Raw genomic sequence first — 72,089 nt, 5'->3', positions numbered from 1 at the left:
AGCAAGGTACAATTGTTTCCATTTCTTCACATCTATGCCACAACTTATTTGATTATAATATATATATAGCCATCCTAGTAGGTAGGTATGAAGTGGTATCTCACCGGGGCTTTTACATTCTGGATTATAATAGATGGTCTAAATTTTTAAGAAAAAAAAAGATATATACATGGTGGAGTTGTGCTTGTGCATCTGCATGTTTGTGTTTGAACATAAATGTATCTGTCACCGTGTGTTTACCGATATGTGTCCCTATGTATGTGCATTGCACATGTGTGTTCATGCATGTAGATGAATGTGTGTGAACATGCATGTAGGTGGGTATGTACCTGTGTGTGCTGGCGAGATTGTGTCTGTGCATGTGTCTGTGTGTCTGTGTGGTGTGTAGCTTCCATGATGATTTCAGTCTTAATTGGGAGTTCTACAGTGACTTGGAGAATTGTTGCAAGACTGACTAAATAACATAATACTTTTGGGATGCCTGGGTGGCTCAGGTGGTTAAACATCTGACTCTTGATTTCGGCTCAGGTCATGATCTCAGGGTCGTGAGATCGAGCCCCACCTCGGCTCTGAGCTGGGCAGGGAGGCTGCTTGGGATTTGCTCTCTCCCTCTCCCCCAACCACTCCCCGCCCTTCCCCCCCTTGCATGTGTGCATGCACTCTCTCTCAAAAAAAAAATAATACTTTCTAAAAATTTCTGTATTGTGTGAAAATTCAACAGATTTTAAATGTAATTATCTTTTCAGCTACATGTATGTTGGCACAAACCATAAAAATTTCTCCAAGTGGCCCCTTTATTTACAAATTGAACAATGGGGTTTGCTTGAGCCATTATCTTTTAAATAGTGTAGTTCCCAAAGTTTTACAGATTATCCTGATAAAAATACAGGAGATGTTATGGGGGAATCTATGGAGATTTCTGTAACGATTTTGATTTATGCCTTAATCCTTATACTTAGGGCTACCTGAGAAGAGGCATGCTTCTGAAATGATTCATTTGTTTCTGGATCAAGTTGACTGGTAAGAAAAAAAAATGCAGCACTATTTAACTTTTTTTTCTTTTTTTTTTTTTTTAACTTTTTTTTCTTTAAAGCAAAAACCTAGATTTCCAAGGTCACTCTAGCTTGGGTATCTAATAATGATAAACCTTATTTCTGTGGTGCACAAAGCATTTATAGGAAATGCATCTGTTACCCTTTGTATATTTTAATTTACATTTAGTAAGATAATCTCCTTTTTTGGTGTACAATTAATATATGAGGTTTGCCAAAATGCATAGAGTTATGTGACTACAATTACAATCAGGATGCAAGACAGCTTCCTCACCACTAAATATTAGCTCATCCTACCTTGTTATAGCCAGGTGTTCCACTCTCATAACCCCTGATAACCACTTACCTATTCTCCCTCTCTACAGTTTTGCCTTTTCCAGAATGTCAGAGATGAAATTACACCATGTGTAACCTTTTGAATATGGCTTCCTTCACTTAGAAAAATGTATTTGAAATACACCCATGTTGTTGCATGTATCTCTAATTTGCTCATTTTCATTGCTGCGTAGGATTTCATTTTATGGATGCACTACTGTTGGTGTATCCATTTGCCTATTGAAGGACATTTGGGTAGTTTCTAGTTTGGTGCTATTGTGAATAAAACTGCTATAAACACCCATGTACAGGTTTTGTGTGGGAACAGAAGTTTACATTTCTCTAGAGTAAATAGTAAATATTTAGGCATGGAATTACAAGGTCATATGGTAAATGTATTTATTGTAAATACATATTTTTAAATAATAGATTTTAGTTTTTAGAGCACTTTAGGTTTACAGAAAAATTGATCAGAAAGTACAGAGAGTTCCCATATATCCCCATTCCTCTCCCCTTATCAGAGTTTCCCCTAATATTAATATCTTGTAATGATGTAGTACATTTGTTATAATTGGAGAACCAATATTGAGACATTACCATTAATAAAGTCCATAGTTTACATTTGGGTCCACTCTTTGTGCTATACAGTTCTGTGGATTAAAAAAAAATGCATCATGTTATGTATCCACCATTATAGTTTCACATATAATAATTATACTGCGCTGAATATCCCCTGTGTTCCACCTACTCATCCCTCCCCAACCTTGACCCTTGTCAAAAATTTATTTTTTACTGACTCTATAGTTTTACTTTTCCAGGATGTCCTAAAGTTGGGATTATACAGTATGTAGTCCTTTCAGACTGGCTTCTTTTATTTACCAACATGCATGTAAGGTTACTCCATGTCTTTAGTTGCTAAGTAGATCTTTTCTTTTTATCACTGAGTAATATTCCATTATAGTGATGTACTACAGTTTTTTTATGCATTCATTTATTGAAGGACATCTTTGTCACCTCCAAGTCTGGCAATTATGAATAAAGCTATAAACATTTATATGTAGGTTTTTGTGTAAACATAGGTTTCAACTCATTTGGATGAATAACTAGGAGCACAATTGTTGGATCATATGGTAAGACTATGTTTACCTTTTTAAGAGACTGTCAAACCGTCTTCCAAAGCGGCTGCACCATTTTGCATACATGATAGTTACACACTGCCCTAAATATTTCCTGTGTTTCACCTACTCATCTCTCCTGCAACCCCTGGCAACCACTGATCTCTTTACTGTCTCCATAGTTTGGTCTTTTCCAGAATGTCATATAGTTGGAATCATACAGTATGTAGCCTTTTTAGATTGGCTTCCTTCAATGAGTAATATGCATTTAAAATTCCTCAACATCTTTGGTGGCTTGATAGCTCAGTTCCTTTTAGCACTGAGTAAGATTCCATTGTCTGGATGGACCACAGTTTATTTATCCCATCATCTATTAAAGGGCATCTTGGTTGCTTCCAAGTTTTGGCAATTATGAATAAAGCTGTTATCAACATGTGTGTGCAGGTTTTTGTATGGACTTAAGTTTTCACCTCATTTTGGTAAATATTAGGAATATGATTGCTGGATCATATGGTAAGAGTATGTTTAGTTTTATAAGAAACCACCAAACTACCTTCCAAAGTGGCTGTACAATTTTGTATTTCCACCAGCAATGAATAAGAATTCCTGTTGCTCTACGTACTTGCTAGTATTTGGTATTGACAATGTTCTGGATTTGGGCCATTCTAACAATAGGTGTGTGTGTGGGGGGGGGTATCTCGTTGTTTGACTTTGCAATTCCCTAATGATACTGAGCATCTTCTTGTATGTATATCTTCTTTGGTGAGGTGTACAGACCTTTTGTCCATTTTTTAAATCAGGTTGTTTTCTTAAAGCAGAGTTTTCAGAATCCTTTGTACATTTTGGATACAGGTCCCTAATTTAATAGATATGTGTTTTGCAAAGATTTTTCTCCCAGTCTGTGGCTTCTCTTTTTATGCCCTCAATTATGTCTCTTGCAGAGCAGAGGATTTTAATTTTAATGAAATCCAATTTGGCAATTTTTTCTTTCATGAATCATGCTTTTGCTGTTGAATCTAACAATTAATTGCTAAACCCAAGGTCTTTTAGATTTTCTCCTATGTTGTCTTCCAGAAATTTTAAAGTTTGAATTTCCATATAGGTCAGTTACCCATTTTGACTTAACTTTTGTGACAGTGCAAGGGCAAAATGTCTAGATTTCTTTTTTGCATGTGGATGTCCCGTTGTTTCAGCACCATTTGTTGAAAAGCCTATCTTTTCTCCACCGAATTTCCTTTGCTCCTTTGTCAAAGATAAGCAGACTAGATCTATATAGGTCTATTCATGGGCTTTCTTTTCTTTTTCTTGATCTATTTGTCTATTCTTTTACTGATACCATGCTGTCTGGATTACCATGACTTCATGGTAAGTTTTTTTCTCCCCAGATTTATTGAGATATAATTGACATACAATTTTAAAGTGTATAATGTATTGGGGTGCCTGGGTAGCCCAGTCAGTTAAGTGTCTGACTCTTGATCTCAGCTTGGGTCTTGATCTCAGGGTCATGAGCTCAAGCCCTGCATTGGGCTCCATGCTGGGCATGGAGCCTACTTAAAAAAAAATGAAGTGTAAAATGTATTGATTTGATATATTTATATATTCTGAAATTATTACTACCATAGCATTAGCTAATACCTTTGTCATGTCACATAATTATCATTTCTTTTCTTGTGATGAGAACATTTAATATCTACTCTGATAACAACTTTCAAGTATATAATATGGTATTATTAGCTATAATCATCATGCTGCATATTAGATCTCCAGAACTTATTCATTTTATAACTGGAAGTTTGTACTCTTTGACCAACATCTCTTCATTTCCCCAGCTTCTCAGGCCCTGGTAATGACCATTCTACTGTTTCTATGAGTTCAGCTCTTTTAGATTCAACATATAAGTGATATCATACAGTATTTCTTTCTCTTAGCAGAATGCCCTCCAGGTTCATCCATGTTGTTGCAATGGCAAGATTTCCTTCTTTTTCATGGCTGATAATATTCCATTGATCAGGTGAATGATCCTTTTAATTATTGAATTTGGTTTGCTGATTTGGTTTGGCTTTGTGGAGGATATTTGCATCTATGTTCATCAGAGATATTGGCCTGTAGTTTTCTTTTTTTTGTAGTGTCTTTGGTTTTGGCATCAGGTCCATTTTCATTCAAAGAGATTATTGATAAGTATGTATTTATTGCCATTTTGTCAATTGTTTTCTGGTTGTTTTTGTAGTTCTTCTCTGTTCCTTTTCTTGCTCTCTTCCTTCGTGGTTTGGTGGCTTTCTTTAGTGTTATGCTTGGATCCTTTTCTCTTTATTTTTTTATGTATCTATTATAGGTTTTTGATTGTGGTTACTATCGTGTTCATATATAACACCCTATGTGTATTGCAGTCTATATTAAGTTGATAGTTGCTTAAGTTCAAACACATTCCAAAAGCACTAATTTTACTCCCCCTTCCACTTTTTATGTCTGTGATGTCATATCTAACATCTTTTATTTCATGTATCCCTTGACTACATTTGTAGGTCTAACTGATTTTACAACTTCTGTGTTTTAACCTCCTTACTGGCTTTATAAGTGATTAATCTGCTGTCTTTACTATGTTTGCTTTTACCTGTGAATTTTTTTCCTTTTGTAATATTGTTACTTCTAGGTATGGCCTTTTCTCTCCACTTCAGAAATTCCCTCTAACATTCCTTGTAAGTCTGGTTTGATGGTGACAAACTTCTTGACCTTTTGTTTGTCTGGGAAACTCTTTAGCTCTCCTTCAATTCTGAATGATAGCCCTGCCAGGTAGAGTATTCTTGGTTGTATGTTTGTTTGTTTGTTTGTTTTTTACTTTCAGCACTTTGAGTATATTTTGCTGCTCCCTTCTGGCCTGCACTTTCTGCTGAAAAATCAGCTAATGGCCTTATGGGGCTTTCCTTTTTATGTAACTGTTTTTTTTTTTCTTTCTTGCTGCTTTTATAATTCTTTCTTTATCATTGATTTTTGCCATTTAAATTATTATGTGTTTCAGTGTGGATCTCCTTGGGTTGGTTTTATTGGGAGCTATCTGTGCTTCCTGTACTTGGATGTCTGTTTCCTTCCCCGATTAGGGAAGTTTTCAGCTATTATTTCTTTAAGTAAATGTTCTTCCCCCTTCTCTCTCTTTTCTCCTTTTGAGACCTCTATAAAGTGAATGTTATTATGCTTGATGATGTTGCTGAGTTCCCATAACCTATTCTCATTTTTTATTATTCTTTTTTTTCCTTTGCTGTTCAGCTTGCTACTTTCCATTACCCTATCTTCTAGACCACTGATTTGTTCTTCTGCGTCCTCCAATCTGCTATGGATTCCCTCTGGTGTATTTTTCATTTCAGTTATTGTATTCTTCAGTTCTACTGGTTCTTTATATTTTTTCATATTTTCTATCTTTTTGTTGAATTTCTCATTGAGTTCATCCACTCTTTTCTTAAGCCTGGTGAATATTTTTAAGACCATTACATTGAACTCTTTATCAAGCATATTGCTTATCTCTGTTTTATTTAGTTCTTTTACTGTGAATTTTATCTTGTTCTTGCATTTGGAATGTATTCTTCTGTCTTCTCATTTTGTCTAACTCCATGTTTATTTCTATGTATCCGGTAGGTCAGCTATGTCTTCTGGTCTTGAAAGTAGTGGCCTTTTGTAGTAGAGGTCCTGTGGTACCCTATAGTACAATGTCCCCTGGTCACCAGAACCAGGCAGTCCAGCGGTGTCCCATGTGTGGGCTACATGCACCCTCCTATTGTGGCTGAGCCACAGTTACTGTCAGCCCAGCCAGCTGCAATGACCCGCTTTGCTTGCTGTAGGCACACTGGACAGGGTTTGCTCCCAGCACTGTTGAGAGGCCTGGCTCTGGCCACCACAAGCTCACTGGTGGGCAGGGCGGGCAGTCAGCCTAGCTCTCTGCAATTAGCCTCTCTGCCACAGCTGCAGGTACATCAAGGGGCAAGGATTACTCCCTGTGCAGCCCGCTAAGAGGTCCAGCTGCAAAAACTGTGGGTGCACCAGTGTGTGTGGTTATCTCCCCCTCTTCCCGGGGCAGGAATCACTTTGGAGTGGTGCCTGTTCTACTCTGGGCTGCCTGTTGGGTGTGGTGGGGCACGAGCTGCTTTGGAGGAATGCCTGCCAAGGCAGGCAGGCTGGGCGGAGTGGGTCCACAGGGGAATGCCAGGGCTATGCATACAGTGCTAGCAAGGTAGGTGGAGAGGGCTAGCACTGGGTCTCTCAAGCTCTGGCTATCTAGGCTAGGGGAGGGAAAGAGAAATGGTGCCCACCAGCATTTTTGTTCCCAGAGAAATCTCCTGCAGATCTCTCCCCCTCCAGTACTTGTTCTAAGATTAGTCAATAAATCTTTATGTACATCCAAGGTGTTTTTCAAACTGCTGCTTCTATGCTGTGTTTTGGGTCTAGTTATTTAATATTCTGGCTTTCTAAGGGCAGGGACTTGGTTTCCCATCACCCTCCAGGTCTTCCAAAGTTAAGCCCACTGGTTTTTAAAGCTCCTACAGTTAAAACCCACTAATTTTTAAAGCTTCTGGAATTAAGCTCCACTGGCTTTCAAAGACAGACGTTATGGGGATTCATCTTCCCAGTGTGGGTCACCAGTGCTACGGGTGCCAAGAGGGGGGTCCAATCCTCTAGCTTCTCTGTGCTTGTGATGTCCCTCCTGTTTGTGAATAGTTACACCAGGGGTTTCTTTCCCAACAGTGTCTCTACCACTCCTAACTTTTTCGATATGATCTTTACTCTGTGACTCGCTGTGGAAGATCTGTGCTGTGGGTCTTCAGGTTGTTTTTTGAGTTAGTTATACAGATGTAGTTGTCACCTCTGTGTGTCAATGGGATGAGGTGAGCTCAGGATCCTCCTACCCTGCTGTCTTCCCGGGTGCTCTTTTTTTTTTTTTTTATCTCTCTGTTGAACTTCTCATTTTGTTCTTGTATTGTTATTGTTTTCCTAGTATTGTTAAATTGTTTATCTATATTGTCTTGTGGTTCTCTTGAGCATCTTTAGAACAGTAATTTTGAATTCTTTGTCAGACAATTTCTGGATCTCCATTTCTTTGGAAGCAGTTACTGGAAGTTTCATGGATTCTTTTTTTTTGTTTTTACATTTGTATTTAAATTCTAGTTAGTTAACATACTGTGTAATATTAGTTTCAGGTGTACAACAGAGTGATTCAACACTTCCATACAATACCCGGTGCTCATCACAACAAGTGCACTCTTTAATCCCCATCATTTATTTAATCCATCCCTTCCCACCTCCCTTCTGGTAACCATCAGTTTGTTCTCTAGAGTTAAGAGTCTGTTTCTTGTTCTCTCTCTCGCTCTCTCTTTTTCCCCTTTGCTTGTTTGTTTTATTTCTTAAATTCCACATGAGTGAAATCCTATGATATTTGTCTTTCTCTGACTTATTTCACTTAGCATTATACTCTCTAGTGCCATCCATGTCATTGCAAATGGTAAGGTTTCATTCTTTTTAATGGCTGAATAATATTCCAGCAGTGGCTGGTTGCAGACACACACAGAGTGTGTGTGTGTGGGGGGGTCAGGACAGGCAGCAAAGCCAAGGCCAACTATGGGCTCATTGGCAGCTAAGAGGGTTCTGTCTGTTGGTATGCTTTCCTGGGGCTGGCTACACACTCTCCCTGGGCACATGCACCACAGTGGATGCTGGTGATGGGGTTCAGGCTGGGAGCAGGAAGGTGCATAGCTGAAGGTGCTAGCTATAGGGAACTGTGGTGGTGCGGGCCAGCGACAGAAGAAAGGGCCTGATCCTGGCCTATGGGGGCCCTGAATGTTGGCGTGCTCTCCTGGGGCTGCTCACTCTCTCTGTGGGCATGTGCGCTGTGGTGGAGGCCAGCGATGGCAGTCGGATGGCAGTGTGCATGGGCACAGCTGGAGTTGCTAGCTCCAATTGTGCGCACAGCTTTGGGGTTCAGCTGGGGAATCCAGGCAGGCATCTTGCCTGTATGCAGTCACAGAGACCTGAGCTGGCTGCCAGTGTGTATCTCAGGTCCCAGTGGGGACAGGAAGGGACTCAGGCAGCTGGTGTCTTACACTCATGAAGCCACAGAGGCCTGGGATGGCTGCTGATGAGGCTCCTGTACTCCAGCAGGGGCCAGGGGGAGGGAGTCAGACAGCTGGTGCCCACAAACACAAATACCTATGGGGTGAAACCTGGTGAAATCTACAGGGGGCCTGCAGCAGCTGTGCTGGCTGTTGGTTTCTTCTTGAGTGGTGAAATCTGTTGAGTGTCTCTGAAGAGCAGGTCTTTGTGAACAACAATCGCTTGTGCTGCCCAGCTGCTATTAATAGCCCTGTTTTTCTTTCTTGTTCTTAGTTGTCTCTGTACCTTTCAGCTTTGCTGGTCTGGGTGGGGTGAAACTGAAGTGGGACCTTTGTGCAATGCTCCAAAAAGGGGAAGGGGAACTGGTCACCCACCCTGTTCTTCCTTTCCTGGTGAGGGAAACTCTAGCTGGGGAGTTTCCACTTGGCATTCAACAATGCTACCTTGGGGGATGGAATGATGCAGGCAAAATGAGGCTGTCTTCCTTCTCTTCTTGTGAGATTATTCTGGTTTGTTTTTTTTTTTCCAGTATGTTGCTATAATTTCTCAGATGAACTCTAGAGCTCTCTCAGAGCTGTTTTTGTTCATGGATAGCTGTTTAATTGTTAATCTTTGTTGGGAGGATGGAGAGGCTAGGGTCATTCACATCACCATTTTGATCCCCTATCATAAGTATTGTCAAGTAATGTCAGTTCTCTGACTTAGTTCTCTTTCTTCAATATTGTATTGGCTATTCTGAGTCATTTGCTTTTTCATATGAACTTTGGAACCGGTTTGTCGATATTCACCAAGTAACTTGCTGGGATTGCACTGAAGATTAAGTAGGGAAGAACTGACATCTTAACAATATTGAGTCTTCCTATTCATGGCAACAGAATATATCTCCAGTTGTTTAGATATTCTTTGATTTCTTTCATAAGAGTTTTGTAGTTTTCCTCATATAGATCTTGTACTTTTTTTAGATTTATGCCTATTTCTTTTTTTCTTTGGTGCTAATGTAAATGGTGTTGTGTTTTTAATTTCAAATTCCAATTGCTTATTGCTGGCATATAGAAAAGCAGTTGAAATTGTATAATTAACATTTTATCCTAAAACCGTGCTATATTTGCTTATTGTTCCAGGAGGTTTTTTTGTTGATTATTTGGGATTTTCTACATTGACAATCATGTCATCTGTGAACAAAGACAGTTTTATTTCTTCAATCCCAATCTGTATACCTTTTATTTCATTTTCTTGTCTTACTACATTAGCTAGGATTTCCAGCATAATGTTGAATAAGAGTGGTGAAAGGGGACACCTTGTCTTGGTCTTGATCTTGGGAGGAAAGCTCTAGTTTCTCATTATTAAGTGTTAGAGGAAGTTTTCCTCTATTTTGAGTTTTCTGAGAGTTTTTTTTTTATCATGAATGGATGTTGGATGTTGTCAAATAATGTTTCTGCATTTATTGATAGGATAATATGATTATTTTCTTTAGACTATTGATATTATCGATTATGTGAATAAATTTTTAAATGTTGAACCAGCTTTGTATACCTGGAAGAAATACCAGTTAGTTGCACTGCATATTTCTCTTTATGCATTTCTAGATTCAACTTGCCAGTATTTTGTTGGGAATTCTTACAAATATGTTCATGAGAGATATTTGTCTGTAGTTTTCCTTTATTATAATGTTTTTGTCTGGTTTTGGTATCAGGGTAAGGCTGGTCTCATAGAATGAATTGGGAAGTGTTCCTCCTGCTTCTATTATCTGGAAGTAATAGTAGAGAATTCATATCATTTCTTTCTTACATGTTTGGTACAATTCACTAGTGAAACTATTTGGGTCTGGTGCTTTCTCTTTGGACAACTACTAATTCTTGATTCAGTTTTTTAAATCAATAAGAGCCTACTCAGATGATCTATTTTTCCTTCATTTATTTAAAAATATCATAATTTCTCTTGGGACTTCTTTGGCTTATTTATTATTTAGAAGTTTGTTGTTTAATTTCCCAAATATTTTTTTGAATTTTCTACCTACACTTTTGTTATTGACATATATGTTAATTCCATTGAGGTCTGAGAGCATATTAGATATGTCTATCCTTTTAAATTTGTTAAAATGTATTTTATGGCCCAGAATGTGGTCTATCTTGGTGAATATTCCATGTGAGCTTGAGAAGAATGTGAATTCCCTTGTTCTTGGATAAAGTTTTCTATAAATGTCAATTAGATGCAGTTGGTTGATGATGCTGTTCTGTTCAACTCTCTCATTACTGATTTTCTGCTTGCTGGATCTGTCAATTACTGACTGAGGGATGTTGACACCTTCAAGTATAATATTGCATTCATATATTTCCCCTTGCAGTTCTATCAGTTTTGCCTCACATATTTTGATGCTCTGTTGTTAGGTGCATACACGTTAAGGATTGTTACGTCTTCTTGGTGAATTAATTCTTTTATCATTATGTAATGCTTCTCTTTATCTCTGATAATTTTCCTTTCTCTGAATTCTGCTTTGTCTGAAATTAATATAGTTACTCTAGCTTTCTTTTGATTAACATCTTTGTTCATCCCTCTCCCCCTGCTTCTTCTTTTTTTGTGGGGGGTTAAACAATAGAAATTTATTGTCTCACAACCCTGCCCTTTTTAGCTATTTCTGTCCTTATATTTTAGTAGGTTTCCTATAGACAATGTATAGTTGGGTCTTCCTTTTTTATCCACTCACACAGTGTCTTGCTTTTAAGAGAGAGTATATTTTGATCATTCACATTTAAAATGATTATTTATATAGTTGGATTGATACCTACCATATTTGTGTTTGTTTTCTTTTTTGAAGAAGAAGAAGAACAAAATATTATTTTTATTTATTTTATTTTTTTTAATTTTATTATGTTATGTTAGTCACCATACAATACAGCATTAGTTTTTGATGTGGTGATCCACGATCCATTGTTTTCGTATAACACCCAGTGCTCCATGCAGTACGTGCCCTCCTTAATACCCATCACTGGGCTAACCCATACCCCCTCCCTCCTCCCCTCTAAAACCCTGTTTGTTTTTCGGAGTCCATAGTCTCTCATGGTTCATCTCTGTGTTTGTTTTCTACTCAGTGGTCTTGCTCTTTGTTGTTTTTTCTTCCCCTCTTTTCTTGACTTCTCCAGTATTAATTGAATATTGTATATGATTGTTTTCTCTCTTAGAGTTATATTTTCATTTTAACCTTGAATTTAACACCACAGATTATAAAAAAGAAGCTGAGTGTAACTTTTTCTGAACACTCACAGCATGCTAGGTACCATGGAGAAGATCACAAGTGCACTAGTAGATAATGCAAGGACACTTCCTCTGAGGAGACAAGACTAGCAAGTGAATCCATGTTTAATTGTTCTTCCTGGGTGGAAAACACATTTCATACTTCCACTCCCAAGCTTGACTTCCAGGACTATTTGCCTCTCATTCCACCTTTACTTCTTCCAGTGAAATTATTACCAGTTGTATTCAGGATAAGGAGAACTTAGTCTTAACCAATATCCAGCTTGAGGTGGTAAAAATATATATAAGCAGAGACATCAGATGATAAAAAGTAGGTGGTGAATATTCAGGGAAGAAGGTGATAGATCATATTTGAGTCAGTCAATACATCTCTCACCCGGTGAATGCATAGAAAATTTTCAAATGCGTTCTTCTAGGGTATCCCTAAAACAAGTGTCAAAAAGATAAAGAGGATTCCCCAAGAATATGCTGCAGCAGTAATCAGGCATAATGCAGAGATTATAGACAATCTTGACAGATGGGTCATCTCCCAAGGTGAAGATACATTAAAATGGTCACAGTGTCCCTATATGGAGTCAGATGTTGTGTTAATCAGTATGGGAAACAAATCCAATAACATGTTGAAATTTGACTCCAAAATCTTGCTAGAAAACCTGCAGGCTTTGACCACTGCAGAGATAGGTATAGGTCTTGGCAAAGAAGAGAGGTCTATATATTCATTCACACATGGTATATGAAGAAAAGTCACAGAGTCACTAACAAAGGTTTAAGAAAAGGCTCCTTAGGACACCTTCATTTTCAATACAGGAGTTACAAAAGGAGATTCTTATAGGACCAAAGGAGTGGTCATCTTTTCCAGGGGGCATAAGGCAAAGGAAATCTTTTCTCAGATATGAAGGGAAGAGGAATCTGGAAACAATTCGTTTTTCTTTCCCTTATTATTTCTGATACTAAAAGTCTGTAAGTTTTGAAACTGGAAAGAGAGCCTCAAGTTCCATATAATTATATCATTAAATGTCCCCAGCATCTGTGATTGCATGGTAACTGCTAGAAAGTCGATGGCATCCCAAACCCTTTTATAGATTATTTTTCTCATTATTTTCAGCTCGAACACTACAAATATCACAAAAACCTGCAATTACAGTAGTGCCATAAAAATATGAAGTTGACAAAGTCTTCTGTTAGAACAGATGGGCCTCTAGAGTTCCAACCAATGCAGATTAAAAGCTATTATAAAGTATAAAATCAGGCCATTGTGCATTTTAGTCATACTTTTAACAAAAAGCTCTGCTTTATGTGATCATGGTGATCATGATGATCTGTAGGGCCTGTGGTTCTTTATTGCATGGAAATTAAACAAGTTTGTTGATGTTTCAGTAGTTACATGGTTTTTGTACAGAAATGAAGACGTGCGTGTAATGCTCAGATAGAAGATATCTTTTCTTAGGTTTCCAGGGCATATGCTATGGTGGATAGTTATTTTGTTTGGCAACCCTAAATCTGAATCCCCTTTCCAAGTTTGGAAAATCAACAAATTATGAGGTTTGTTTAAAGGCAGAGCTGTCTCTCTTTATAGGAGTTGAAGGTGCCAGACACTCTTCTAGGTTCCCCTAAAGCTTTGATACCAGCATGTGGTCTGGGCTCAGACAATCATATGCAGCCTTAGTGGATGTTAAATCCAGGATAAATGATGCAAAGAATCAGAATCAGGTAGGCTTTCAATTAAAATTCCTCAATGACTCCTTGCTTTGAAAACCCTTTCCGATCTAAACAGTAATAATGCGTAAGATATAAAAAGTAAAAATTTTTAAAAATGTAGTTGAGAGCAAATACAAGAGACATGTATCCATAAACAAGAAATTGACTGAGCTACAGGCTTACTGAACTCATAGCCCAAGAACAGGCAGTGATAGTCAGACATTTAGCTCCTGCATGACCAATTCACTGGAGTGATTCAGATAATTCAGGGAAACAGAAAACATGGTGTGGATCCCAACTCATTCCCTTAAAAGGAGCCTGAAGAAATGACCCCAAAGGTTACCCGAGGCTAGAGCTAGAATAAAGCTGTAGGCCTACAAAAGTAAAAGCACAGATACGTAGCCTTGGAACCTGGGTTTGAACCAAGCCACCAGCTTCACCGGATCTGTCAGGTTCCCCAAGATCACTGTGAGAGAAGACTGAAACTGTCATTATTAGACCTAGTTTTGGACTGGGAGCCCAGGAGGACATAAAGAAGCAGCTACAAAACTGTTAAAGAGAAGAATGCAGAGATGAATAAGAGAAAGGGGAAAACTGAGGCTACAAATTAAAATTCAAAAATGCAAAAAAAACCCCACTAATGCGATGAAAAACAATTAACAAAGCAAACAGTTGAAACAAAAATTAACTCCACAAGAAATTATTTTTATATGATGGTCTGACAAAGATTTGAAAAAAAAAAAAGTGTTGAAAATGTTCAGACATAAATGAAAGTATAACTCTGACTAAAAGAACTAGGAAAAATACATAGATATTTTAAAAGAACTGGTATATTTGAAAACAAATCCATTAGAATCTTGGAAATTAGACCTCTAATCAGAGAATTAAAAGAATTATCTAAAGACAAGACCAAAAAAAAAAAAACCAAAAACAAAATCAGTGAATTAGTACAAAATCCAGAGGAATAAGAAAGAGAAGATAAAAGATATAGAAAATAGATTAAGATGCTCCCACATTTGTAAAATAGGATTTTCAGAGGAAAAGAATGGAAGGAATGGTGAGATGTGATAACGTGAAGATATGATTATTGGTAATTCTTTAATTAAGGAAAGCTTGACTGTGGAGAATAAAAAGCACTCAGCACCTAATATCATAAATTTAAACAAATAGACATCTAGACATTTCATAGTACAGATGCAGAATTTCAAAGATGAAAAGATCATAGTAAAAAGACAGACTTACAAAAGACAGACTACAAGTTAATAACAATTCCATTGAGAGCAGACTTCTCTCAATTTGTCAGCACCTTATCCTTAAGTGCTGACAAAGAAAAAGAAATAATATCTCCACAGGGGAAAAAAATAACTCTCAATTTATCATTTTTAAACCAGCTAACCTTATAATTTAAGCTTGGGGTGGGGGAGAGCGATGAAGAAATAGAAGGCATAAAAATACCAAGAGATTTCATGTACATAAACAAACACCAGTTAGAAGATCTAATGGGAGATAAGAATTTCTTTGTAATAGTAAAAAATAAAATACTTGGACATAAGAGACATTAAAAAATATAAGAGCAAAATTCTACAACACTCTTAAAGTGCAAAACTAGACATGAATAAATGGAAACACATACCATATTCTTCTCTTGAAAGAATCAACATAAAACCATTTCAGATGTCCTTAAATTTACTTATAAATTTAACACAATCCAAACTGTCTTAGTTTGTTCAGGCTGCTGTAACAAAATACCAAAGACTAGGTGGCTTATGAAGAACAGAAATTTATTTCTTACAGTTCAAGAAAAGGCATTGGCAAATTAGGTGTCCAGAGAGGGCCCATTTCCTAGATGGTCATCTTCTCCCTATGTCCTCATATGGTAGAAGGGGCAAAGGATCTTTCTGATATCTCTTTTATCAGGGTATTCATCCTATTCATGAGGGTTCTACCCTTGACCAGATCACCTCCCAAAGGCCCCACCTCTTAATATTATCACTTTGGGGGTTAAGATTTCAACATATGAATTTAGAGGTAACCTAGATATTCAGTCTATTGCACCAACCAACAGGGAAAAAAAATACTAACAATTATTGTTTTGGAGCTTGAGAAGTTGATCATAAAGTTCATTTAGAATCACAAAGAGGTAAAAATAGCTAGGAAAACCTGAAAAAGAAAAGTAATGGTGAAGGGTCTAGTACTACCAAACATCAAAACACAGTATATACACTTTATAATTAAAACACTTGGATATTGGTACAGAAATAGATAGATATACCAATGGAAAAGAATAGAAAATCTAGAAAACACTATTGTATATAGAATTTAAATATACAGTAAAAGTGGTGTCTCAAATCAGTGGGGGAAGAGATGAACATTTACTTAGCTGATATGGGCTAACTGGATGGCTTTATTGAAAAAGATAAAATGGGATCCACCCTTCACACCATACACCAGGATAAATTCTAAATGTATCAGAGATTTAAAAAAGAAAATAATACCAGAGGAAAACATGGGAAAACTTCTCTGTAGCCTCAGAGTGGGGAAAACTTTCCTATGTTTTAAAATCCAGAAGTAATAGGGGAAAAGATTGATTTATGGATTAAACTGAAAAAATAAAAACAACAAAATACCATGAGTAAAGTAAAAAAAGAAATAAAAACTGGGAAAAAATACGGAACTTCCAAAAGTAAAGAAGAAAAAGACTTATTCCCAGAGAAAACTGGGGTAGAGATATGAATAGACAATTCACAGAAAAGAAATGCAAGTGGACCTTAACACTAAGACAGTTAACTCAAGATGAGAGAAATACAAAGTGTGCAGAAAAAACATTTCATACTTGTGGCACCTGGGTGGCTCAGTCGTTGGGCGTCTGCCTTCGGCTCAGGTCATGGTCCCGGCGTCCTGGGATCGAGCCCCACATCAGGCTCCCTGCTCGGCGGGAGGCCTGCTTCTCCATCTCCCACTCCCCTTGCTGTGTTCCCTCTCTCTGAGTCTCTCTCTGTCAAGTAAATAAATAGAATCTTAAAAAAAAAAAAAAAAATTCATACTTAACCAGAGTGGCTGACACAACATTGCTGGTGGTAGTAGAAAATGGAAGATCCCTCTGGAGGAAAATTTGGCACTATCCTGCAAAATTTCATATGCATTTACCCTGTGACCCAGTAATCTCAATGCTAAGTATTCATTTCAACGATACATTGCCAAAAATGCAAAAAGATATATGTACAAGGTTATCCACGGAAACATATATAATGATAGGAAAAGCAGGAAATGGTCCCAAATGTCTATCAGTAGGGAACTGGTTAAATATGTGTGGATTTGAAAAGAGAAGTGCTACGCAGGAGAAAAAACGAATAAGAAATATCTCTGTATAATACTATGAAGTAATCATCGGATTTGTGGTTTAGAGAAAAAAAAGCAAGAAGGGGAAAACAGTGCAGATGGCATTTTTTTAATCTAGGAAAGGGGAAGTAATTATAAATGTGTGTATAATTATGTTCACGTGTACATTTAAAATGAAATGATAATTCATAATATTTAAAGGGGTGCCTGGGTGGCTCAGTCTTAAGTGTCTGCCTTCGGCTTAGGTCATGATCCTGGAGTCCTGGGATCCAGCCCTGTATCAGGCTCCCTGCTCAGCCAGGAGGCTGCTTCTCCCTCTCCCTCTGCCGCTCCCCCTGCTTGTGCTCTCTCTCTCACTCTCTCTCTCTCAAATAAATAAATAAAATCTTTCAAAAAATGGTTATTTATGGAAAGAATAGGGTAAAACCTATAACCCTGATTTTGAGTTGGAAGTATCATTATGAACTCAAGATGTGTTCTCTGTTACAAAATACATATATATATAAATATATATATATATTTCTTAGTTTTGTCTACTAAAAAGTCATAGAGACAAAAATCAACAAACCAGAAGTAATCAGCAGCCACTAGAACCCAGACTGTGGTCTCTAATTTCCCATTAACAGAAACAGAGCTCCTGGACAGGAAATGTATGAGATGAGCTTGAACATAATGTGATATCATAAAAGCAAGAAGCTGTCAAAGAATATTAGGGCTGTGTCTTTAGGACACAGGAACCAATGTGATTGGGCTCCCATTGATCAAAGATGGGTGTGTCTAAATAGCATGAAGGATAAAAACATGCAAGGGACTTAAATCCACAAGTTTATAAGGACATTTAAAAACATGCTCTTTGGTCATCCTCAGAGGATACTAAAGAGCCTATGTACTATTTTGAATTGAGAAATAAAGAGGGGGGAGGATCAAACATTAATTATGCCTTTCTTATATGAACTGTACCTCAGGATAAGCAATTACTTGGTAAGTACAAGTTTATCTTTATAAGCATTCCAGTTAATAAGTGAAGAAGGGGGGCGCCTGGGTGGCTCAGACGTTAAGCGTCTGCCTTCGGCTCAGGTCATGATCTCAGGGTCCTGGGACCGAGCCCCACATCGGGCTCCCTGCTCAGTGGGAAGCCTGCTTCTCCCTCTCCCACTCCCCCTGCTTGTGTTCCCTCTCTTGCTGCCTCTCCCTCTGTCAAATAAATAAATAAAATCTTAAAAAAAAAAAAAGTGAAGATGGAATAGCAAAAATAAAACATCACCATTTTATAACCCCTATTTATTTAATGGATATATGTAATGATCAACAATGGCTGTTAATGGCATAAAAAGAGACAACTAGACATTATGTGCTTCCTAGTGGGTGTATACTCATAAGGTATATGAGTATATGAGTAAATTTAATTAACTATTAATTTAAAATAATTATAACTACCTTTTGTATTTAAAATAAATATAAGATTAAAACACTAAACAAAATCAAGATTTCCCTAAATATGTTGTTGGTGGTAAAAGCAGACTAAGGACCTTGTCATGGTTGGGATAAGGATACAGATATTGAATAACTTTAATTTTCGTTAGAAAACTTAAAGAAGAATATGTATTTTAAAATTTGGAGATAACAAATTAATAAATAAAAGATATGATATATGGCTTCCAAATCAGCAAATGGAAAGTTTTATCTATCAAACAGAAGACATGAAAAAAGTAACAAAAAATAATTGGATAATAGAAAATATAAAATAAGTCAAAATACATTAGTAATTAAAATAAATGAAACAGATGACACTCTTATTAAAATAGTGGAATATTTTAAAATTCAACTATATAAGGCATAAATAAAAGAATATCTCACAAAAATGTTGAAAATAAAGGAATGGAAAAATATGTACCATGCAAATACTCACCATAAAAAGATGCTAAACCTATATTAATATGTCAAATTAGAATTTGAAGCAAAAAGCACTAACTGGAATAGAGAGAGAATTTGCAATAATATAATGCAAATTCTACCAGAAAGATATTGTATGTAACTTGTATGTAACAGACAATATTGCCTCAAGACATATATACAACAATCCATAATCACAATGGGAAATTTAAGAACATCTCTATTATAAACCAATAGAGCAAGCAGACAAAAAATTATCAAGGATACAGAATCTTTGAACAACAAAATTAGCAGCCAATAAATATAAAATATACATTATATCCAAACATACATGGAATGCTTGCAAAAATTAATCACTTACTAGAACTTAAAAAAAGTCTAAAAAAGTATAAAAGATCTACTGTTATAAGGTGCCTGGGTGGCTCATTCAGTTGAACATCTGAGTCTTGATTTCAACTCGGGTCATGATCTCAGGGTCGTGAGATCAAGCCCCATGTTGGGCTCCTTGCTGGGCATGGAACGTGCTTAAGATTCTCTTTCTCCCTTTACCCACTCCCCCTGACCCCAGGGCACGTGCATGTGTGCACTCTCTTAAAAAAAAAAAAAACAAAAAAAAAACACCTGTTGTTATACTGACCGTGTTCTTCTCTGACCAAATAAATTGAATTAGAAATCAAGCACCAAAAAAAAACTGGTTAAAAACACAACGTTTGCACACTTAAAAATGCTCTCAGAACTAACTCATGATAAAACAAGAAAACTGCAATAGAAATCACAAAACAGAAATCTAAAACTGAATGACAATGAAAGTACTACATTTTAAAACTTGTAATATGCAGCTAAAACAGCATTTAGAAGGAAATTTACAGTCTAAACTGTATTTGTTTAAAAATGAAAAGATTGAAAATAAAGAAGTTAATTGAAAACAAAGGAGTTAAGTGTTCTCTTCCAGAAATTAGAAAAAGAATGACAGACTTTCAGTTAATACGGAAGAGACAGATTTTATGGGACTAGAAAATCTTAAAAACAGACAAACAGGGACGCCTGGGTGGCTCAGTCAGTTAAGTGTCTGCCTTCGGCTCAGGTCATGATCCCCCGGTCCCAGGATTGAGCCCCGCGTCGTGTCAGGCTCCTTGCTCAGCGGGGAGCCTGCTTCTCCCTCTGCCTGCCCCTCCCCCTGCCTGTGCTCTCTCTCACACTCTCTCTCTGGCAAATAAATAAATAAATAAAATCTTTAAAAAAGACCCAGACAAACAAAAAGCTTCCTGGAAACAAGAATAGGAAGGTATTTTTAAAAAAGATATACTCAGGAAATAACAATAAGAACAAAGAAACAAAAACATGGAAAAACCTCAATAAAATGGCTCTCTCAGAGAGAGCACGAGAGAGCACAAGCAGGGGTAGCGGCAGAGGGTGAGGGAGAGGGAGAAGCAGGCTCCCCGCTGAGCAGGACCCTGGGATCATGACCTGAGTGGAAGGTAGACGCTTAACAGACTGAGCCACCCAGGCGTCCCTATAAGAATGTTTTTAACACACGCCAATCATAAGAATTACTAAAAGAGTTGAAAATGGTTGCTTCTGGGGAACAGAAATGGGAGCAATGTGACAGAGAATGTGTTATTTGTTATGAAACAATCTATTTGCACAAGTATATGAGTTTTCCAAATATATGTATATATAACTTTTATAAAAATAAATTTTAAAAACATGAATGGACTAACACTTTAAAATAAGTTGGAATAAAGGGGACAAGAGCAATGAAAGTGAAGTGGAAAACAAATCTCTGGTAATAAATGAAAAAGGGAAAAGGCACAAATAGTCTTAGGAGCAATAAGGTGCTATGACATTACAAACAGAATTTTCTAACATTAAAAGATAATACAAGGAAAAAGAGAAATTTATTTCAAAGCTTAGATGAAATAAGTAATTCCCAGGAAAATATAAATGATAAAAATTGACTCAAGAAGTAGGAGATATGAATTAAGCAATACAAATTAAAAAAAAAATCCAACTAGTTATCAGATGTCTTATTCAAAAAACATCATGCCTAGTTAATTTTATAGGAAAGTTTTATCCACTCTCAAGGAACATATTCTCCCTATCCTATACAAACTTTTAGAGAACATAAGAAGGAATGCTACTGGACTCATTTTATGAGGCTAATAAAACCTTGATACCAAAATTGGATAAGGATAGTGCAACAAAATTAAACTTATACACCATCCTCACTTACAAACATAGATATTAAAGTTCTAAGAACTTATTAACTTAGCGACAGTGCCTATTAAAAAATATATTATACTAAAGTATCAGTTTTCTATTGTCGTATAACAAATAACCACAAAACTTATTGGTTTGAAACAACACCCATTCATTATCTCACAGTTTCTGTAGGTCAGAAGTTCAGACACAGCTTAAATGAATCTTCTGCTTAGGGCCTCACAAGGCTGCAATCAAGTTGTCAGCCTGGGCTGGGGTCTCATTTAAGTCCTGGGGTCCTCTTCCAAGCTCACATGATTGCTGGCAGAATTCATTTCCTTGCAGCTGTAGAACTTATAATGGCTTGTTTCTTCAAGGCCAGCTGGGGAATCTCTAACCACTAGACCCTCTTTTAAAAAGATAGCCTAATTAGGTCAGGTTCATCCAGGATAACCTACCTCTCTTTTGATTAACTTAAAGTCAAGTGACTAGGGACTTTAATTGCACCTGAAAAAATCCCTTCACTTTGCCACCTTCTATTGATTAGAAGCAAGTTTAGGTTTTACACATTCCCCGGGGAGGGGATTATACAAAGGCATTGATACCAGAGGGTGAGAGTTACAGAGTACATCTTAGAATTCTGCCTACCATGACCAAGTAGAGCTTATCCCAGGAAGCCAAAGATGATTGAACATAGAAAAAAACTCTATCAATGTAATAATTATGCTGTATTACTAGATGAAAAAAATACGATTATATAGAGAAATATTAAAAACACATTCAGTAAAATTTAACACTCATTCAGGAAAAAAATCCTCCGGCAAATTCAGAAAAGAAGGTAACTTCTCTAACCTACAAAAGCATCTATCCAAATTTATCGAAAATGTTTCTAGTCCAGCATGTGAGGAAGCTTCAAAGTCACCACCCTAACAAGTAAAAAGTTGAGCAAACTGAAAAATTAACAATTCTCATTAGATCTACAAGAGAGTTGGTGTCATAGAGCAAAGCACTGTCCACATAATTGGAGAGACACACAGAGAAATACAGAGAATCACAACTTATAGGAGCAGAAACCCATGAGCAGAAACCTCTGAAGGAACCAGTTCTGGGGTAGGGAAGACTGAACTGTAATTGAATTGCTGGGGGCTAGTGTGCACCAGTCTGAGAGATGAAAGCTCCAGAGACCCAGTTATCGAGGGAATCACACTCATTTGTGAGTTTTACCTCCTGGAGCTCAACCAGGCTCTCACCACCGATATTGGAGATTATTCCCTCACGCTTGCAGCAGGGGGAGTGGCAAAGAAACCATTCCCAAATACTTCAGAGCGTTCTGTTCTTAACAAGGTCTACCCTCAGGAGAAAGTATTTAACCAGAGATTAACCTGCTGGGATTCTATCAGAGCCTAATTGACCTGGGGCAAAGGAAATACCCTACTCCAGCCCACTCTAGCCATTCTGTCCCACCAAAAGTTGGGGCGGGGGGATCTAAGAAGCCCATATGAAGTTCACAGTCCAGAGGCATAGACTCAAAAAAAAAAAAAAAAGGACTGAAACCTAATCATAGAACTATATGCAGTATGTTGCCCCTCCTCCCACACCTCACTAACACATCCCTGAAGATCTATTTGCAGTCATTCCTTTTACTCAGTACATCATGTTTGGCTATCAAGAAAAAATTACAAGACCTACTAAAAGGCAAATAACACAGTTTGGACAGAGCAAGCATCGGAACCAGAGTCAGATATGACAAGGATATTGGAATTATCAGACCAGTAATTTAAACAATTGTGATTAATATGCTAAGGGTTCTAATGGATAAAGTAGATAGCATACAAGAACAGATGGACAATATAAGCAGAGAGATGGAAAGTCAAAGAATGAATCAAAAGAAATGCGATAGCTAAAAAAAAGTGAAGAATGCCTTTGATGGGCTTATTAGTAGACTGGATAAGGCTAAGGAAAGAATCTCTGAGCTTCAGGATATCTCAATAGAAACTTCCAAAACTGAAAGGCAAAGAGAAAAAGGGTAAAAAAAAAAAAAACCAGAATAGAACATCAAAAGGTGTAACATACATGTAATGGGAATACCAGAAGGAGAAGAAAAGGAGAAAAGAAAAAGTAGTTAAAACAATAATGACTGAGAGTTTCCCCAAAGTAATGTTACACACCAAACCACAAATCCAGGAGGCTTGGAGAACACTAAGGAGGATAAATGCCTTCCTTATGTATGATTATATGTAAGCAAAAGAAATGATACAAGGGGCAAGAGGGAGGAATTAGGGTTATTTTGTTAGGTAAAGTACTTGCACTACCTGTGAAGTGGTGTAGTGTTGTTTCACAGTGGACTTGGATTCGTTCTAAATGTATATTGCAAACTCTAGGGCAAACACTAAAAAAAAAAAAGAGGCATAACTGATATGCTAAGGAAGGAGAGAAAATGGAATCCCATGAAATGCTCAATTAAAGCCATAAAAAGAACAGAAAAAGAGTGGAAGACAAGAATAGGAACAAAGAACAAGGGCAACAACTACAAAACAGTAACAAAGTAACAACTAATCCCTGTAAATGTCAATGGTCTAAATGTACCAATTAAAAGACAGGTTGTCAGAGTGAGACAAAAAACATGATCCAACTCTATGTCTACAAGAAACCCACTGTATTTTTTATTGAGTTATATTCGACATACAACATTATGCAAGTTTAAGGTGTACAACATTGATTTGAGACACTTATCATACATTTATTGATATATTTATACTGCAATATGATTGCCATATAAATATATCAATAAATGTATGATAAGTGTCTCAAATCAATGTTGTACACCTTTATCGTGCCACATAACACCTCTATCACATCACATAATTACCATTTCTTCTAGTGTTGATAACACTTAAAATCTAGTCTTTTAGCGAGTTTATTGTTTACAATACAGTTTTGTCTATAGTCACTGTGCTATGTCTATAAGCACTGTACTGTTATCTCCAGGACTTATTTACCTACTAGTAACAAGTGTGTACCCTAAAACAATATCTCTCTCATTCCCACACCCCCAGCCCCTGGTAATCACCATTTTATTCTCTGCTTTTATGATTCTGGTTTTTTTAGATTCTACATATAAAGGATATCATATAGGATTTGTCTTTCTCTGTTTGACTTATCTCACTTAGTGTAATGTCCTCGAAGTCCACCCATGTTGTTGCAAATGGCAGAATTTCCTTTTTTCTCATATCTGAATAGTATTCCGTTGTACCGTTAACTCTTGAACAACACAAGGGTTAGGGGCACTGACTCCCCACATAATAAAAAATCCACATATAACATTTGACTTCCCCCAAATTTAACTGCTAATAGCCTACTCTTCACTGGAGGCCTTACCAATGATATATACAATTGATTAACATGTATTTTGTATATTATATGTATATATACTATTTTCTTTTTTTTTAACATTTTATTTATTTATTTGAGAGAGAGACAGATAGTGACAGAGATAGCACAAGCAAGGAGGAGAGGGAGAAGCAGGCTTCCCGCTGAGCAGGGAGCCCGATGCGGGGCTCGATCCCAGGACCCTGGGATCATGACCTGAGCCGAAGGCAGCCGCCTAACCGACTGAGCCACCCAGGCACCCCTATATATACTATATTCTTACAATAAAGTGAGATACAGAAAAAATATTAAGAAAATCATAAGGAAGAGAAATACATTTACAGTACTGTACTGTATTTATTGGGAAAAAAAATCCATGTATAAGTGGACCCCTCAGCTCAAACCTGTGTTGTTCAAGTGCCAAATGTGTGTGTGTGTGTGTGTGTGTGTGTGCGTGTGTGTGTGTGTGATATTTTCTTTACCCATGCATTCTTGATAGACAGGTTGTTTCTAAATCTTGGCTATTGTGAATAATGCTGCAATAAACATGGGAGTGCATATGTGTCTTCAGTAATCTGTTTCATTTCTTTTGGTTATATACCAGAAATGATATTGCTGAAACATACGGTAGTTCTATTTTTAATTTTTGGAGCAACCTCCATGCCATTCTCCACAATGGCTGAACCAGTTTACAATCCCAACTGTGCACAAGGGTTCTCTGATCTCCATACCTTCATTAACACTCATTATCTCTTGTCTTCTTGATAATTGCCATTCTGATAAAGGCGAGGTGATATCTCATCACAGTTTTGATTTGCACTTCCCTGGTGATGAGTGATGTTGAGCAACTTTTCATGTACCTGTTAGCCATTTGGATGTCTATGTAGTTTCTCTGCCCATTTTTAATCAGATTATTTGTTTTTTGTTATTGAGTTGTATCAGTTCTTTATAAATTTTTTATATTAACCTCTTATCCAATACATTGTTTGCAAAATTTTTCTCCCATTCTATAAGTTGCCTTTTCATTTCGTTGATGGTTCATTTTGCTATGATGAAGCCTTTAAGTTTGGTGTGGTCTCATTTGTTGATTTTTCCTGTTTTTTGTCCTTTCAGTGTCACGTCCAAAAAATGATTGCCAAAACCAATGTCGAGGAGCTTCTTACCTGTTTTCTCCCAGGAGTTTTACAGAAGAAACCCACTTTAGCTATAAAGACATATATAGATTAAAACTACATGAACAGAGAAAGACATACCATGCTAACAGTATTCAAAAAAAGTAGGAGTGGCTCTACTAATTTCAGACAGAACAGACTTCAGAGCAAGAAGTTTTCAGGGACGAAGAGGGGCATTACATAATGATAAAAGGGTCAATTCTCCAAAAAGATGTAACAATTTTGTGTGTGTGTGTGCGCCTAACAACAAAGTCTCAAAATACATGAGGCAAACACTGATAGAACTGCAAGGAGAAACAGATGAACGCACTATTATAGTTGGAGACCTCAACACCCCTCTATCAGATATGGATAAATCCACTGGGCAGAAAATCAGTAAAGATACAGTTAAGCTCAACAACACCATTAATCAACTGGGTATAATTGACGTCTATAGACTACTTCATCCAACAGCAGCAGAGTACACATTTTTCTCAAACTCACATGAAGCTTTCAGCAAGATAGACCATGTATTGGGCCACAAAATACCCCATAACAAATTTAAAAGACTAGAAATCAAATGATATGTCCACTCAGGCCACAATGGAATTAAACTAGAAATCAGTAACAAAAAGATAACTAGAAAATCCCAGAATACTTGGAGATTAAACAATATACTTCTATATAACAAAAGCAAAAACAGTGGTTAGAGGGAAATTTATAGCTTTGAACAAATATATTAGAAAAAAAGAAAGGTCTAAAACTGTTTATAGTAGTTTTATTCATATTTACCAGAATTAGAAAACAACTGAAATGTCCTTCAGTAGATGAATGGATAATTAAACTGTGGTACATCCAAATAATGCAATATTATTCATTAATAATATGAACTATCAAGCCATGAAAAGACATGGAAGGACCTTAAGTGCGTATAACTAAGTGAAAGAAGCCAATCTGAAAAGGCAACATACTATACGATTCCAAATACATGACATTCTGCAAAAGGCAGAACTATTGAGACAGTAAAAAGATCAGTGGTGGTCAAGGGTTGGTGGGGGGTAGGAAGGAAGATGAATAGACAGAGCACATATGATTTTTAGGACCATGAAAGTACTCTGTATGATACTATAATGATAGATAGACGTCATTATACATTTGTCCAAACCCATAGAATGTACCATAGTGTAAACAATGGACTTTGAGTGATTATGATGTGTCGCTAACTGTAACAAATGTATCACTCTGGTGTATTATGAATATAGGAGGCAATGCATGTGGGATATAGGAAATATATGGAAAATCTCTGTCCCATCCACTCAATTTTTCTGTGAACCTAAAACTGTTCTAAAAATTAGTCTATTTAATAAAAATTATGGAAAACATCATTTAAAAAATTAGAAGCATGCCCATAAATCTTAGGAATAAGACAAAAATGGCTGCCATTCTTTTTTTTTTAAGATTTTATTTATTTATTTGACAGAGTGACAGAGAGAGAGCACAAGTAGACAGAGTGGCAGGCTGAAGCAGGCTCTCCGCTGAGCAGGGAGCCCAACGTGGGGCTCGATCCCAGGACCCTGGGATCATGACCTGAGCCTAAGGCAGGCGCTTAACCAACTGAGCCACCCAGGTGCCCCCCCCTTTTTAAGATTTTATTGTCATTCTTTTTTTAAACTTAAAATTGTATCTGAGATTTTCAGCAATGCAATACGATAAGAGAAATAAGAGATAAAAGGGGTGGAATAGAAACGTAAAAGTGTCCTTATTTGCAGATGATAGGTTGTTTGCAAAGAAAATTCAAGAGAAGATGCAAACTCCTTGAAATAGTAGAAGTGTTCAGCAAGGCTATTAAATACCAGATCAACATATGAAAACCAATAGCATTCTTAGGGACCAGCTATAGATAATTAGACAATGGGAATGGGATGGGAAAGAAGAGTCTATTAACAGTAACAATACAACCACAGAGTACCTAGCATTAATTCCTTCAAAAAACATTCAGGAACATTGAGGTGAAAAGTATACAGAGCTATGAAAATATAATAAAGAAGACAAATACACACACACACACACATATATATAGAATATATACTATTCTTCATGAAATTAAAGACTCACCATAATAAAATTATCAATTTTCTTAAACAAATCCTTTCAATGCAATTGCAATAAAAATACCAATAATGGTGTTTTTTAGACCATGATGTACTTATCCTAAAGTTTATGTGAAAGATCAAAGGGTCACTAATAGCCAAGAAAAGTTGGAAGAACAGTGTACATGAATTTGCCTTATAAAACATCCTCTCGGGGCTCCTGGGTGGCTCAGTCGGTTAAGCATCTGCCTTCAACTTAGGTCACGATCCCAGGGTCCTGGGATGGAGCCCCGCATCGGGCTCCCTGCTCAGAAGGAAGCCTACTTCTCCCTCTTCCACTCCCCCTGCTTGTGTTCCTTCTCTCGCTGTCTCTCTCTCTCTCAAAAAATAAATAAAATCTAAAAAAAAAAAAGACATCCTCTCATTATAAAGCTAATTACCATTAATGTAGCATTATGTTGATAGAGAAATAGAGCAATGGAACCAAATAGAGACTTCAGTTAACAGACCTACGTATGTAAAATAGAAAATCTGTAAGAGGCAACTCAGCAGGAAAAGAATTCACTAAATGGTGCTATTGAGGCTGTCCTCAGCCCTTTTGTCTCCTTCTACCTATATGCACTTTTCTTAAAAACATCATCTACCCTTTGGAATTCATCTGGTGATTTCCAAATCTGTTCTTCCATCCAGATTTCATCCTTAATTTCTGGGCCCATTTATTCAATTGTTTATTGGAAATGTCCTCTTAGAACTCAAAATATGCAAACTGAACTTAATACATTGTCCCATAAATCTGCTCTTATTTATGTACTCCCAAACTCAGTTAGTAGACCCACCCTTTACTCTATTAACAAGCCAGAACTCCCTGGAAGCCATTCTAGACCAATATTTCCCAAAGGCAAACCCAACAGAACAGAATATTAATAGGTAAAAGTCGTTTGATAAAATAAAGTTTTGAACTGTTGGGTTAAAAAAAAACAACAACAGATTTTCCTTGTCGAATTAGTTATCAGGGCCCTTAATACTCTGGTGTGCATTTAAGCCCAAACTTGTGTGGATCACAGGATGCCCTTTTTATTTTATTTTATTTTTTACTATTTTTTAAAGATTTTATTTATTTACTTGAGAGAGAACGAGAGAGCACAGAGGGAGAGGGAGAAGCAGAGAGCCCGATGCGGGGCTCGATCCCAGGACCCCGAGATCATGACCCAAGCCGAAGGCAGACGCTCAACCGACTGAGACACACAGGCACCCTTAGAATGCTCTTTTTAAATAAAATATTTTGCTGCAGGATTAAATTTCTAAGAACTTAAGGAAATATTTTTCTTTCTTTACTTCTCCCATCTCCCAATAATCAGTAATTGCTTTGAGTTTATTGCCTAAATATCATGGGACTTCTCTCTTTAATGGCCACAGGCCTTTGAACATTCAGTCTCACTCCCTTTATCCCAACCCTTTCTCCACACAGCTGCCAGTGACTCAAGTAACAAAAATGACTGTGTTAGTGTCCTGCTTAAAGCACCTCGATGGACCAACATTTCAATGGAAAGCTCAAAGTTCCTTAGTCTTGCAAGACCACTTACTTATCAGCCCTAATGTTCCTGCTCCTTTCCAGTGTTTCCCACCCCAGTGATAGTGAAGCACATATAGCCTACCAAGTATGTCCCAGCCTTCATTTTCTCTGTACCGTCCTCTGCCTGCAATTCCACACATTGTGTGTTATGTCCAAGGATAATGGTTTCCACTTGCTGGACTGGATTTTATAATCTAATTGAGAAACCGATAGTAACAAGTGTGGAATAATTGGCAAGTAAGATTATTAGCCTGGTGGGTGGGTTTATTTCTAGGCCTTGACGCTTTGTTAACTGACCCCTGCGCATCTGTGTAATGACTTCTGATCAAGGTTTCTCGTCAGAACTTTGTGTTATACCCTGTTTGATGAAAAAACGTGCCAACATCTATGGGCTTTTTCTGTAACTACAAATCTGATTCAGTCTTTGGCAAAATACCTCTTTATCTTTATGACCTTCTCTTTGTTATAGTGGAGTCATATTGACATTAACAAACCCTGATAATTCTGATTACATTAAAATTAGTCACTCTGTGTATCAGAAGACACCCTTAAGAAAGTATAAAGGCAAGCCACAAAGTAGGAAGAGATTTTTGCATAATATATAACTGACAAAGGGCTTGTACCCACAAAACATGAGAACTCCTACAAATCAATAGGAAAAAGACAACCCAATAGAGAAATGAACAAAGATTCAAACCACCACTTAAGAGAAAATTCAAATGGCCAGTACGTATACGACAATGTTAGTCAACATTGTTAGTAATCAGGGAGACACAAATTAAAACCGTAATAAGATACCATTGTGTTTGAAATTTAACCCCACCCGAATTCCTAACACCAGGAAAGGTTGACAATATTAAATGTCAGTGAGAATGAGGAACAAAAGTAACTCTTGAACAGTGCTAATGGAACTGTAAATTGGTACAAACTCTTTGGAAAACTATTTGGCTAAAATTGAACATAAAAACTGATGACTCAACAATAGTAGTCCTGACTGTAAATCCATCAGAAATGTATGTGTAAGTGCATCAAAAGACATGTATAAGGATGTTCATAAAAGCCTCACACTGGAAATAAAGCAAACATTCACCAACATAAGTGAATTGTGGAATAGTCATACTATGGAATACTACACCGCAATTAAAATGAACGATATACAGCAAATTAGATCAATCTCACAAACATTATGTTGAGCAAAAGAACCAAGCACCAAAGAATGCAAAGAATGCACAGTATTCCATTCTATTCCATAAATTTTAAAAAAGGACCAAATTCATATTTAATATGATGGTAAATGCACATATGTGGTAAAACTATAGAGAAAAGCAAGCAAATGATGACCATGAAAATCAAGATAGTGGTTACTTGTAGAGGAGGAAGGAGATTGTGATTGAGAGGGCCCATGGAGTCATGGAAAGGGAGACTCATTGAGTTTGGGAAATGTTCTATTTCTTGGTTTGGATGTTGTTTACACTGGTATTCACTGAATAATTCATTAGACTGTACGTTTCCATTTTGTATGCTTTTAAAATTTGTATTTTAATAAATGTAGTTGCATTTTCTTTTAAAGATTTTTTTATTTTCAAGTAATCTCTACACCCAGTGTGGGGCTCAAACTCGCAACCCTGAGACCAAGAGTCACATGCTCTGCCAACTAAGCCAAGCAGGTGCCCCTAAAATTTGTATTTTATTTCATAGTAAAGAAATTTAAAAATACTAGTATCTGGGCTCCATCCCAACCCAAGTGTAGCAGAATTTTGGGTGAGGGTGGGATTTGTGCATGTTTTTTTGAAAACCTCTTATGTGATTCTAATAAGCAGCCAAGGTCGAGAATTGCTGACCTAGAGGATGATTAAACTTTCTTAAATATTCGTTCTTCACCTTTTAACATGATCTTAACTCAAGATATAGTTCTCTGGTGAGTTCTGAAATACAGGCATTCCATAGTGTTGGTGGAAACCCTTGTTATGTTTATTAGCGATATTTTCATGTGTTTGTGTCTTACTTCCTGATGTATACCCTTTGAGGGCAGAAGCCAGTCTCATACCTATTCATATATTTTGCAGTGCTCAGCACAGTGCTTATTGGTGGACTAATTTAATATTTATCTAGGGTGCCCCCCAAAACCGTATACCAAACATATGAATCAGTTCAGAGAGCTGAGTACAAAGGGAAAAGCTGAGGGACCAAGTAGAAAAAGGAGTGAAACGGGAGAAACAGCACTGCAGCAAAGTTGCACTCTCCTCTGCCAAGTCCTTTCTCCCTCTTGAACAGACATCTGAAACCCCACCCCTGGGTAGCACAATCTCTGCCAGCTTCTGTTAAACAAGGTTTCATGCTCCCAACTTTCTCCTTGAATCAAAATAAAAATATGCTCAAGGACAGGGAAATTCAAAGGGACTCCAAGAGGTATGATTTCAAGAGGAGGGCCTGAAGCTTCTAGCCAAGTCAGGTAGAATCCTATTCAAAATCTCATCATTGGACTTGTTAGGAGCAAAGCTGCGCACCATTTACAGGTCTATGCATGGGGGATGCTTCGAAGAGATCTCTTTTCCATATCTCAAAGCATCCTGTGGCCCAGAACAAAACTGGCCAAAATCCAAAGTGGCTTCTTGACTGGGGGCTCCCTCTGGGTGGAGTACTTCCTGTTTTGAGGAAACTGATCAGCTAATAGGAACCGAGGTGTTAATGACCAATGAGGCTATCTAACTTACTCTTCCAAGACAGATGCCATTCACACCTTAACAGCTGCGTTTAATACTGTAGATCTGGAAGAGTGACTAGTGTTGGGAAGTTCAGACATTGGGGCAGTCTGGTAAATCCATGAAATATTTTGTGGGGAGAGGTTAGAATCCCTCAAACCACATTATGCATCTCTGAGCTCCCAGGGGCTGATTGTACACTTATGAAGCAAGGGGGGTCACAGCTAGCTCTTTCTTTGGGAACTTGTGCGTAAACGACCTACCTCTTAATCTTTGTCGTGAAGTCAATCGAAGTCTTCACTTCCAACTATCCTGGACTTTCCAACTACCCTGGATGACTAGGTCATCCCATCCCCACCCTGCCTAGAACTGTTCATGTCTCTCCTCCCCTTTACCCTGACCTTACTCAAATATCTTCAATACCTAATTTCTGCCTTCCTTTTTCATAAAATCTTACAGATCTTTATCACTTTCCTTTTCTGAGTTCTACAGCCTTTATTGTCTGATTAGTTATTTTGTTCATTAACTTCAAAAATATTTTCTAAGTACTCTAGAGACCTGTGTGGTTGAGGTTTAATTACTTCACTTTCCCACTGTGGAAGAAGCCACATTTACCCTCTATTTGCATATTCATTTGAATATTCCTGATCTATATATGTGTCTGTTCTTTGTATTCTCTTTGAATTGGTTCTAACATCTGCCTCGTCCTCTCATTATAAGTTAAATAGAATCTATAACGTATGTTCATTTTTATATCTCTATAAGAGTCAAAACTTTACCATTAAAAGGTTATCTTCAACAGGCCAGATACCATTCTGGAATGGAAATAGACATGGGATACTAAAATGAAATAAGGCATAGTTTTGGTATTGTTAATTCTTTTTGAACCCCATCAGAAGAGTAAATTCCTTAAGGCCAGAAACACCTTGTGTCTCCTTCAATGAGGATTTGCTGGTTAATTGCTTATTGGATTAATTTCCTTCCAGAGAACTTTTTTCTTTTTCTGCTCTAAACCAAATGGTTGCTGTGTTGTGATGAGAAGGTAAAAGAGTTTTATTTTAGAATGTAGTTAGCAAAGCTTTGGGGAACTCAGAAAAACTGCTCCTCCAATGAAGGGCTTAACATTACTGGAACCATGAATATTTTTGGCCTTGGAGGAAATGAATATCACATTCTTGACCGCTCAAATGTACAAAATTAAACCTTGTGGTTTTATCTATTTTTTAAGTTTTCCAGAAAGAACAAAAGGCTGACTAAACCTTCTTTTCATCTTTGCCAACAAAAATTCTTTATGCTTATATAGTGTATTACCTTTTATTTGAGGTGCTTTTAAATGCCTGAAAAATGTTTAACCTCATCACCACCTTGGGATCTGTATGGGCATCATTTATCCCCATTTTGAAGACAAGGAAACTGAGGAGTGTGGTGACAAGATTTTTCCAGGGCAGCAGAGAGGGTTGTAGAAAGGCAGACAGAATTCTTTTTTTTTTTTTTTTTAGTTTTTTTTTAAGATTTTATTTATTCATTTGAGACACAGAGATAGAGAGATAGAGATAGAGAGAGAGAGAGAGAAAGCATGAGCAGGGAGAGAGGCAGAGGGAGAAGCAGGCTCCTCACTGAGCCAGGAGCCCGATGTGGGGCTCGATCCCAGGACCCTGGGATCGTGACCTGAGCCGAAGGCAGACTCTTAACCATCTGAGCCACCCAGGCGCCCCAGGCAGACAGAATTCTTAAGTCCTGGATCAGTCTTCTAAACTCAGGCCAGCAAGTACTGTAACCCTTGATGTTCTTTACAGCTATTGGAAAAAGCTGAGGTGGTTGCCAGTGGACATGGAAAAGAGACAACCTAAAAATGTTCATAAAACCCTAAATTTTCATAAAATCCTTTGGAATTTATACAAACTTTTATATTAACTGGCATTCTGACTATCAGCAATTTTGTATAACTGCCATTTACTCTGTAAATGTTACAGCCCCACCCCCTCCCCCACAGCTCGTACTAATAATGTTCTGGCTGAAGACAAGGGTCTAAGCTGAACTTTAATCTGCCTTCACTATGTTTAATATAAATTGCTATGTTTGGGGCACCTGGGTGGCTCAGTCCGTTGAGCGTCCAACTCTTGGTTTCAATTCAGGTCATGATCTTGGGGTCCTGAGATCAAGCCCCACATTGGGCTCTGTGCTCAGTGCAGAGTCTACTTGAGATTCCCCCTCCCCACCCCTCTCTCTCAAATAAATAAATCTTTTAAGAATTTGCTATGTTCACACAGTCTTGCCCATTAATGTTCACGTCAGCATTAGCCATGATAGCCAAAATGTGGAAACAACCCACATGTCCTTAAACTGATGGATGGGTAAACAAAATTGTGGTATAGCCATACAATGGGGTGCTATTAGGCAATAAAGAGGAACGAGGTACATGCCACAACATGGGTGAACCTTGAAAACATGCTAAGTGAAAGAAACTAGACACAAAGTGCCACACACTTCATGATTCCATTTATATGAAATGTCCAGAGAAGGCAAATCTAGAGAGACAGAAAGGAGGTTGGGCGTTGCTTAGGGCTGGGTATGGGAAACGGGAATGATGGCTAATGGGTCCTGCTTTCTTTTAAGGGTGATGGAAATGTTCCAAAATTAGATTGTGGTAATGGTTACACAACTCTGTAACTATACTAACAATCATTGGATTGTACATGTAAAATGGGTGAATTTTATGGGATGTAAAGTATACCTCAATGAAGTTGTTAATAAATATATTCCCAGTGACTCTCCCACATATCCCTCTACCCTTAACTGCTCCACAAGAACACCAAAGAAACAAATTGCCATCGCAAAGACAACAAGAATCATTTTATATCATTTTAAGTTTTATTTTTCAGGACAATAATACAAGTGTCATGGGATTCAAAGCTTCAGTATCGTGATCTGAGGGCAATTCCACCACAGGTGTGCAGCTTAACAGGGTGTTAATTGGAAAGCCTGTGAACACCTCCTCCCCAGGCAGCCTGGAAAGCTGTGCCGGGATTTGCTAGTGAGTAGAATAATTCAAGAGCCAAACCCATGATCAAAAATAAAAAGAAATTTAACTTGTTTTTATACTGCAGCCATTACCACACAAAATGACTTAAAGCACATTTTAATTGGAGCTGAAGGCTCTTTGACTTCACCACTAATCAGAACCACTTCAGGTTTTGGAAATATTTCTCTACTGTGGAAGGAAAAGAAAAGAGCCAAATTAAGGGCTGAGGTTTTCTAATGGAAGTAACTTCCCCACATTCAGCAGGTTGGTTTATTCAGCAAGGGTAAGAAAAAGGCTTGCCGATTCCCTGGGGAATCAGACGTGCAAGGTTTCTGTATATAATAGCAGCCTAGCTAAGCTGGTAATATACTTTTCTTCTCTGATAATGCATGTGGCTTCTCCCAAACTCTGAGCCCCCAGCAGGTAGTGTAGGAGATGGTGAGAAGAAGGTAGCTAACACTCTCTGGAACTAATAAAACGCTTGGCGAGAAATTTGCCTTCTAAAAATGGAGGTCACAGGGTTCTAAACCCTGTATCTTTAGCTTGCCCTGGGTATCTGTCCCCTTGCTCTTCATGGAAGATGTCCAGAAACAAGCAATCATTACTCTTAAAGAGCAAAAGCCACGGGATCAACAATAGGATGATTTTGAAAAGCCTCAATTCCTTTCCCTGGTTAGAAGAGCCTTCTACTTTTATGGAAAAAATGGTTTGGAAAAAAAAAAACTTCTGGTGATATTATTAACTAAAGATAGCTTTGCGAGAGTCCTGGTGCCATCCAAAAAGTAATGGATAGCAATCTTGCTCTTTTTAAGCCCTCTTAATACATAAGTATATCCTATGCCCAAGAAAAACAGAAAGTCCCTTTCTTATATCCAACAATATTTGTAGGAAAAATGAAATCTAAAACAAAACATAAAACTACAAGTTACGGCTGTCTTTCAAAAAGCACCAAGCTTGCGTTATGGAACAGGCGGCATTTTCCCACAAACATTTCCAATAGCTGCATCCCAATTTAACATTGCATAAAAGCAATAAGCCTCCAATCTCTACGACCAAGCAAGCTCTCTGAAAACACAGAAAAATTGCCCTGTCCTTGGCCTAATGCCGAGTACAATTTGACATATTAAAACGTGCTAAAACAATCTCTAAGCATTTGCCATGAGTGATTTGAACCACATAATTTAATGAGATCCACAAAACAAAATCTCACTTCAGGCAGAAGAAATGAAATACAGATGCTTCCTGATGTCCAGGTTGGAGTAAACTCTTTGGTTTTCAACTTGTTCTGCCTTATCCTGGTATTGCTTTGAGTAGAAGATAGGAATTCAGACCTAGCCCACCGTGGAAGCAGCATAAATCTACAGTAATTTTTTTTCCAGGATGTTAAACATGGTTTCTTAATACAGGACTCTTAGAATCTTTAATATGATAATGTGTCTTACGAACCTCTAAAGCATTTCTATAATGCAGCATGTTCTACATTTCTTTAACTCTAGTTCCCTTTCCTGTAGAAAATCTTACACAATAACGTTCTAAGGACCACACTTTTTTTTTTTTTTAAGATTTTATTTATTTATTTGAGAGAGCGAGCACGAGAGGGGGGAGGTTCAGAGGGAGAAGCCGACTTCCCACTGAGCAGGGCGCCCAACGCAGGACTCGATCCCGGGACTCCAGGATCATGACCTGAGCCGAAGGCAGTCGCTTAACCAACTGAGCCACCCAGGCGCCCTAAGGACCACACTTTAAGAAATACAGTGGAAAGGGGCGTGGCTTTCCACAGAGGAAGGCCCACAGGATTAGGTCAGTGGGATCCATCTCTCCCCAAGCCCCATAACTCTGAAGTTACCTTATGATCTCAAAATAAACATTTATTAATTTTTGTTATGATCTCAAAATAAACATTTATTAATTAGACAGAGAGACACAGCAAGAGAGGGAACACGAGCAGGGGGAGTGGGAGAGGGAGAAGCAGGCTACCCGTGGAGCAGGGAGTTGGATACGGGGCTCGATCCCAGGACCCTGGGACCACGACCCGAGCCGAAGGCAGACGCTTAACGACTGAGCCACCCAGGCGCCCCTCGAAACACATTTTCTAAACTAACAGTTTATAAAGATGAGAGAGACAGAGAAATGACTACTGAATTCTAGAATCATATTAGAAAAGACACCAAGGAAAACTGGCCTAAATGAAGTCCTGTGGGAGACTGAGGACCATGTCCTATTCATCTTGTACCCTTCCTAGCACCTAGCACACTGTCACACACAGGTAGGCCTTTGATGAATTTTTTTTTGCCTCACCAAGTTTCATAAATCAAAGAATAGTTGCAAGCTAGAGACCTTTGGGGCTAGAAGAGTTCTTGTAATATAACAAAAAGAGTACAAGCTTTGAAATTAGAAAGATACACTTTCAAATCCCAACTCTACCACTTAGCAATTGTGACCTCAGGTGGATTACTTACGCAGTTTGAGTTTTAGTCTCTTCACCTGTAAAATGAGGATGTTATTATGCAAGAATTAGGAGAGATAACATATGTACGTAGATTTGCACATTTCCTGGCTCAATAAATGCTTTTTATTATTTCAGTGTTATTATTTCTAAGCATAGATGGTACAACGATTTGACAGATGGGAGGTAAAAATGATAATGGTTAATGTTTATTGAGTATCTGTTATATGCGAGGTATTGTGCTAAGTGGTTTATGAGCCTTATTTCATCTATTTACATTTTTTTTTATAACAGCCCATCAGGTAAATGAACCCATCAGGTAAATCCAGCCATCAGATATTTACTCAGACTCTACAGATAAGGCTACTGAGGCTAATAGAAGGTAAGTAATTTGCCCAAATTCACACAGCTGGTGAGTGGCAGTCATCCAAAGTGTGTAGGAATAGGAGGCATTAATCTGAGTCCCAATATTGAAGAGAGATGTTCAAGATCATCCTGCTGGGTAAAGTCAGAGCCGAGATTAGCCTTCAGAGCTCCTACTTATTTCTGAGACTCTGTTTTCCATTTGCCTAATGGGGATAATAATCCTATCACAAAGGATTAGGAAATAATATGAGAATCGGACATAGGCTAGAATTTATGAGGGCATAATGACACCAAGAAAAGGATATAAGACAAAATCAAAGACAAAAACTTCTGACTTCAGAATTTGGCCTAGAGCCTGTCCTTCAGGCAGGCAGGAGGACTGCAAATAGCCCAAGAAGACAGAAGTTTATTTTTATTCATTCATTCATGCATGCATTTGTTCATTGACTCATTCATCCATCCTGTTACTTATTAACTACTTCTACCGTGCTCTCCTCGTCTAGGTCTTGGTCAAAGAGCTCATTCCTGATTTGGCTGGATGCTGCCAGGATTTAGGGAACTTCATGAAGGCTAAGAGACCTGTTAGTGGCTGGACCTCTGAGCCAGAAATAACAGATTCCTGCTCTTCCTGCCTGCATCTTTCGCATTCCTGGCTGAATCCAAAGCAGTACTTTGGAACCACTGGTCTACTCCCTGTCAGTCTCATAATATCTGGACTTTTTGAAGACCAATAGAGACAGGTCCAGAAAGGAAAAGCTGCTGATATAATGAAGGAGCAAAAGCCTCATTCAGCTAACATCAGACAGGGATGTATGTATATTCAACAGAGCTAATCACTCTGTTGTATTTGATGATTAGTCCACATTGTAAATTTATGCTAACAGTAAATGGCTTAGTGCAAACAGGGTCAAATTACTTTGCCAGTGGACAGCTTTGATTTTACAGTTCTCAGAGCGTATTGACTCCCTTGAAAACTGTTACAGACACTGTTACAGAAAAAGGTAATTTTTCAGTTAACACTAGCAGCTTGGTTTATTTGCCTCTTAAAATTTTTGTGACATTCCGTGAAATGAATTCGAATTTGCTACATGAGAAATAAGATTACGCATATTAATTTTTCATTGCCGAGGCTTATTTTCAGATAGGGATAAATATGATTCTCTTTTAAAGGAAAGTACCAGATTGTTCCCTTAAAAAGTAATAAATCTATATTCCATCATTAATATCCTGAGAAAGGGTAAAATATATATTATTAAAATTCAGTAGTAACCAGAGCTTTGGTTTAGACATTAGAAGTACATTATCCAAAATGGTAGCCATTAGGAACTGCATATGGCTTTTGAGCACTTGATATGTGGCTAGTTCAAACTGAGATGTGCAGTAAGGATAAAATACACACCATATTTCAAAGACTTAGTACGAGAAAAAGAATATAAAATTACTCATTAATATTTTCATATTAACTATATGTTGAAATGACAATAATAATTAGGTTAAATAGTATATTACTCAAGTTAAATTCCCTTGTTTCTTTTTTCCTTTGTTTCTTTTTACTTTCTAAAATATGACTACACACAAACCATAAGAGACTCTTAACCATAGGAAACAAGCTGAGGGTTGCTGGAGGCGAGGTCGGTGGGGGGATGGGGTAAGTGGGTGATGGGCATTAAGGAGGACACATGATGTAATGAGCACTGGGTGTTATATACAACTGATGAATCACTGAATTTTACCTCTGAAACTAATAATACACGATATGTTAATTAATTGAATTTAAATTAAAAAAACACAGATAACTTGAGTTCCACTCCCCCCCAAAAAATGTGAATACATGAAATATTTAATTAATAACCTTCCAAAAAAGAATCTCTGGGCCCAGACAGTTTTACCAGTGAAGTCTACCAAACATTTAAGGAAGAAATGATACCAGTTCTCCACAACCTCTTCCAAAAAATAGAAGAGGAAACATTTCCTAACACATTCTATGAGACCAGCATTATCCTAATATCAAAGCCAGATAAAGACATTGCAAGAAAATTATAGACCAATATTTCTCATGAACATAGAAATAAATTTCCTCATCAAAATATTAACAAATGAAATCCAACAATGTATATGAAGAATTATATGCCACAATCAAGTGAGATTTATAACAAGTATGCAAGACTGGTTTAACATTCAAAACAATCTAATCTACATCAACAGTATAAAGAAGAAAAAGCATATGATCATATCAATTGACATAGAAAAAGCAGTTGACAAACTCCAATACCAATTCATGAAAAAAATGTGCAGTAAACTAGGAATAGAAGGAAATATCCTTAATTAGATAAAGAACATCTATAATAAACCTACAGCTAACATCATACTCCTTAATGAGAAACTGGGCACTTTTCCCAATACTGGGATCAAGGCAAAGGTGTCTTCTCTCACCTCTCCTATTCAACATAGTTCTAATTAATTCAATAAGGTGAGAAAGGAAGTAAAAGATATACAGACTAAAAAGGAAGAAATAAAACTCTCTACTCACAGATGACATGATTGTCTATGTAGAAAATCCCAAAGAATCAATAAAAGTCTCCTGGAATTAATAAATGAGTATAACAAAGGTGTAATATACAAAAGTCAATTGCTTTCCTTATATACCAGCAATGAACAAATAGAATTTGAAATGTAAAAAATATATCATTTATAATAGCACTTAAAAATTAAACACTTAGGGATAAATATAATAAAATACGTACAGGACCTGTGTGCAGATAACTACAAAACATTGATGAAAAGCATCAAGGAAGAGCTAAATAAATGGAGAAATCACTCATGTTCATGGATTGGAAGACCCAATTATTAAGATGTGACTTCTTCTCAACTTTATCTATAGACTTGACATAGTCCTAATCAAAACCTCAGCAAGCTGTTTTGTAGATATCAACAAACTAATTCTAAAGCTTATAAGGGAAGACAAAAGACCAAGAATAGCCAACACATACTGAAAAAGAACAAAGTTGGAGGAATCACGGTACCCTACTTAAGATTTATTATAAGTCTATAGTAATTAAGACAGAATGATACTGGCAAAAGAGTAGACACATAGATAAATGTAACAGAATAAAAAGCCCAGAAATAGATCCATGCAAAAATAGTCAACTCGTCTTTGACAAATGAACAAAGTCTTTTCAACAAATGGTGCTAGAACAAGTGGACATCCATATGTGAAAAAAAGGAACATAGGAAGAGACTTTACAAAAAATAACTCAAAATGGATCATAGATTTAAATCTAATATACAAAGTTATAAAACTTCTTAAAGAAAGCATAGGAGAGGGGTGCCAGGCTGGTTCAGTCAGAAGAGCCTGTGGCTCTTGATCTCAGGGTTGTGAATTTGAGCCCTACATTGGGTGTGGAGATTACTTAAATAAATAAAACTTTAAAAAAAGGAAAGCGTAGGAGAAAATTTATTATAACCTTGGATTTGTTGATGAATTTTTATTTTTTTAATTTTTTTTAAGATTTTATTTATTTATTTGACAGAGAGAGACACAGTGAGAGAGGGAACACAAGCAGGGGGAGAGGGAGAGGGAGAAGCAGGCTTCCCGCTGAGGAGGGAGCCCGATACGGAGCTCGATCCCAGGACCCTGGGATCATGACCCGAACCAAAGGCAGACGCCCAACGACTGAGCCACCCGGGCGCCCCTGTTGATGAATTTTTAAATATAACAATAAAGAAAAATTGACAAGTTGGACTTTATTAAAATTAAAATTTTATGCTCTGCAAATGACAATGCTAAAAGAATGAAAAGACAAGCCACAGACTGGGGAAAATATTTGCAAAGCACATACCTGAAAAAGGAGAAAAATCCAAAATATACAAAGAACTCTTAAAACTCAACAATATGAGAAGAAACAACCAATTAAAAAATGCACAGAAGATCTGAACAGACACTTTATCCAGAAGGATATACATACAGCAAATAAGCATACGAAAAGATGCCCAACATCATTTGCCATTAGGGAATTGCAAATTAAACAATAATGGGATACAACTGCACATCTATTAGAAAAGCTCAAATCAAAAAAAAACTGACAATACCAATTGATGGTCAGGATGCAAAAACAGCAGGAACTTTCACTCATTGCTGGTGGGAATGCAAAATGATACAGTCTCTTTGGAAGACAGTTTGGCAGTTTTTTACAAAACTAAATGTAGTATTCCCATATGATTAGTACTAGGTATTTGCCCAACAAATTTGCAAATTTGCATTACAAAAGAACTTGCATGTAATGCTTATATCATCTTTATTTCATAATCGCTGAAACTGGAAGCAACTGTCTTTCAATAGGAGAATGCATAAACAAACTGTGGCACATTTATATAATGAAATATTATACAATGATAAAACAAAATGAATTATCAAGTCACAAAAATTCATGGATGAATCTTTAATGCAAATTGCTAAGTAAAAGAAGCCAGTCTGAAAAGTCCACATATTGTATGATTCCAATTATACAATATTTTGAAAAGGAAAAGCTATGAAGACAGTAAACAGATCAAAGGTTGCTAGAGATATAGGGTGTGGGGGGGAGGATTGTATAGAGGAAGCACAGTGGATTATTTAGGTCAGTAAGTCTATTCTGTGTGATACTATAATAGTGAATATAAGACATGTAGTATTTGTCAAACCCCATAGAACTTTACAATATAAAGAGTGAGCCTTAATGTAGGCAAATTTTTACAATGACTTAGAAAGTTGGGGGATTCCAGGGGTGCCTGGGTGGCTCAGTCAGTTGGGCGGCTGCCTTCGGCTCAGGTCATGATCCCAGGGTCCTGGAATCGAGCCCCGCATCGGGCTCCCTGCTCCGCGGGAAGCCTGCTTCTCCCTCTTCCTCTCCTCCTGCTTGTGTTTCTCTCTCGCTGTGTCTCTCTCTGTCAAAAAAATAAATAAAATCTTAAAAAAATCTTTTTTTTTAAATCTAAAAAAAAGAAAGGGGATTCCAGAGTGGAATGCATAATGTGACAAAACAATCCAACTGTATTACAAATGTATGACCCAACCTCACTGAAGGGAGTGGGGGAATAAGATGCTGATCTAAGTAATTTTGGAAATAAGTGGAGTCTCTAAGGCTAAAGGCAAAAGGAACTGTGCATAAGCACTACTCTAGCTGATGAAGTTTTTTCCCCCCAGGGGGTTATGGGGTAATAATTCTGAAACCACTATACATACGTATATACTGGAGTTAAGCAACTAAGTAAATGGATGGTGGATGGTGAGAGCCAGGCTTCTTACTATAGGAGTAAGTGGTTACAGATAATCAAGGGGAGGAGGCTAGAATGGTCCGTGTGTTGGCGATATCAGTATAAACTCATGATTAGCTCAATATAGATATAAATAATTACATATAGAAATGTTGGTAGATATGTGTATGTACATGGGTGTGTATACACACATATAACATCTTGCTCTGTGAACTGAGATGGCCTAGAAGCAAGGACACCCCAGTAGCCATGAGTATACCTAGTACCCAGATCTCGACTTCTAATACTGTTCTCCAACAAAAGGAATGAAGCCCCCTTGGAGAAATGGCAGATTCCTAAGAGTACAGTATGGAGAGAGAAGAATAAAAGAGTAGCTTCACAGCGGAGAAAGCTGGCAAACACTACCTCAGCCACGTGGTCAGGATTCACAGCAGCAGTGATCGGTCCTGTTGAGAGTATGGACTCTTGATATGACATGAGGAGAATAGCACTTTACCTCTGTGGTTTTCCTGCCCAAACTCATGAACCCAGTCATGTAATGAGAAAAGCTTCAGACAAATGCCATCTGATGGACGTTCTACAAAATGTCTGACCAGTCCTCCTCAAAACTCTCAAGGTCATCGAAAACAAGGACAGTCTGAGAAATTGTCACAGCCAAGAGGGGTTTAAGGAGACCTAATAATTAAATGTACTGTAGTGCCCTGGATGAATCCTGGGACAGAAAAAGGAAACTGGTGAAAAGCTAAAATAACCTGAATACCTGAATTAAGTATAGACTTGAGTTAATAATAATGTTATCGTTATTGATTCATTAATTGTGACAAACGCATCATACTATTGTTGGATATTAGTTAGAGGGAAACTGGGGTTGGAGGTGTATGGCAACTGTCTGGACTCTGCAATAATTCTGTAAATCTAAAACTCTTCCAAAATAAAAAGTGTATTTAAAAAAAAATGTATGCTGAATCCATCTATTTCCAGAGCAGTTATTTCTTAGAAGGAAGGAAGGAAAGAAGGATGAATGAGCTGGAAAGATTTCATGATCTTGAGTAAGTACTAATTGCTATAATGTTAAGCATCTTAGACATACTTATCTGTGGATTATGGATTAAAATTACACTGCTTTATTTTCCTAGCAAGTACAGTGTTACTAATAAGGTTCACAGAGTTTGTGTTGTTCTCTTAGGAAGTCAAAGGAACACAGAGCTCATTAACTAGTTGGATCTTTTAAACATAGTGCTCAGAGGAGGTAAATGTAGGAGAGCAGTAGGGATTTGGGGAAGCGTTTACAATTTACAGCTCAATGAGATGCAAAAATATTCATTGTTAATAGCTTCTGCTGGGAGTTCAGCAACCCCAAAAAGAAAAGGAGTATTGACTTGTTGGTCCATGGAGGCCACCTGCCTGCTTCTTAATTGTTTGGAAGGGCCAGTAAGTGCCCTATGAATCCATCTTGGCACCTGCATGATGATATCTTGGGTGAGCTACATTAAATAGAACATAAAAGGGGTCAGCTTCACATGGGGTTTTTTAAAAGTTACATATGATGGGTAAATGAAATAAAAAGGAAATCTGGGTAAAAGAAGAAAATTGAAGACTTTATTTCAACAGACTTTAGTCCACATAAGGTTCCTACGAGACTAGGTCTTCAAAACTCAATTTAGCTCTTGGCCTCCCACCGCCTTCCTTCTCTTACCCTTTCCCTTCCTGACATTCACCATCAGCATCACAAAGGTTCTAATTGAGAAGCTTCATTAATGTGGTGCAAAGTCATGAAGTAATTGTGCGTTGTGGGGTCCTGGATGCTCTTTCACTGCCCTGCTGCTAAATGATGCTCTCGTCCCCCACAAAGGCTGCTGGGGCTGCCCTTAGAAGGAACATATTATAATTAAATGAGGGTTAGTGACAGAATGAGAATAGCAAATACATGTAGCATTTACCATGGGCCAGGCTCTCCTCTGAGTGTTCTTCACAGATGACCTCATTGTGATCATGTTTATAACTCTATGGGATACAAGTAGTTTTATTATCCCCATTGTATAGATGAGGAAACAGAGGCACGAAGGCTGTTGTTTAGATTTCTACAGGTTGACTCCTCACCTGTTTCACACGAGCCCCCACAAGCCTTGGATGTGTCCTTACGGAAGGTAGTTTGGTTTGCTCATGTGTGTTTGTCTCATTCTCCACTGCTTCTCTTCCTACACCTGCAAAGCCTTGGTATGCCCGCAATCCATTCCCTTTCCATGTAATGATGGCTCCCTTTTGGCACCAGCTGTGCTGACATTTTCTCCCGTCCGGCACACACCCACATCCTTCTTGCTTGCACAAATCCGCCAGTGCCTCTGTCTTTCCCTTCAGCACCTCCTGACTTCCCTCTCCTGACAGGCCCACCCTGCCTTCACCCTCCGTCGGCTTCTGGATGATCTACATCATCCACACTCAACACCAGTATCATAGGATTCCAGATCTTTGGAAATGATTATTTAGCACAGTAGGGGCCCCTTCTCCCTATCCGGTCTTCCCACTTAGAGGGGGGCCAGTCTTTTTTATGTCCTTCCTCCTGCTTCTTTCTGACCTCTGCAACCTTGATATTTGGCCTCTGCAATCAGCTCCTAGCTGTGCTGAAGCATCACTTAAATTGCTCTTATTTATTGATTGCTTTTCTTCTTCTTTAGGGATTCTGCACCGTACTTTTGTTTAGGCTCAAGAGCACATTTGGATAACACAGACCCAAATGAGCCTAAATTATGGACATTAAAAATAAGAATGTGCCACTCTTTTGTTCCTATTCATATTATTCCACTGTAAATTTTCAACTTCAGTATATTCTAATTTAGCATTTATTTGTAAAAAATGTTCTGACAGCACGTACTGTGCTCAGGAACTTTACCACTCTTGGGACAAGTAATGCAGGAGGCATGAAGATGTATTTAACAGTATCAGTGAGGACTACAATTCATATCAAAGTAAAATAAAAAATTTTATTTTTAAAAAATTTAAATAATACATAAGTAACTCAATACTAATTACTACTATGTAAAGTCTTCTGGAAAATATAAAATATTGGTCCTGGGTGGTGAAACGGGCAAAATCACCCTAGCCTAAAATTCCTGTAACTGAGACTGGTTTTTTAAATTCTACATAAATGATAAAGCTGTTTATTTGAGAATGCTGTTTGCAAGCAGCTGATTCATCCAAACTTGTAAATGATTTCCTGTTTTGACAGCAGGAAGGGTTTTTTAACAAGGAAAGGAAAAGAAATGAAGAGCAGAAATGTATATACTGAATATTGGGAGTTATTGAGGAGGAGGTAAGGGCATCACCAAGAGGGAAAAAAGGGAGGAAAAAATGTGCTTAGATTTTGCAGTGTTCCCCAGGGGTGTCCTGAGTCTGCTGAATCATTGAAGCAACTACGCTTTACCGAAATTCTCGCTGTGTGCTACGTATTTTGTTATATTTTCAAAAACTTAACAATAACCCCTGTATTATAGGTGGGAATGTCAGGGTCCAAAGAGGTTAAGTAACCTGTCCAGGGACACAAAGGTAGCAGGTGGCAAAACTGGGATTAGATCTTAAGCCCAGCTCACTCCCAAACCCTCCTCTCTTTCCTATTCATATCTACCAGTTTGACAGCACACGCAAGCTGTGGGGTAGAGGATTTGGGTGACGTGCAGTTGTGCATTTGTGCATATATTCTCTGATTTATGAAGATGAATTTTTATTGAAAAATAACATTTGTGTTATGAAAGTAATGCATGTTTGATATTTAAAAATCAGGAACATTCAAAGAAACAGAAAACAAGGAACCGTAAACCTTTCCATAAATCCTTCTACCTAGAGCCAGTCAATCTTGGAATTGTCGTATCTATTCTTTAGCCTGTAAGTACATATAAATCAAAGGGCATAGGCATTTTTAAGGCTTGACTTAAGGACTACCATATTGCCAGAACAATTGTTTTAGCAGAGTATGTTATATTAAAATGAAACTTTGTTACTGGGAATTTGTTAATTGAAGTATCACTGAATTATAGTCAAGCTCCTGCAATATCTCTGAAATTTCCATCTGCAGAAAGTCATAAGGCCTTATCATACAATTTCTTTTTTGCTTCAATAACAACTAGATAGAATTTATAATGAGGGAAAGGACCACCTTTATGACAGTGACAACAACATTAAGAAAGCATAGTACTGTATTTACCAAGAAATACCAAGGACTTGTGTGAAGAATAATTTAAATCACTTTTGAAGTACACAAAAGACACGATTGGAACAACAACCCATATTCTTGGGTGGGAAGACTCAATTTGCAAAAAATGTAAATTCTCTCTAAGTTTATTCATAAATTTGATGTGATAGCAATATGAGTTGCAGATTTCATTTACTTTTTAAATTGTGGTGATGTGGATAGGAATAAGACAAGGTCACTATGATGCTCATATGGAAAAATAAAAAAGAACCACCAGGAAAATTTAGAAAAGGGGGTAAAGTAAGGAAGACCATCTCTACCAATCATAAAAACATTTTATAGGACCTCAACAATATGATATTAGTGCATAAATATTAAGACAGACAAATGGAACAGAAGAGAAAATACAGAAGTAGACTAAAATTCACCTAATAATTTAATATATGATATAGATAACCTCTCAGATCAATGCTAAAAAGATAGATATTTGACAAGTTGGTTTGGGAATATTAAGTAACTCTCTGGAAAACAGTAAGTTTGGATCTATACCTCATACCATCCACCAGCATAAATTCCAAATAGATCAAAGATATAAATGAAACCATATAAGTGCTAAAACAAAAATGAAAAAATTATTCGATAACCTCAGACATGGGAAGGTCTTTTAATTTTCAAAATCCTGAAACTATAGCATTAAAAATTGATAAGCTTGGGGCACCTGGGTAGCTCAGTCGGTTAAGTGTCTGCATTCAGCTCAGGTCATGACCCCGGGGTCCTGGGATTGAGCCCCACATCAGGCTCCCTGCTCAGCAGGGAACCTGCTTCTCCCTCTTCCTCTCCCTCTGCCCACTCACACCTGCTTGCTCTCTCTCTTGCTCTCTCAAATAAATAATAAATAAAATCTTTTTAAAAAACTGATAAACTTGACTACCTAAAAGTAAATTTCTGCCTTAAAAATATCATCAAGTCAAAAGACACATGAAAAAAACTTAGAAAAAGGTGCAATTATATCTCAAACAAAGGGTTAACTCCTCATTTTAATTGTTCATGTTAATCCCTGAAACAATCCCTACTCTGCTGAGGATCAGGTATATAAAGCAAATATAGAAGCAGCAAAACAAATTTTTTTGGCTATTTTCGAAGGCAAAATAACATATGGTTAGGCAATCATTTGGCAGACAAACCCAGTATTTCATCCAAATAAAGAACTCATATTAACCAAACCAACAACTTTGAAGACCACTTAACAGGGACACAAAATAACCTCACTCTTTCTATAAACATTAAATATTTCAATTCTAAATAACTCTGTTTTTACTGTGGTTGTGGCTTTCCTTTATCCTGGCTCTCTCACCTAGAATTATGGTGAACATGAAAGCCCTTCGGACATACTCAGAACTTGGCTAAAATTCTAGGCTGCAATTTATTCTTGTGGACAGAGCCTGAAACTGACTGTACCGCTCCATTTCACTGCCATAAGGCCCTTTTCTGTACCCCAAACAGTCTTGGACATTCCAGAGTGACCTGTGTGGGCCTGAAGCTAGGTTTAGACTGGTCTATGGGCAGTAACAGCCACAGCCTCCCCAGGGGACCCCTGGCCTTCACACTGCTGCAGCCTGGTTAAGTTTTCCCAAATCACTTAGAAATGGGTCATGAAGCAGGAATGCTTAACTGGTCCCAAGTGGTAAAGGACCACAGGTTTCAGGCTATTATCTGAAAAACCTTACCCCAGCTAGGATTATAAGTCAATTCAGCTGCCAAGTGAGGAAAATTTCATTAAATTGTGTCCACCAGAATATGTACGTATTATTTGACTTATTATGATTTGCTTTGCTTTTCAGTACATTTAAATTCATTTGCCAGAGAATGTATGGCTCTTGTCTAAATACATTTTGATTAAATTTATAGTTAAATTGACACTAATTCAACAAGCAGTAGAGGTTTTGTTTTTGGGGACATAATCTGTTTATGAAAGTAGCCCTTAGCTGACAAGAAGGAAGGAAGGAGGAGGGAGGGAGGGAAGGAAGGAAGGAAAGAAAGTAAAAAAGCAGGGAAGAGAAAGAAAAGGAAAAAATGAAAACAAGAGAAACATGCAACCAAGTGATGCATTCAGCACAAAGAGGAGATTTTTCCAATAAATTACCACAGTAAACTTGCTTCTGCCTCTGGCAAAATTTATTGATCAAACCTTTGGTTTGTCACTGTTGATTTAGAAATCAAATACAATAGTGTTGCTGCTTCCAGACTAAGGTGAAATGGATACTCAAAGTAATACTGCTCAGTCTTGTGAGCTATAGGTAGAAGTGACTGCTGGGACGTAGTGCCAAAGAATGCTGTCCTTCTGGGCATCTGGGAACATTTTGTTTTCTACCTAAAGACGTATCTAAGAATTCATTCACGTTTATCCTAATGATGATTTTTTTTTTTTAAGAGAGGGAGAGAGAGAAAGAGTGGGAGAGAGAGAGTGAGAAGGGGGAGAGGGGCAGAGAGAGAATCTTAAGCAATGTGGGGCTTAATCTCACAACCCTGAGATTATGACCTGAACCAAAATCAAGAGTTGGAGGCTTAACCGAGTGAGCCACCCAGAAGCCCCTGATGATTAAAAAAAAATTTTTTTTTTTTTTTAAAGAGAGATAGCGAAGGTGGGGAGGGACAGAAGGAGAGGGAGAGAGAATCCCAAGCAGACTCCATGCCCAGTGCAGAGAACCACGCGGGGCTCGACTTCACAACCCTGAGATCATGACCCAAGCTGAAATCAAGAGTCAGACGCCCAACAGACTGAGCACCCAGGTTCTCCCCCTGATGATTTTTAATAGATGTATTTTAAAGGATAGAAATCATGGGGACAAAACAGGTAGATGCCAAAATAAGACCTTGATAATTTCAGTCTCCTGGACTGCTCCCTTTACCCCTTGGTAGTTTCCAGAGTTCTCATGACATCCCTCATCACTTGCATTCTTCTCCTCAATCAATACATGAGATTATTTGCTTTAAGAATGTGAAGATGCAAATAACCAAGGACTAAATAGATTGTTAGATCCCTGGGGAACTACATTTCATGTAGGATTGCAGCCTATAAGTAGACAAAACTGGGTCAACTCCTTATGAAAAAAGAACCATTTTGATCAAGAGACCTGAAATCCCAACTTAGCGTTGACCTTATTCACTTATTTATTCTTAGATGCATTCACTCATTTGATAAATACATAGTGAGCATAAACAATGTACCAGGCATTGTAGTATGTTCTGAGATTCAAAGACAAACCAGTAGGCAAAGCCTTCTTAGATATGACATAATATGAAATAATGGCTGAAAACATTCCAAGTTTGGCAAAAGACACAAAGAAGTTGAGCGAATCCCAAAGAAATCTGTGCCTTGACACATTATAATTAAACTTTCAAAAACTAGGGGTGCCTGGGTGGCCCAGTCGGTTAAGTGTCTGCCTTCGGCACAGGTCATGATCCCAGGGTCCTGGGATCGAGCCCCACATCAGGCTCCCTGCTCTGTGGGGAGCCTGCTTCTCCTTCTGCCTCTCCCTCTGCCTGCTGCTCCCCCTCCTTGTGTTCTCTCTCTGTCAAATAAATAAATAAAATCTTTAAAAAAAAACTTTCAAAAATTAAAGACAAAGAAAAACAGTCTTGAAAGAAGCCAGAGAAAAATGACACATTACCTGTACAGAAACACCAATTCAAATGACATGGAGGCCAGAAAGCCCTGCTAAAAGAAAAAAACTGTCAGGGGCACCTGGGGTGCTCAGTCAGTTAGGTGTCTGCCTTCTGCTCAGGTCATGTATATGTATATTGTAATTCCCAGAGCAATCACTACAAACACTATAAAGAGAGATACACCCAAAAACATCATAAATAAATCAAGATGGAATCCTAAAAATTATTCGAGTAACCCACACACACAAAAAAGCAAAACAAATAAGTAGAGGAAAAAAACCCAGTGGAAACAAATAGAAAACAAGTAACAAAATGGCAAGCTTAATTAAGCACTAACATAACAATAATTACCTTACATATAAATTGTAGAAATATACCAATCAAAGAACAGAGATAGAGGGGATTAAAAAGGAGAAAATATAGGCAGTAATTTTGAAAGTGGGCATAGAAACATTTTTCTAGATATGTCTTTCTCTGGCAAAGAAAACAAAAGCAAAATTAAACTGTTAAGAGTACACCAAAATAAAAAGCTTTTGCACAGTGAAGGAAACCATCAACAAAACAAAAAGACAACCTACTGAATGGGAGAAGATATTTGTAAGTAATATATCTGATAAGGGGTTAATATCCAAAATATACAAAGAACATATACAACTCAACACACAAAGAAAGCAAATAATCCAATTAAAAATGGGCAGAGGACATAGAGATGGCTAACAGACACATGAAAAGATGCTCAGCATCACTAATCATCAGGGAAATGTATACTAAAACCACAATGAGATATCACTTTACACCTGTCAGAATGGCAAAAATTAAAAACACAAGAAATAACAAGTGTTGACATGGATGTGAAGAAAAGGGAATCTTTGTGCACTGTTGGTGGGAATGCAAATTGGTTCAGCCTCTGTGGAAAACAGTATGGAGGTTCCTCAAAATTTAAGAATAGAATTACCATATAATCCATTAATTCCACTACTGGGTATTTACCCAAAGAAAAGGAAAACACTAAATTGAAAAGATATATGTACCTGTATGTTTATTGCAACATTATTTACAATAGACAAGATAAGGAAGCAACCCAGGTGTCCATCAATAGAAAAATGGATAAAGAAGGTGTGATTTACATATATATATGTATATACATATATACATGTATATATAATATAAAATTTTAAAAAGATTTTATTTATTTATTTGACAGAGAGAGAAAGAAAGAGCACAAGCAGGGGGAGTGGCAGGCAGAGGGAGAAGCAGGCTCCCCACTGAGCAGGGAGCCTCATGCAGGGCTTGATCCCAGGATCTTAGGATCATGACCTGAGTTGAAGGCAGATGCTTAACCAACTGAGCCATCCAGGTGCCCCTATATATAACATAAATATTATTCAACCATAAAAAAGAATGAAATCTTGCCATTTGCAACAACATAGATGGACCTAGAGGGTATAATGCTAAGTGAAATAAATCAGTCAGAGAAAGACAAATATCATATGATTCCACTCATATGTGGAATTTAAGAAACAAAACGAATGATCAAAGAGAAAAAGAGACAAACAAAAAACCAGGTTCTTAAATACAGAGAACAAACTGGTGGTTGCCAGAGGGGAGATGGGTGGGGGGATGGATGAAATAGATAAAGGGGATGAAGAGTACACTTATCTCAATGAGCCCTGGGAAATGTATAGAATTGTTGAATCATTATATTGTACATATGAAACTAATATAACACTGCCTTTTAATTATACTTGAATAAAAAAAAGAAATAGAGATAGAGGCAATTAAAAAGAAGCACAGCCCAACTATTTGCTGTTTTCAAGAAACTCACTTTAAATTCAGTGACATAGGTAGGTTGAAAGTAAAAGAATACAAAAAGATAAACCATACAAACATTAATGTGAGAAAACAGAAGGGTCTATATGAATATCTGATAAAGTGACCTCAGATCAAATAAAAATTATTAGAGACAGAGGCACCTGGCTGGCTCAGTCAGTGGAGCATGTAACTCTTGATCTTGGTGTTATAAGTTCAAGCCCCATGTTGGGTGTGGAGCCTACCTAAATTTTTAAAAATTACACTAGACAAAAAGTGACATTACTTAATAATAAAAGGATCAATCCACCAGGAAGATAACAAATCTAAATGTGTATGCACCCAACAAGAGGGTTTCCAAATATATAAAGCAAAAAGTGATAGAGCTGAAAGAAATAGACAAATCCACAATTATAATTGGAGATGTCAGCACCTCATCTCAATAATTGATAGAACAACCACACAGAAAATCAGCATAGATATAAAAGAACTCAACAACACTATCAATCAATAGAATCTAGTGGACATTTATAGAACATCCACCCAACGACAGCAGAAAACACAGTCTTTTTAAGTGCCCATGGAATATATACCAAGACAGACCACATCCTGGGTTATAAAACAAACATCAACAAATTTAAAAGAATAGAAACCACATAGAGTGTTTCCTCTGACCATGATGGAATTAAACTAGAATTAACAGAAAGATAAATGTCTCCAAACACTTAGAAATTAAATAACACACTTCTAAATAATCCATGGACCAAAGAGGAAGTCACGAGGGTAATTGGAAAATATATTGAACTAAACGAAAATACGAATACAGCATGACAGAATTTGTGAGGCACACTTAAAGCAGTGGAAAGGGTTATTTATAGCACAAAATGCTTGCATTAGAAAACAATGCAAATCTTAAATCAATAATCTAAGCCCCCATCTCAAGAACCTAGAAAAAGAACAGGAAAATAATCCCAAAGCAAGCAGACGAAAGGAAATAATAAATATAAGGACAGAAATCAGTAAGATTGAGAATATTCTTTGAAAAGATCAGTAAAATTACAAACATCTAACAAGACTCACAAAGAAAAAAAGAGAGAAGATACCTATTACTAATTTCAGGAATAAAACAAGGGATATAACTATAGACCCTACAGACATCAAAAGGATAATATGAAAATATTATGAACAACTTTACAAGCATAGATTTGATAATTAAATGAAATGGACCAATTTCTTAAAAAACACAAACTATCACAACTAACTTGTATAAAAAAAAATTGAATGCCCTTATAATTGTTTAGGAAATTGGATCTACAATATTAAAATTCCCATAAATAAATGTGCAAGCCTAGATGCTTTCACTGGAGAATTCTACCAAATATTTAGAGAAAAATTAACATCAATTCTACATAGTTTCTTCTAAAAAATGAAAGAGAAGGAAACACTTCCAATTCATTTTATGTAGCTAGTATTACCATGACATCAAACCAGAAAATGACTTAAAAAATTAAATTACAGACTAATATCTCTCATAAACATAGATATAAAAATCCTCCACACAATATTAGCAAATAGAATTCAGCAATATATAAAAAGAATTACACCATTACAAAGTGGGGTTTGTTTCAGGTATGTCAGGCCAGTTCAAATATGAAGGTAATCATTGTAATCAGCTATATCAACAAGATGCAGAAGAAAAATGATATGATCATATCAATTGATGCAGAAAACATGTTTGAAAAAATTCACCACACATTAACAATAAAAAGATTCTTAGAAAAATAAGAGGAGAGGGACCTTCCTCAATTTAGTAAAAAGCAAGTACAAAAACATTTTACTTAATGGTGAAAGATTGAATGCATTTCTCCTAAGATCAGGAACAAGGTGAGGATACTTGCACACACCACTGTCATTTAACACAGTGCTGGAGGTTTTAGCTAATTCAATAAAGGTAAGAAAAGGAAGTAAAAGTCATACAAATCATAAAGGGTAGAAAGAAAACGGTTCCTATTTGCAAATTGCATGATCTATGTAGAAAAATCTCAAGGAATTAAAAAAAAAAGAAAGCAAAACTCCTACAACTAATGAGTCAGTAAGATTGCACAGCACTAGGTACTGTACCTTTATATGCTACCAACGAAGATATGAAGACCAAAATTAAAAATATAATACAATGTACCATTGCTCAAAAGAAAATTAAACATTTATTTACTTATTTATTGACAAGCTTTAGATTTTATTTATAATTTCTACTTGAATGAGATCCATCTCCTCAAGTCTAGCCTAATGCTCCTTAGCTATAAATGATTGCTTCATGTCCTTGGCCTGGGGGTCAGGAGAAATCAGTAAAAAAAGAGCCATGAAGATGATTATTTTGCCCCAATGCATAAGAGATCTTTTCTCCTTGAAAGAAAGACCCCAAGGCCTCCTTTGCACTTTTATTTGAATGCAGTATTTGGGACAGCTGTGCCAAAGGGCTGGTATTTCCCAATTTAATCTGAGGTCATAATAAAACAAGCAACAAGACAGCATTTGGGATTTCAGTTTCTCACCCTTATCATCAAGACTCACTGCCTCCCATCATCAATATTTATTGAGCATTTACAGTGTACTAGGCACAATAGAACATACACAAAACATTATCCCTGCTCTTGAGGAGCTTGCATTCTTTTTTTTTTTTTTTTTTTTTTTAAAGATTTTATTTATTCATTTGAGACACAGAGATACAGAGAGAGAGGAGAGCATGAGCAGTGGGAGAGGCAGAGGGAGAGGGAGAAGCAGACTCCCTGCTGAGCCAGGAGCCCGATGTGGGACTCGATCCCAGGACCCTGGGATCATGACCTGAGCCGAAGGCAGACGCTTAACCATCTGAGCCACCCAGGCGCCCGAGGAGCTTGCATTCTAAAAGGAAAAAAAAATACACCTCTTTTAAAATGGTATTTTTGTTTGGTGTTTTCTGCAAGGTACTGAGGAAATAGTTTATAGGGTGAGCTTTGGATATAACTTAGCCCCATCATTATTTAAAGAGAGGAATAGGAAGGATTTTAAAGGCAGACAATGACAGACCATTCAGGATAGGTAGGGTTTACAAGGAGATAAACACAATCTCATCAACTAAGGAGAGATTTGCTGCAGTAAATAGGATGAGGGAAATAGTTTGTGGGATGCAAGCAAAGGAAGCAAGCTTTCCTTAGACATTGAGTGGAGCCAGAAAGATCATGTGGCCTTTTTTCCAAGTACACGGCCACCAAGTAGGAATGGTTGGTGACAAGACAGAAGGCTAAAAAAGGTAATCCTGTGCACCTGACAAATAGAAAGAATAAAGGATCAAAATTGAAGGCAGGCTATAACAATATCAAGAAATTCTTAAAAACAAAAGTGATTTGGAAGCGCAAAACTTAGTTAATGCTACTCAATGTCATAATGGGCCAAGAACATTGTGGCTTCCTAAGTTAGAAAATGCCATATACCAAAATTTTAAATAGAACATATTACTTTAAGAAAATTAAATATTTAGGTATGACTCTAAAAAAACATGCACAGGAATTACATGCTGAAAAATACAAAATGCTCATGAAAGAAATGAAAGAAGACCTAAATAAATGGAGAGTCATGTCTTGTTCATGCATTAGAAGACTTACCATAGTAAAGATGGCAGTTCTCCCCAGACTGATATACAAGTGTAATACAATTTCTATAAAAATCCCAATTAGAGTTTTTGGGGCACCAGGGTGGCTCAGTCGGTTAAGTGTCTGCCTTCAGCTTTGGTCATGATCCCAGGGTCCTGGGATCGAGCCCCACATTGAGCTCCCTGCTCCTCCCTCTGCCTCTGCCTGCCACTCCCCCAGCTTGTGCTTTCTCTCTGTCAGATAAATAAATAAAATTTTTAAAAGAATAAATAAATAAAAATAAAAATTTTTTTCTAAATACAGACAAGACTATTCTAAAATTTATATGGAAGTGCAAAGGAACCAGAATGGTTAAAAACAATTTTGAAAAAGAAGAATAAAATGAGAAGAAGCTGTCTACCTTATCTCAAGACCTAGTATATAGCTAAAGTAATGAAGACCGTGTGATATTCAATCAGCTATAAAATCTTGCCATTCACAACGACATGGATGGACCTAGAGGATATATTATTAGGTGAACTATTCAATCAGCTATAAAAAAGAATAAAATCTTGCCATTCACAACAACATGGATGGACCTAGAGGATATTTTATTAAGTGAAATAAGTCAGAGAAAGACAAGTACTATATGATTTCACTTGTATGTGGAATCTAAAAAGCAAGACAAATGAACAAACAACAACAGAACAGAAACAGAGAACAATGGTGGTCGCCAGAGGGGAAGGGGTGGGGGGAATGGGTAAGATAGGTAAAGGGGACTAAGAGGTACAAATTTCCAGTTATAAAATAAATAAGTCATGCAGATGAAAAGTACAGCATTGGGAATATAGTCAGTAATATTGTAATAATGTTGTATGGTGACAGATGGTAACTACACTTACCCTGGTGAACATTTTGTAATGTTTATAATGTTTATAATTCAAAAAATTGAATCACTGTGCTGTACACCTGAAACTAATATAATATTATATGTCAACTATACTCCAATTAAAAAAAAAAGGACACTGTGTTGTACTGGCAGAGGGATGGATACACAGAACAGAACAGAATAGAGATTCCAGAGATAGACTCACACAAATATGTCAAACTGACTTTTGACAGAGGTGCAAAAGTAATTCAGCGGAGAAATGATAGCCTTTTCAGCAAATGGTGTGGAAGCAATTGGACATCCATAGGCAAAAAATAAAACTTTAACTACATTTTACACCCCTTCTGCAAAAATTAAGTCAAAATGGATACAGACTTAAAGTGTAAAAATACAAGAGTTTTGGAGAAAAAAACAGGAGACAATTGTTGGAATCTGCAGAGCTATTCCTAAGCTAGGCAAAGAGTACTTAGACTTGGTATCAAAAGAATGATCCACAAAATGAAAAACTGACAAATTGGACTTTAACAAAATTAAAAACTTTGCCTTGCAAAAGACCCTGATAAGAGGATGAAAAGATAACTAGGAGAAAATATATCCAAGTTAGGTATCTGATAGAGGACTCGTATCTTAAATATATAAAGAACTGTCAAAACTCAACAGTAAAAAAACAACAATCCAACTAAAAAATGGGCAAAAAACATGACCAGACATTTCACCAAAGAGGATATATGGACAGCTAATAAACGCATGAATAGATGTTCAACATTATTAGTCATCAGGGAAATGAAAATTAAAATGACAATGAGATATCCCTACACAACTATCCAAAAAAACAACAGTGACAACACTAAACACTGATAAGGTTGTGGAGAAACTGGATCACTCATACATTGCTGGGGGTAATGTAAAATGGTATAATCCTTCTGAAAATAGTTGGGAAGTTTCTTAAAAAAAAACCCTAAACATGTAGTTACCATATTTCCTAGCAATTGCACTATTAGGCATTTATCCCAGAGAAATAACAATGCATATTCACACAAAACCTGTACATGAATGTTCATAGTATTTATCAGCCCATATGTTCCTCAGTAGGTGAATAGTTAAATAAACTGTGGCATATCCATACCATGGAATACTACTTAGCAATACAAAGGAAAGAACTATTGATACATACAACTTTGATGAATCTTCAAGAAATCATGCTGAGTGAAAAAAATCCAATCCCAAAAGGTTACATACTGTATTATTCCATTTATATAACTTTTTGAAATGACAACATTTTAAAAACAAAGGACAGATTAGTGAGTGCCAGAAGTTAGAGATGTAAAGGGTGGGGGAAGAGTGAGTGTGGTTAGAAAAGAAGGGGCACGTGCACCCCAATGATCATAACAGCAACGTCCACAATAGCCAAACTGTGGAAGGAGCCGAGATGCCCTTCAACAGATGAATGGATAAAGAAGATGTGGTTCCTATATCCAATGGAATATTACTCAGCCATCAGAAAGGATGAATACCCACCATTTGCATTGACATGGATGGAACTGGAAGGAATTATGCTAAGTGAAGTAAGTCAAGCATAGAAAGACAATTATCATATGGTTTCACTCATATGTGGAACATAAGGAATAGCACGGAGGACCATAGGGGAAGGAGGGAAATCTGAAGGGGGAGAAATCAGAGAGGGAGATGAACCATGAGAGACTATGGACCCCTGGAAAAGAACTGAGGGTCTCAGAGGGGAGGGGGTAATAGGATGATGGGTATTAAGGAGGGCAAGCGTTGTGATGAGCACCGGGTGTTATACGTGACTACTGAATCACTGAACACTACATCAAAAACTAATGATGTACTATACAGTGGCTAACTGAGCATAATAAAAAATTAGAAAAATTTAAAAAGGAGAAAAAAGTGCAACATGAGAGATCTTTGTAGTATTGAAAATGTTCAGCATCTTGACTGTGGAGGTAGAGATATGAAACTACATGCATGATATAATTGTGTGAGATGTAATATATAGGCACACAGGCACACACATATACACAAACACAAATTAGTATGAGCAAAACTGGGAAAATCTGAATAAGATGATTACATTGTATCAATGTCAATGTCCTGGTTGTGATATATTACGGTTTTGCAAAATATTATCATTGAATGAAACTGGGTAAAGTGCACAAGGGAGCTCTCTATTTTTTCTTACAACTGCATGTGAATCTACAAGTATCTCAATAAAAATTTCAAATAAACAATGATAGGAGCCCGGCTTTATTTAAAACATACACAGAGAAAAACTAAAGGATGATTCAATGATCTGCTAACAATGTTTCAGGGTTGTGGAATTATGGATGATGTTTATTTCTTCTTTATATGACTCTGAACTTTCGATAATATTCATGATGAACATCTAAAGATGGTGCTGCCAGAAAAATAAACTATTTGATATGAGCATCAATATAACAATGTTTTTAAGAGATCTACAAAGAGAAAGGTTGCAGCTAGGGAGAAAAATTAATTCTACTAATATTTACATTTCAGCAAAGATGGAAAGGAGAGAATTTTGGAGTTCCAATATCATTTCTGCCACCCTGTAGGTCTGTGTCTTTTTTCTTGGCTTTCAGTTTCTAAAGACACCTTCTCTACTGAGTAGGAGATGCAGTTCACCAGGTCATAATGTTAAAAGGTCTAGTTTTTAAAACAAGATGATGGATGGACTTGCATTTCCAAAAGTTATTCTTGTTTGAAGTATAGGAGAAGAAACTAAAGAGATAGAGCCTACTGGTGTAAATTAAGATAGAGGAGGAGAGGTGGCAGAGTAGAGTTTGAAAAGTGAGACTAATAGGCCTGGTGAAAAGTAGTGAGAACCTGATATATGTAAGGCAGTGGTTGTAAGAAGTGGACAGAAGTGAACAGCCACAAGGCATGTTGAGGAATAGGAATTTGGTTGTATCACTTGGGGAATTTAATGCAGAGAGCTTAATGCAAACGCAAGAGAAGCTGGGAGCCAAACAGCACAGTGAGGGACCCCAGAGATTGCCAATAGTAAGAAGCTCCCACCATCCCTCTGCCAGAAAGACAAAGAATGAAGCCATGTTACCGACACTCAGGAGCAAGGGATTGCCCGAGGAAGCTGGACAGGAGCTCGTCTGGCAAGAACCGAAGCCACAGACACAACCACAGCTGGAAAATCTGCCCACATCAGAAAGGGTGAAAACACCCTCGCTTCTTTCTCATTCCCACCCTCCAAACTCCTCCTACCAATGCCAAGTCCAGTTGCAAGCCAGATGACTTGAGAGCCTGGGGAATGTAGGCCAGAAGAGTCAGCTCTCTAGGATACAGATCAGATCTGGGGAAAGGGCAAGAAACAAATCTCAGAGCAAACAGGCCTAGGACTAGCATAGTCAGTCCCAGTTAAGTTCCTCCACATCCATTCTCACCTCATTGATAGGACAAATTCATGCTTCCGCCAGACACGAGACAACGATGACTACTGCTTTGCTGTAACTCACCAGATCTCTCCAACAGCAGGAGGAAGAAAGTTTCATTCCTCATTTTCCTATCTCAAGTCCAAGATTTCCAAGCACTATGGACTCTCTCATAAATATTAGATGTGGCTCTTTGTAGTCTGGTGACCTATAAGTTAAATTACCAAGTGCTTACTACCAATGCTCCTCACATAAAATGGTAGGGAGAGAGGAACAGAATAAAATGAGAAAGTGTTGGTTATTACATGCATGATGAAGTATGCCTGGCTGTTACAACCCTTCTTCCTATAACTGGTCATGTGGCCATAGTTGCTCTTTATCACTTTCTTCTTCCACCACGTATTTTATGTTACTCTTGCCCTTCAGCTAGCACATTGACTGGTTGCAGTTCTTTACCTAGCAGGGTGATCCAATCCTTCATTCCCGAAAGTTCGGAATCCTTGGTGGTCCTGTGTTTATAAGGTTGCTGTAGACTCTGACTTTTACTATCAGACACAGAAGTACTAAACGACGGCTTCTTGAATCTGCTAAGTTTCAGACATAGTCCCCCTGCCCCACCACACTCATTGTATAGCAGCAAACCAATTTCCCATTGTTTTTTTTTTAAAGATTTTATTTATTTATTAGAGAGAGAACACAAGCAGGGGGGGTGGCAGACAGAGGGAGAAGCAGGCTCCCCACTGAGCAGAAAGCCTGATGCGGGACTCGATCCCAGGACCCTGGGATCATGACCTGAGCTGAAGGCGAACGCTTAATGGAACTGAGCCACCCAGGCATACCCCAATTTCCCATTGTTAATCATGATCAATCAGCTCAGCCAATATAATCATCCCTTCTCTGCTTGTTGACTCAGTGGTATGAGGAGCTCCAAATGCCAGGCAACCGTCTCAACTTCTAGTTAATAATGAGACTGGATAGAAGCAGTTTCTTCCTCGAGGAATTTCTAGACCAGCAAAGTTGAAGGCTGTGGACAGGAGGCAAAGATGCTCTGAGCAGATTATTAGATATAATAGTGAAAACAAGGCCATTCCCACCTCTTCCCCTTAATTCCTGGCCCCATGTATTTTGTGTAAGGAAGAAAGAAATATACACTATGTTGGTCACTGGTTCAAAGAATATGCCACATCCTGAGGGAGAATGTGCCAACCACATAGAATGTGACCTTCCAGTTGATACCATAACTGAATCTTAATTAAGCCATTCCACAATTTTATCAGGCCAGCAGCTCCTCAGTGATGGGGTACACGCCAAGATCAGCAAATTGTAGTGTTATTATTTATTGCTGTACTTTCCTTGCAATGGAATATGTCCACAACAAGTATTGTTGTGTGTGATAACATGATGGTGAATTAGGCATTCTATAAGCCCATAGATGGTGGTGTTGAGAAGGCAAATCCACAATCATAATAGTAAGAACAAAGTGTGATCCCTCCACCGTAGGAAAGAATCAAATGCAATCAACTTGTTACCAAGTGGCTGGCTGATCCCCCCAGAGAATGGTGTCAGATTGGGAGCTCAATGGTGCCAAACTGACCCCAGACTTGGTGGGCTAGGCACTCAGCGGCACCAGTGGCAAATCAGCTTTGGTAAGGAAAAATTCACATTAGTGAATCTTGCTAGTCTCTCATTGGATAAAAACCCAATCAGAAGCTGATTGATATAAGAGCCTGACGGATGCTGCCTACAGGGTCTCAATCTTCCTGAGTAGAGAGGAAAAGGGTCAGGAGTGATTCTGAAAGAAAATAGGCCCAACTTACTGAAGACAGAAAGTGTTTTCCAAGTTTTCCAGCTTGGGCGGACTGGGTGGATAACAATTCACTGAGCTTAGGATACAGGAGTTTGGGAATGTGTTGAGTTTAAGGTACCTGAAGGATGTCATAGTAAAGCTGCCAAAGATGTAGTCTGAAGTTCAGGAGAGAAGCCTGTGATGGAGATATATAACTGGAAGTCAACAGAATATAAAGAGCCTGTGAAATCATGGGAGTGGGTGACCCTTCTCTCAGGGTCTGTCTAGGATGATCAGAGAAGAGGACTAGGGACAAAGCTTAGACATCACCAGCATTCAAGTGACTGGCCATGGAAGAGAAGGTTGTGAAGAAGTCAGAGTGGTGTCTTAGAAGCCAAGGGAGAAAGAACTACCAAGAAAAAGGGAGTGGTCAAAAAGATCTAACTCACCTGAGAAGTCAAGGAGGATAAACCTGAAAAGATAAAAACAAACAAACAAACTGAGCAATAGAAGGTCGGTGATGACTGTTGCCTGGCTAAAAGTGAAAATGGATGACCCCTTAACCAAATCATTGCTTTCTTTCTTTCTCAAAGAAATTGAGATCAATTTGAGGGAAAATTTGATCAATTTGAGGGAAAACGACTTCCAACCCAAAGTTTCACTGTACAAGCAAGAAAAATGATGCTCTTGGTGGGGCATCTGGGCAGAGCACGTGACAGATGGAGAAGGGCATGGGAGACGAGGATCTCTCTCACCACTCTCTCTACTGCCTCCTAGAGAATGGAAAAGGCTAAACCAGCAATTAATTCCTTGTTGCTCTGGGGAGCTATGAAAATTGTGGACGTGTTGGCCTGGCAAAATTTCTCTTATTAGAAATAGTGTATAGGAAGTATTTGTTCTTTCTTACTGAAGAGTCAATATAGTAACAAAATTTTAAAATCTGTTAAAATAATTTTTTAAAACCACAATCTTACCATTAATTTTTAAATATTTTCTTTTATAAGTATACTTTGTACATGATTGTTATCATAGCATATGAGTTTTTTTTTTCCAATTAGAGTCATAAAGTTTTTAAAAAGCTTAGAATTTTGCACCATCCCCTTGAAATCCTTAGGGAAATCTTGCCTTTAGAAGCTGAGGGGAAAAAAAAGCTGAGAAATATGAGTCCTTAGCAATCCAGAAGAGACTTTAAAGATCATCATCTTATCCAACCCCTCGTTTTAGAGACAACTAAATTGAAGCCCAGAGAAGCAGAGTGGATTTATTTAAAGTCAGGAAGTAATACATGGCAGGACCCTCTTTAGAACTCTGGTCTTTGGGGTCTAGTTTCCAGCACTGTTGCTACCATCATACCTGTCTCTAGCAGTAGTTTTGCTTAGCACAATTGTGATTAGAGTGCCATGTGTTGTATGTACACCCCATCTGGGAGATGGCAAAAATAACCCCAATAGTCTGCAGCTCCTGCCCTCATGAAATAGAGTTCATTTATCCATCCTTTGAATCTTGTGACTTGCTTCGACCATAGAATGCAATGGAAGTGATGTTGTATGATTGTTGGCCTAAGCCTTAAGAAATCTCAGAGCTTCTGCTTTCACCCTTTTAGAACTCTGAGACTACTACGTGTAGAACCCGGGGCAAGCCTGCGGAATGACAAGAGACAGAGGACTCAGTCATCATCATTGCCCTGACAAACACCAGATACATGAATGAGGCTGTCTTACATCATCCAGCCTTTAGCCATCCCACCAGCAGAGCCTGCCCAGACCAGAACTGCCCACCCAACCCACAGAATCAAAAGTGAAAGGATTGTTTGCATTAAGGCACAAAGTGTGGGGATTTTTTAACACTGAAAAGTTAATGGATGCATACATTTTTTCATTTTGCTGATAACCCACTCCGTTAGAGTAAATCATGCTTCATGTCTTTCAGCTTTTTTTTTTTTTTTAGATTTTATTTATTTATTTGACAGAGAGAGAGACAGCGAGAGAGGAACACAAGCAGGGGGAGTGGGAGAGGGAGAAGCTGGCTTCCCGCTGAGCAGGGAGCCTGATGCCGGGCTTGATTCCAGGACCCTGGGATCATGACCTGAGCCGAAGGCAGACGCTTAACGACTGAGCCACCCAGGCGCCGCATTGGCTTCTTGAATCAAGAGGCTAGGAAGTATATTTTTTTCCTGTCTTAATTTTTGTTTTATTATTTTCTTGTGAATATCTAAGCTTTAAAAGTCCATTTGTAGAACAAATTTTTGGACATGCAAGCCTATGTACAGCTTTTTGCAGGCCATCTGCTTTGAAAAGAACCGGTGGTAGAGCCCTTTATTTTTACCAACAATCTCCACCTCTCCTGCCCACACCTCGAGGCATTCAACAAGGATCTGTGCATATGGATCAAGGTGGTACTAAAGTGGTGGGGGTGGGGGGGAGGGCGAGGAAGCAATTCCACTGTAAGTTAGGACACATCAGTGACTGTTTTCTTAGTCTGACTCCAGCCTGGGGCTTTCTAAATAAGCACTACAGAAGCATCTCCCCAAGTGACGCACTGAGGAAAATGAAGTGGAATGAACATATTCCTGATCTGGAGCATGGCAGATGAACAGGCTGAAAACTCCTACTCCCGTCGAAGGCGTTAGGGATTTATTACTCATAGCTATTCATTTCCATGGACTCTTTAATTTGATACACACTAACTCTTAATAAGCAATGAGCTTGTAGAAAACGTCCATATTTGATGGATTAGGTACTGAAATCACATGGACTTTCAACATCTAACGATCCAATCTTGTAATCAAGTTTGATATTTCTTTCAATAAGATTGTACCAAACACTGAGTCTGGGCTCTGCAGTATTAGCAGAAACCCTGAGCTGGACAGTATTTGAGTGTCACCATTAAATGCCTATACTATCTCCCAGAAAGGAGAGGGTGAAGGGGATTATTGTCTTTTATAGATTTAGTCCCTGTACGTATATCCTCATCAGTCAAGATCTCTTCTTTTTGTCATTTAAATATACTTCAAGGATAAGTCAAGTTTTTAGACTATAAAGTTTGCAGTAAGATGTTTCACCGCCTTTATTGCGTTCTAAGCCCACTTATCTTACTTTTTCTCCTTTTTCTCCATCAAGGTCCTCTAACAAGAGATAAGAAATAAAAATAGTCATACTCGGGTGCCTGGGTGGCTCAGTCGTTAAGCGTCTGCCTTCGGCTCAGGTCATGATCCCAGGGTCCTGGGATCGAGTCCCGCATCGGGCTCCCTGCTCTGCGGAAGCCTGCTTCTCCCTCTCCCACTCCCCCTGCTTGTGTTCCTGCTCTCGCTATGTCTCTCTCTGTCAAAAAAATAAATAAAATCTTTAAAAAAAAAAAAAATAGTCATACTCAATGACACAGACTCTAATTAACAATAACCATCAACTAAGAAGCCCTTTTCCAAACTCAAACTCTAAGAGGGATAAGAAATAAGAAGCAAACGTAATCATCAACAAATCTTCATCTTTCAGGAGCCATTATTTATCCAACAGAAGTTTAGTGGGTGCCAATCCTTTACCAGACATGATGCAAGATTCCAAGGATTCAGAGGTAAACAAGAAAGATCTTGATCTCACCTTTAGGGAATAGTCAGGTTGCCCTGGCCTCAGCCTGAGGCCTATACAGTTGACCCTTGAACAACATGAGAGTGAGGGACACCCACCCCCTGTGCGGCTGAAAATCCATGTATAACTTTTGATTCCCCCCAAAATTTAACTATGAATAGCCTGCTGTCAACAGGAAGCCTTACCAATAACATAAACAGTTGATTAACACCTATTTCATATCTTGTGTGTATTACATAATGGATTCTTACAATAAAGTAAGCTAGAGAAAAAGAAATGTTATTAAGAAAATCATAAGGCAGAGAAAATACATTTGCAGTAGGCAGTTCAAACCGATGTAGTTCAAGGGTCAACTGCATTTCTTCCAGTTGCATCTTTCACCTCAGCTATCAGTCTGCACTAAGAGAAAAGTTGTCTGGTGATGTGGTTTCTTTACAAATAATAATAATAACAACAACAACAGCAGCAGCAACAACAACAATAAATAACATATAAAGTGTTTACTATTTGCCAAAAAGTATTCTATGCAATTTCATACATTAGGTGCTTTAATCTTGAACAATTTTTGAGGTATTATTATTATTCCTTTCATTTTACATATGAGAAAACTGAGGCAGAGGGAAGTTAAGTAATTACACAGATTCAAACTATTCACTACACTGTTATTACTAAGGCAAAACACTGTAGAGAAATGTTATTTTTTAACAACAAGCGTTGAAAGAAAATGTGATGTTGCTGACCCCGAGTTAATTAATGAATCTGAATGTCAAAGTATATCATTCTCTAAGCATTCAGCCTAATTGAGATTTAATAATCTAGTCTGAATGTTTCCCACCTAATGAGATGTCCACATCCAAAGGAAAAATACACTGTAGCATGTGTTGAATTTTCTTAAAAACTGCTGCTGATTTATAATCAGCCTGTCCAGTTCTCTTCTCAGGCTTTTAGCTTATAAGCTAGTACATCTGTTTTCATATTAAAGTGGGATATCAGGTCCCACATATTCCCAGAGAAAGCCAGGGGAATTTGGCCAAATGCTTACTAGAATTTTTTTGTGGGCACCTTCTTCTACATATATGAAGATCCCAAATCTAGGGTTTTGCAAAAGCCCAGTTTTGATGATTTACTCCATTGCCAGAGCATGTATCGGATGAACCTGTATGTTCTGTCTCTTGTATGTATGTATGTGTGTGTACCCGAGCCAGGTGGGTAGACTCTCTGAAGAATGCTTTGCCTAGGGTCGCCTGGGTGGCTCAGTCGTTAAGCATCTGCCTTCGGCTCAGGCTATGGTCCCAGGGTCCTGGGATCGAGCCCCGCATCGGCCTCCCTGCTCAGCAGGAAGCCTGCTTCTCCCTCTCCCACTCCCCCCTGCTTGTGTTCCCTCTATCGCTGTGTCTCTCTGTGACAAATAAATAAATAAAATCTTTTTTTAAAAAAAGAATGCTTTGCCTAATCTTACCCTGGTCTCCTGGAGATAGCTGCAAGCCTTCATCTGACGCCTGGGGCAAAGAGCATTCCAAAGCATAGGGAACAACTGCCTATTTGCTTTGACAGGCAAACTAACACACTAACAACCCTTGTTTGACCCCAAAGACACATGAGTAAGATATCTCTCAAAATTAAAGATAACTTTTAAAAATAGCAATGATGATGACAATTATAGTAGTAGCTGACATGTATTGACCTCTTATAATATGCTGGGCTCCATGCTAAATGCTTTATAGCATTTACAGTCTCTTTTAATTTAAATCTCACAATAATCCGCATTCCAAAAGAATTTTAAATAACCATTGTTGCAAAGTTTTCAAACTTTGGTATGTGTAGAAATTACCTGGAAAGCTTATTGAAAATGTAGCTTCCCGGGGTACCTGGGTGGCTCAGTCGGTTAGGCGTCTGCCTTCAGCTCGGGTCGTGATCTCAGGGCCCTGGGATCCAGCCCTGCTTCAGGGTCCCTGTTCAGTGGGGAGTCTGCTTCTCCCTCTCTCTCTGCTCCTCCCCCCAACTCTTCCTGTCTCTCTTTCTCAATCTCAAATAAATAATAAAATTAAAAGAAAAGAAAATGTAGGGGTGCCTGGGTGGCTCAGTTGTTAAGCGTCTGCCTTCTGCTCAGGTCATGATCCCAGGGTCCTGGGATAGAGCCCCACATCGGGCTCCCTGCTCAGTGGGAAGCCTGCTTCTCCCTCTCCCACTCCCGCTGCTTGTGTTCCCGCTCTTGCTGTCTCTCTCTCTCTCTGTCAAATAAATAAATAAATAAATAGGAAAGAAAATGTGGCTTCCCAAGCCCCACTCTGGAACATTTGATTCAATAGGTCTGAGGAGTAGTCCTAACACCTTTTACTTAAAATAACAGAACACTGGTTAAAATGACTGCTATCAATCAATCCAATTAAATAAAATTGCTATAGACTGATTGTGCCCTCCCCAAATTTATATGTTGAAATCCTAATCCCCTATGTGATGATATTTGGATGTAGGACTTTGGGAAGTGATTAGGTCACGAGGTTGGAGCCCTCATGAATGGGATCAATGCCCTTATAAAAGAGACCCCAGAGAGCCCCCTTGCCACTTCTGCCATGGGAAGACACAATGATAAGATGGTCAACTATGAACCACGATGTGGGCTCTCACCAGACATAAAATCTGCTTGTCCCTTGCTCTTGGACTTGCCAGCCTCCAGAATCATTAGAAATAAATTTCTATTGTTTATAAGCCACCCAGTCTATGGTATTCTACTGTTCAGATGGACTAAGACAAAAATTTACTGTGCTTTTACTCAGGAATGAACAAGATAAGAACCCCTGTTATTCATCATCTCCTTCGCCAAGGAGTAAAAAGTGTATGTGGATTGCGTGATGGATTTTGGGGAAAGCAAGTGAAATTATCAGGGAGGAAAATGAGAGGGAAAGGAGGGTTCAAAGAAGGGGAATGTTCTGGTTATCCATCACTTCATACCACACCAGGCTGAGACTTAATGGCTTAAAAGAACAACAATCATTTAGTTCGTTTATGAATTCGGAATTTGGGTCAGGGTCAGTGGGGACAGCTTGTTTTTGCTCCATGTGGTGCCAACTGAGGTGGTTTGACCTCTCTTTCCAAGGGCTGAGCAACTATTTCCAAGATGGCTCACTCACATGTCTGGCAAGTTGGTCCTACTGGCTATTGACTCCTCTCCATGTTGGCCTCTTCCATAGGGTGACTTGGGCTTCCTCACAGCATGGTGGCTGGGTTACAAGAGTGATCACCACAAGGGACAAGACGTGGAAGCTGACAATTTCTTAAGGCCTGGGTTCAGAAACCAGCGCCATATTATTTCTGTAATATTCAACTGGTCAAGCAGACACAAAGCTTAGATTTGAGAGGAAGGGACATAGGTTTTGCCCTTCACTTGTGGGAGTGTCAGAGAACATCGGGGTAATGTTTTAAAATTGCAACAGGGACAGAGAAAAGGAAGCCTGAAAACATAAAAGAAAATTTGCCTGTTTTGCTAAGGCCAGTTTTTTTCTTAGAAAATTTAATCGAGGGCAGTGCAACCTGGATTTTCTTACAAACTGCTGCTGATTTTCAGTCATCCTGTCCAAATCTCTTCTTAGGCAAACTCACTTAACCTATTAAGCCTCAGTTTTATCATCTATAAATTAGGGCTAACAACACTTCCCTTCCAGTGAAGATTATGAAAGCAACCTGACTGTAGTCACTGAGCATGTCTCTTTTCAGACCTGCCTTTCCAATCTGAGGTAAGCTGGCTATCTGGGAAAGTTGGTCACATGAGAGTTGGAAACAAGGCTTAAGATAGCAATATCTCTCCATCACAAATAATGCTAATAAAGACTATTTTGCTAATTCTAAGTGGCTTGCTCAAGTTGAATCACTTAGAAACATATTCAATAATTTTATCCTATCACTTCAGGACCAAGGTCATAGTTTTCCATTGAGAATAAGATATTAGGATGTCTTAAAAAGACTAAACTGTGATACAAAATTCTCAAACGCCAAGATTTAACACTTTCTAAACACTGGATGATTTTCTTTGTTCATTAAAAAATAAGCCATTTTTGGGGTGCCTGGGTGGCACCGTCAGTTAAGTGTCCAACTCTTGATTTCAGCTCAGGTCGTGATTTCAGGGTCCTGAGATTGAGCCCCACATCAGGCTCCATGCTCAGAGTGGAGTCTGCTTGAGATTCTCTTTCTCTTTCTCCCTCTCCCACTGCCTCTCCTGTTCATGCTCTCTCTCTCTCAAATAAATAAATAAATCTTTTTTTTTAAGATTTTATCTATCTGACAGAGAGAGACATAGCGAGAGAGGGAACAGAAGCAGGGGGGGCGGGAGAGGGAGAAGCAGGCTTCCTGCTGAGCAGGGAGCCTGATGCGGGGCTTGATCCAGGGACCCTGGGATCATGACCCGAGCTGAAGGCAGACGCTTAATGACTGAGCCAACAAGCGCCCCTAAATAGATAAATCTTAAGAAAAATATAAGCCATTGGTGTATCATGGAGCATGTTTTAAAATCACCTTCAAGCATTAGGGCGCCTGGGTGGCTCAGTTGGTTAAGCGACTGCCTTCGGCTCAGGTCATGATCCTGGAGTCCCGGGATCGAGTCCCGCATCAGGCTCCCTGCTCGACAGGGAGTCTGCTTCTCCCTCTGATCCTCCCCCATCTCATGCTCTCTCTCTGTCTCATTCTCTCTCTCAAATAAATAAATAAAATCTTAAAAAAAAAAAAAAATCACCTTCAAGCATTAGAACATGAAGAAATATTTTCACAATAGAATAAAACCAAAGAATAGATCAACAATCTGTTTGCTGCCATTTCCTAATTTAAAACATCCATCCTTCTAGGTTTTTTTTTTTCTGTGATATGCTATTCAGCTTAACATCTAAAAAAATGTTAATTTTTAGTTAGAATTGTCTTCATAATTTCCAGTTCTATGCTTAATCCAATATTTAAAACTTTTCTGGTAAATAAAGCAAATTCTTGATAACCCTTCCTACAACTCAAAATTGTGAGTTAGGACCCTGTAAATTAGTATGAATAAAGAAGAGGAACAAGAAACAGATAAATATGGAACTTGGCCGAAAATGAAGCCAGATATACAGTGAAGAAATATTACAGATAATGTCCTTACTTCTCTGTTGTACCTAGTGTCATTATGTCATTAGTAATATTCATTTATTTTTTCATTTTACAAATAGAAATGAACCTTTTAGTTAAAAAAATTGCTCATCTTTGCATGTGTCATTATTTCATTAGACTCCAAATGTTTGAGAAAAACTATACAGATGGTGATGACATAGGCAGTGGGCTAGATTGCTCCAAGAGACTGTAAATGAGAAGAGAGCCAAAGACAGATCTCAGGGAACACCCACATGAAAGAGACAAGGGAGAGTCAAAGAAGGAGACTGAAGATGGAGAGGCAAAAAATGTAGGAGGAATGCAAGGGAAAGTGTTTTTATGGGATCGAAAGGAAGCTGGAGTTTGAAGAGGTTTTGCTGATTACAGAAAGGGATCAACAATGTCAAATTCTTCCCAAGTCACATGGGAGAAGAATTAAGAAGACTTATCAAAAAGAGATAGAATCAGTGAACTCAATGAGAGCATTTTCAGCAAAGTGGTGTGGCTAAAAACCCTTTTGCTTGGATTGAGGTGTGGGAGGGAATAAGGCAATAGAAACAGTGAGTACAGAGTACTCTCTGCAGATTCTTGGCAGAAAACAAAAGGTGAAAGATAGGATGTTAGTTAAAGGGATATATAGTGTCAAGAGGGTGTGTGTGTGGGGGGGGTGTGTGTGTGTGTGATTCTTAATATGAAAACAATTGTTTAAATACTGGAATCAGCTAGTATAAAGGGAATGTTTGAAAGGGACATATAAGGGGTACCTGGATGGCTCAGTCGGTTGAATGTCTGCCTTTGGCTCAGGTCATGATCCTGGAGTCCCGGGATCAAGCTCTGCATAGGGCTCCCTGCTCAGCGGGGAGTCTGTTTCTCCCTCTGCCCCTCACCCCACTCGTGCTTGCTGTCTCTCTCAAATAAATAAAATCTTTTTTTAAAAAAGGAAGGAATTCCTTGAAAGGGGCATAAAAAACAGACTCTTAAATACAGAGAACAAACTGGTGGTTGCCAAAGGGGAGGTTGAAGGGATGGGTGAAATAAAGGAGATTAAGAGTACACTTATCTTTTTTCCTTAGGATTTTATTTATTTACTTATTTTAGAGAG

Source organism: Phoca vitulina, unplaced genomic scaffold (genome assembly GCF_004348235.1).
Source record: "Phoca vitulina isolate PV1807 unplaced genomic scaffold, GSC_HSeal_1.0 scaffold35, whole genome shotgun sequence".
Taxonomy (NCBI): domain Eukaryota; kingdom Metazoa; phylum Chordata; class Mammalia; order Carnivora; family Phocidae; genus Phoca; species Phoca vitulina.
This window is presented reverse-complemented; position numbering follows the sequence as displayed.